This window comes from Cherax quadricarinatus, chromosome 22 (genome assembly GCF_038502225.1).
Source record: "Cherax quadricarinatus isolate ZL_2023a chromosome 22, ASM3850222v1, whole genome shotgun sequence".
Classification (NCBI taxonomy): domain Eukaryota; kingdom Metazoa; phylum Arthropoda; class Malacostraca; order Decapoda; family Parastacidae; genus Cherax; species Cherax quadricarinatus.
In genome coordinates, this window is record NC_091313.1 from 1,533,206 (window position 1) to 1,596,571 (window position 63,366).

Consider the following 63,366-nt stretch of genomic DNA (forward strand, 5'->3'; position numbering starts at 1 on the left):
TCATCTATTACATCATCAAAATCAATGCTGTCAATTGACCCATTTTCTATGGATAACATTGCTAAGTCAGAGATTCTGGAATGACTCATTGTGGACCGTAAATAGTTTTTAATCAGCTTCAACTTGGAGAAACTCCTTTCACAAGAAGCCACAGAAACACATATAGTAAGAAACAACCTCAGGCAGAGAGTCAGAGTTGGAAGAGATTCAATGAAATCCCATTCAGCTGTGAATGTTAGTGCTTCCAATGCAGGTGCCTCCTTATTCTTGGTATTTCAAGCATGAGCTCATTCTTGCATATTTCATTATTGAAGGCTGTGAGTCTCGAAGCCATCACCTCCAGTTCTTCAGTATCTTGCACAAGATTCTTCGTTTGAATGACCCCAAACATGGCTGCCACATCCTTGATTGATTTTGATCGCATCTCCAGTTCATTATGAAAACGATCAATGCACTACAACATCGCCCTCTTGTTTTCTTCCTGTAGAGTGAGTCCGGAATCTCTTGCCTGCTCCTCTGCTATCCTTTTCTTTAACCCGATTCTTCTCTCTGTTGGAAATCCATACTCCTCACATTTCAAAAGTGCCGGTTATATTGAATTCTCCACTACGCGATCTCGCCCTTCATACAAAAATAATCGCAGTACCTCTAGCTTCACCACCACTTTGTTAAGAGTTAAATCCTTAGTTTGTAAGTGCCTCCCGAAGTATGTTACACCAGAAATACAGATAACACGAAAATGTGAAATCGCACACAGCAAGGAGAAAACCTTGCGCTGCTCCTCTTGTATCTAAATTTTCCTGTGGATCGCAAAGAACTTCAATCGATGCCACAAATTTCTCGATCGATTCCGCTACTGGTTTCACTTCACTTTAATGAGAACTCCATCTTGTTATTGATAATCTTGTCAGACTGCAGTATGGCCCATTAATACATCCTATCGACGGGTGGAGGCAAAGAATGTGTACGCTGACTCAAGACTGCCAAAAAAATTCACACGTGATGAATTCTCGACAAAAGAATGCTGACCACACAAGTTCAATGAATGGTTCACACAACCACTGAAAATTCTCTTCTTGATCTTTTCCTTGAGAATCGCTTGTACACCTCCATGGACCCCAGCCATATCCTTGAGCACGGCACAGCATGAAGTCCAGTCCATCACTTGTGCCTCTCAAAGGGAAAAAAAACAAGAGAAACTTCCTTCACTTGAGCTCTTCCATCCTCCATTTGCACGTACCCGATAACTTCTGACATTTGGTCAGTGTGCGACACATCTGGTGTACTGTCAAACAACGCTGTAATATACAGCTCTCTTGATATCAGTAACAAGTTTCTCTTTGACTCGCTTTGCCAGAACACTTAAAAACTCATTTTGAGTTGATGATGAGATACGAAACTGATGACCTGTGTTCACCTGAGCTGCACTTCAGTCTCATTAGGTGCTCTTTTAGCACAGGATCATACGTAGCCATCAATTCAACCATCTCGAACAAGTTTCCTCTATTTGATGAGAATTCGTCCTCCCTGTGGCCGTGAAATGCTAGGTTCTGTTTAGCCAGAAACAGTGTAATGTCGAGCAACCTGTAAAATATTTCCCTCCACCTTTTCTTCTGGATTTCCATTGAAACAATTATTTCTGCATCTATGGTTTTGTTCACCCTTAGACCGGCTGCAATGGTTTTCCAATTCTCGAGGCAACGTAGGTGTTCGTCAGAAGTTTCATTGTTGTGTACTTTTGGATTCAGCTTCCATCATATTTGAAACTCAGTCACAAACTTTGATGTTATACTTGTAACACTAATGGTAAACAATCTACAACAGTAACAGTATAATTTCCCACTGACTGGCGAGTACACTATCCATGATCGCAAAACTTTCTCACCATTCGGCATCTTTTTGCAGAACCATTCTTTAGAAAGCTGACGATCATCACCTTTTGTATTTTTCCTCTTTGTAACACGAAAAGGGCCATCCTTGTTCTGATGAACATAACTACCTCTTTTGATGATTTCAATCCGGGGAGGGTCTGGAACTGGAATTTTCTAAGAAGAGACGTCACACATCGATGCTAACTCGAACAGACTCTCATTCCCTTCATTCCTCTCTCTTATATTACCATTGCTGGAGTCAGAATCGACATCAGTGTTATCAGTAGGATCATGACTAAAATCATTTGATGAACTCTGGCCATTATCAGGTTACTTGTGATATTTAACCACAGATCCAGCCATTTTTCTCAATAGCTGAACTTCATTTTTTGCCTTCCTTTGTTGAACAATTATACGTAAAAGAACGTCAATTGAACTTTATTGACTTAAGACTTTGGGAGATTGACACCAGTCAGTCCATCTATCATCATTCCATCATGCAGGAGGAGCCACATGTCTATGGTACATCCAACAAAATAAGCACTCTTGGATGTCACTACCGCCCGGCTCCGGCTGAGTTATAAGTATCTTTGGCAGGTTAAATCACCACCACCAGATGTAGACCAAACGAAATGTAAACTTTGCCAGATGGACTATTGTCACACCTTGCGTCATTATGTACTGGAGTGCGATAAAATTAATGAATTTAGAGACATCTCACTCAGAAATGTTCAAGAAATGGCAAAGTATTTTATCCACAGTGGTATATTACAGACCATTCTGGAGAAATACCCTGACTTTGCTAGCTGTAAATAAAGCATTACCACGTGTGTGTGTGTGTGTGTGTGTGTGTGTGTGTGTGTGTGTGTGTGTGTGTGTGTGTGTGTGTGTGTGTGTGTGTGTGTGTGTGTACTCACCTATTTGTGGTTGCAGGGGTCGAGTCCTTGTGTGTGTGTGTGTGTGTGTGTGTGTGTGTGTGTGTGTGTGTGTGTGTGTGTGTGTGTGTGTGTGTGTGTGTGTGTGTGTGTGTGTGTACGCTCGTGTGCATGTGTCCGTGCGTGCGCCCTCGTGTGTGTACTCGCCTAGTTGTACTCACCTAGTTGAGGTTGCAGGGGTCGATTCCAAGCTCCTGGCCCACCCAACCTCTTCACCATTATGTACCTCTGTAATCTTTTGACTAGCGCCCACAGGATGGGTATGGGGGTGCATAATAAACATTAAATTAACTAAATTAGTTGACATCCACGAAGCCTCTTTGATTTATGCACTCCACGAGGCATGATATTACATCAATGATCTGAAAAAAGAATGCCAGGTTCACAGTTTTGGTTCTACTGAATATTCGGTAATTTTTAATGGTGACAAACAAATAAATGGTGCCAATTCTGTTATAATACTGAGGATGAAATGAAGTTAAGGTCGGATGACCTGGAGTTTACCTGGAGAGAGTTCCGGAGGTCAACGCCCCCGCGGCCCGGTCTGTGACCAGGCCTCCTGGTGGATCAGAGCCTGATCAACCAGGCTGTTGCTGCTGGCTGCACGCAAACCAACGTACGAGCCACAGCCCAGCTGGTCAGGAACCGACTTTAGGTGCTTGTCCAGTGCCAGCTTGAAGACTGCCAGGGGTCTGTTGGTAATCCCCCTTATGTATGCTGGGAGGCAGTTGAACAGTCTCGGGCCCCTGACACTAGAAAATAATAACTTTCATGATTGCGTTAATTTTTTCAAAAGAACCTAATTGGGATATTTAACTCAGACTCTAACCAGACTGAGGGCAAAGCAGAAAAAATTTAGCCTAAAATCAACTGGTGAAATAATCATAATGGTCATTATGGCTGTAATACTTATGTGCATCACTGCACCATATTATATGGTAAGCCTCCTGGCCCTAGAGGCTTCAGCTCACAAGGATTGGTAACAACAATTCATGGTTAAAACAGATATCGACATAAATACAGTAGGCTAAGTATGCGCACTGCATTAGATACATGACATAGTACTTTACCAAAACAAATTTACTGAAAAAACTTGGCCTTGCCTTTGATTTTTTTTTAAATGCAAGTTTTCATATCTTGGCTGGGAATTTAAGTGTTCAAACTATCAAATTAAATCATTTGATCTGTCACCAACTCTATCCCTAAGCTAAATAAAATCCCTCAATGACAGCCATAATATAATGATATTGTGGAAAATACTGTATATATTTTCCAGAAATACAGTAGTTATATGTAAATAGATGGCCATACTGTATTTAATAAAATTTATGTTATCGAAAACGGGAAGCTGCGCCTGCGCAGGACACTCGCCATTTTTTTTTTTGAATTGAGAGTAACAGACGTTAATAATGTGAAGAATTTTCGTGCTCTAGAGGTTAAAATTGGGTTGACACCTCTCAAATAGGAGGCGAAATTGTTGGATGTGCATTCCTGCATAACTTGAGATATCAGGCGACTGGACAAGACAGCTCCAGGAACTTCTGATAAGTCTTATGTTGTAACCTGGCCAGTGTTATTTTCATAGATAGACAGTGAGGTTTTCTGAGTATGGTACACATTAATCTCCAGTCAAATTGGTGAGTGTTATGATTAAGATATATTCTCCTTCTGTTATATAAATGTGTATACATATATATGTCGTGCCGAATACGCAGAACTTGTGATCTTGGCTTAAATAGCAACGCTCATCTTGCCATATAGGACAAATAAAAATTTGTGTATGCAATAATTTCGCCAAAATCATTCTGAACCTAACGAAAAAAATATATTTCAGTGTGTTTGTTTAGTATTAAATTATTGTAAACAAATCTAAAATATATTTAGTTGGGTTAAGCTAAAATAAATTGCGCTTGTTATAATAAGGTTAGGTAAGTTTTCTAAGAATCTTTTGTAGCAAAATTAAAATTTTTTTACATTAGCATTAATGAAAAAAATATATCTTTAAACGTATGAGAGAAAATTTTAGAAAGGACTTAATTTTAAATGAGTTCTTGCTAAATGACCAGTTTTACATATTCAGCACGACATATATATATATATATATATATATATATATATATATATATATATATATATATATATATATATATATATATATATATATATAATCATTTATTATTTTTAATATAGTCCACAAATTTATATATTTCCCAGAATTCCTGGTAATGTATCTTTTATTTATAATTAATATGTCCAGAGCAACTTGTGGATATGACAGTGGTAGGTATCGAAGGGGGACATTTTTTGCGACCTAGGTGTCCCAAATTCCTACTTGTTTAACTGATAAATAATAATTATCTTTGTTCATTTACTGTTATGTACATAATGATACATTCAGATAAATGTAATTTTCCACAGATATAATGGAAACGTACATCATCAGCATTTCATGAATGTCAGATCTCACCCGTTCATATATCTTGATTCATGACATGATTGACATCATCAATAAGCAAAAGTAAAGTTCAAAATATAATTGCCTGACAGTGTTTGTGTTTATTATTATTATAATCAAAAAGAAGCGCTAAGCCACAAGGGCTATACAGCGCTGCAGGGTAGGGAAGGAAGCGAGGGTATTGGATGGCAGAAGGGAGGAGGGATGATCAGTAGGTTACAGAAAACAGCAGGGCAGGGGATAGTACAGGGGTAGGGGGTAGCAAGAGATTGAAGTAGAAAGGGCTGAAGGTATCAGAATTTGTGAAGTAAGTCAGTTGTTGTCAAAAAGTAAATGAGAGAGTCTGGATGAAAGGTGGGTCCATCAGCGAGAAGGGAAGGTAAAGAGAGAGCAGCAGAGTGAAGATGACGATGGAGGTAAATTCTGCGTGCTCGTTGATAAAGTGGGCAGTCCAACAGAATGTGGCTGACTGATAATGGAACTTGGCAATTCTCACAAAGAGGAGCAGGGCGCCTCTCCATGAGATATCCATGAGTAAGACGAGTATGGCCAATGCGAAGACTGGAGAGAGTAGTCTCCCAACCTCGACACTGGTGATAAGAAGACGGCCAGTAACCTATACTCGGTTTAATAGATTGAAGTTTGTTGCCGAGCATAGTAGACCAACGTTGTTGCCAACGGGTGTGAAGTTGGGAAGATATTGCAGCAAAATAGTCCGTAAATGGAATACCTCTACATGAAACTGGTAGGTCATGTACTGCTGACAGCGCAGCAGTGTCTGCCTGTTCATTGCCCTGTACGTCAACATGACCAGGGACCCAACAAAAAACAATATCTTTATGCTTCGTAAAGATGCGGCGTAGCCAAAGTTGGATACGGAGGACTAAGGGGTGAGGTGTATCAAATTTCTGTATAGCCTGTAAAGCACTAAGGGAGTCTGAGACAACCACAAATGATGACACAGGCATAGATGCAATACGGATAAGTGCTGTAAGGATGGCATACAATTCAGCAGTAAAAATACTAGCCAAAGATAGTAAATGCCCTTGAACGACGCTGTCCGGAAACACTGCTGCGAATCCTACGCCATCAGAAGACTTAGAGCCATCTGTGTACACAGCAATGGCATGAGAATGAGAGTGAAAGTGGTCAAGAAAATGAGAGCGGGAAGCGACCGTAGACAGTTGGGCTTTCGAGCAAGGGAGAGAGAAAGAACAGACTCGAACAGCTGGAACTTCCCAGGGGGGTAGGGAAAAGTGAGATGCTACATGTACATAGAAAGGTGGTAAATGAAGAGAAGACAAGAGCGAATGAAGGCGAAGAGTGAAGGGACGGAGTAAATAGGGGCGGCGAACAAATAAAGAATGTCTACTAATATCAGTGACCATTCTATAAATGGAAGGATTGCGGAGATCATGAGAGCGTACATAGTAGCGAAGGCAATGGGCATTATGGCGATCGGATAAGGATGGAACGTTCGCTTCTGCATAGAGGCTCTCGACAGGGGAAGAGCGAAAAGCACCAAGGCATAAACGTAATCCTTGGTGATGAATGGGGTTAAGGCTAGAGAGAGTAGCAGGAGATGCCGCTGAATAGATCTGGTCACCATAATCAAGTTTCGATGAGATAAGGGTGGAATGTAGGCGAAGGAGGGTTCGACGATCAGCTCCCCATGAAAGATGAGCAAGGGTTTTAAGGAGGTTCAGCCGGCTGTGGCAAGTTGCCTTCAGAGAGGTAATGTGAGGTTTCCAGGATAACTTACGATCAAAGAGGAGGCCCAGAAACTTGACTGTATCACGTTCAGGGATACGGGAGCCATAGAGGTACAAAGGATGATCGGAGATGACAGAGCGTCTAGTGAAAGTAATTTGGTGGGTTTTAGTGCGGGAAAATTTAAACCCACGTGTGGTGGCCCAATTGGAAACACAGTCAACTGCATGCTGGAGAGAAACTGTAATAAGGTGACAGTCAGCGCCTGCACAGGCAATAGCGAAGTCATCAACATAGAGTGATGACCAAATATTTGATGGAAGACTAGAGGCCAAATCATTAACAGCAAGGAGAAAAAGTGTTGTGCTCAGAACACATCCCTGGGGGACACCTTCAGCTTGGATAAAGTCCAGGGAGAGCACATTATTAACCCGAACACGGAAATGCCTGTCAGTTAAAAAGTTCTTAAGGAAGGATGGTAGATTGCCTCGAAGGCCTAAGGAGTGGGCTTGGGTCAAAATATTATACCTCCAAGTTGTGTCATATGCCTTCTCAAGGTCAAAAAATATGGCAATAACTGAGTGGTTATTCGCAAAGGCGTTACGAACATACGTATCCAAGCGTAGTAAGGGGTCTATGGTAGAACGTCCCTTACGAAAGCCATATTGACGAGTGGAGAGACTGTTGTGTGTCTCTAAATACCACACTAAACGTTTATTTACCAGGCGTTCCATCACTTTGCAAACTGCACTGGTAAGAGCAATGGGACGATAGTGGGAGGTTTCATGTCCCGTAGTGCCTGGTTTGTGGAAAGGGAGAACAATGGCGGATTTCCACAGCTGTGGAAGAACTCCTTGTGACCAAATAAGATTGTAAAGCCGTAATAGGACTGCAAGGGCTGACTGATGTAAATGTTGGAGCATACGAATATGAATGTCGTTGGGCCCAGCTGCCGATGATCGGCAAGCTGAGAGTGTTGCCTCCAGTTCTTGAAGTGTAAAAGGCACATTATACTGTTCTTCTCTGAGAGAAGAAAAGTCCAAGGGTGCTAACTCTCTGGCAGACTTTGAGGAAAGAAATGAGGGGCATAGATGGAGTCCCTGAGAAATACGGACCAGATGATTGCCAATTTCATTGGCAACATCTAGTGGGTTTGCTATATCAACACCGGCAACCCGCAGAACAGGAGCTGGGTCAGGAGAATATTTACCACTCAGTTTTCGTACTTTTTTTCAGACTGCACTCATAGAGGAAGCAGAGGTGATGGTGGAGACATAATCTCGCCAGCAAGTGCGTTTAGCATCACGGATGACACAGCGAGCGATCGCACGCTTCTGCTTAAATTCAAGAAGTCTCTCTGTGGTTCTATTGTACCGGTACCTGCCCCATGCAGCGCGTTTCAAACGTACTGCACGAGCACAAGCAGGAGACCACCAAGGCACGCATTTCTGAGAATGCCTGCCCGAAGTTTGGGGTATAGAATGAGAAGCTGCAGTTAAAACGGAGGACGAGAAGGTGTAAAAGCTCATCGATGGAGGACGAAGAAGGAACCTCTCTAAAAACAGTTAGGTGTGAGTAAAGGTTCCAATTTGCCTGATCAAATTGCCAGCGTGGGATGCGAAGAGGTGGTGAATATGAAGGGGAAGTAAGAATGCTTGGGAAATGATCGCTGTCATGTAAGTCCGGAAGAACAGGCCAAGTGAAGTCTAATGCGGCGGAGGAAGAGCAGACTGAGAGATCAATGCAAGAGAGAGTGTGAGTCCGAGGATCAAAATGGGCGAGAGTACCTGTATTTAAAACATGGAGGGGGTGGGTGGCAAGAAAAGCCTCTAACTGAATGCCACGGGAATCACAGTGAGACCCCCCCCCCAAGAGGAAATGGTGGGCATTAAAATCACCAAGTAACAGAATCGGTGGTGGTAATGACGAAACAAGAAAGGCAATATCCGGAATAGATAATGCCCGAGGAGAGAGATATAAAGAACAGAGCGTATACCACCTATTCAAGTGGATACGGGCTGCTGTGTAATGCAGTGAAGTACGAACAAATAGCTGATGGTACGGAATATCAGTGCGTAGAAGAAGGGCACTTTCATTAAAGGTCCCATCAGGAAAAGGATCTGAAGAATACAATAAATTATAGCCTGAGAAGGGAGAGATAACAGCAGAGTGTAATTTTGGTTCCTGTAAGCAAACATCAACAAGGGAAAACTGGGAGAGTAAAATCTGAAGCTCACCCCGATTACCCCTGAGGCCGCGTATATTCCACTGTAAATAGGCCATGATTGGCAATGATAAAGATACCTGAAATCCGCAGATAAGGGTTCCTACGGACTAGAGGGGTTAGAAAAGTCCACATGCGGAGGCAGTGGAAAACGTTCAAGCAGCAAAGGAACGGTGCGCTGTGAAGAAAGGAGTTGCGCAGATGGAGTAGAGGAGAGAAGGAGCGGAGGGTGGATCAGTGTCCATTGATGGTTTGGTCTCTGCAATATATTCAGAGATTGCTTCAAGTGTTTCAGAATTCAGAGACGTCGTATGGGAGACAATATTGGAAATGGTAGGGGGAGGATGAGTAAAGATTGGAACTGTAATGGATTGTACCAAGGTAGGGGGGGACGGAAGGGTGGAGGGAACTGGAGAAGTGTGGAAGGGGACAGAAGAGGCAGAAACCTGGGAGGTGGCAGAAGAGGAAGAAACTTGGGAGGGAACAGGGGAGGAAGGTACAGTACGAGGAGGAGGGTGAACCTCTACACTTGTAACAGAGCCAGTGAGAGGGGGAGAACCAGGTACAGAGACAGGGAAGGGAAAATGAGGAGGTGGAAGATGGGTAGGTGTTAACGGACCTTTTTTTGACTTTTGAGAAGTAGAGAGACGATTGGGAGGAGGTGTCATACGAGATCTCGTCGCTACTGAGGCTTGTGAGAGAGAACACGAAGAAGCAAGATCAGACTGAGACGTTGAAGTAGGGACGTCTGAGCCGAGGACAGCAAAAGAATTAGCTACAGGAGTGACTATGGGAGAGGTAACCACAGAGGTGGGTGCAGAAGATGGGATACCAGAAGTGGGGGGACGTTTTGAAACACGGGAATAAGAAACACGAGGTAGTCTCCCTTGGAGGCGGAGATGAGAAACTGCCATGGCATAAGGGAGACCTTCTGCCTCTTTGAGGTAACGGATTTCCCGCTCGTTTAAGTAGACTTGACAATGGCGAGAGTACGAAGGGTGAGCCTCATGACAATTAAGGCAAGAGGGAGGTCGATTGCAAGATGTATTAGAATGGTCATCGGCACCACAGACTGGGCATTCGGCGATAGATCTGCAATATTTCGCTGGATGGCCAAATCGCCAGCAATTTCTACACTGTTGCAGTGTAGGGATCACCTTTCGAACTTGTAACCGATGTCCTGCTACATAAACTGAGGATGGGAGTTCACGGCTGTCAAAAGTTAAACGAGCCACATTGCTAGGGTATCGTCTCCGCCCGTGGGCAGGAAGAACGTAAGTGTCTACCTCGAGATTGGGAGATCTTGGAGTTCCAGCTGTTCAAGAATGTCAGTGCCACATGTCTGGAAATTTTGTTGAACTATGGTATGGGGCAGAATGATGGTACCACTACAAGAATTGAGGGAATGATGCTTTTCAATAGTTACAGGAACAGTATCGATATGGGAAAGACGAGAAAGCTCATGAGCCTGGGTAGCATTCTGTACGGTGACGATGCGCGTACCGCTCTTAAGAGCATGAAAAGAAATATCTTTACCAACATGGCATAGGAGTGCCTTGCCAATACTGTGGTCAGAAAGATAGGCAGTAGAGGAAGTCGGTCGTAAAGTGAAGAATTTAGTCCATTGTGCAGTCTGAAACTGACCGTGGAAAGGTAGTGAAGGACGTGTCGATCTTTTCTGAGAAGAACGAGAAGGTGGAGAAGTATCATCAGCAGGTAATTGTCGTTGTCGTTTAGGCGTGGGACCAGAGTTGGTCCGACGTGGAACGGGCCGGCGATTCGAAAATTGCCACACCATAGAGGGAGAGGCCGGAAGCATAGTCAGAGGAGAGCGAAGGTCAGATAAATCGAAGGAGTCAGTCGAGGCCTCAGTACCTGAAGCGGGTGAGGAAACAGCACCGGCAAGAGGTACAGAGGCATGAGGAGTGTCCGAAGAGTGGTCCAAAGACAAGGCGGGGTCAGAACGGGGTGTGGTATCAAGAAGGGGCCCGGGGGTAGCAGGTTCATGGACTCGGGCTGCCATGGTTAGGTTACTTCTTTCTTTTTGTTTTTAAGAAAAAAAAAGAAAAGAAAAGAAAATAAAAATAAAAAAAAGAATAAAAAAGGGGGGACCGGGGAGGGATAGTTCCTAGGAGGAATGAAAGGGCCAGAAATCTCCCTCCGCACCCAAGAGGACCTCAGCACCGCAAGTAGCGCAGATGCAGCATGGAACCCGTGCCATACCCTAACCATCATGCCAGTAAACCGGCAATCCGGGATAGCAACCTCACATCTGCCGAGCTACCTCGGTGGACAAAAGAGAGGGCGGCTGGAAATCCGCCACAAAGCATACCTCCTTCAGCCACCACCCCCGGAATCCGAAAGGTGGCTTCCAGAGATACACCCGTCGCCCGAGAGACACCCAAAGCCACCCTCCGGGATACCGGAGAGGGATCAGGACATCCCCAGGTAATCCAGATTCCACGGCAAACTACGCCACCGCCATGAACCTCAACGGAATGGGATGGACCCCGGTACCCTTTTCCCTACCTAGGAACTAGCGTGCCTGTGGTAAAAAAAAAAAAAAAAAAAAAAAAAGGAAGGGCAAAAGGGAGGGGTGGGGAGGAGGAAGAGGAAAGGAAAAAGGGGAGGATGGGGAGGATGGGATAGGGAACGGGGGATTGGGGGGTAATTAGGTTCGGTCTGAGGAAGTAGACCGACAGGTCTAATTCCTCAGACCAAGAGCCTCTTCACCACGCCAAGGAGCCCCCCTTGAAGAGGTGTGTTTGTGTTTAACCCAGCCAAATATACACCACCACCAGGATCCAACTCACTCGTGGGTGGTGCAGCAGACACTGGATGCTACGATAGTGATGAGTGATCATAGTGATGCCAGGTGGATTAAGGCTTTTTCAAAAATATCGTAAATAAAATTATTGATTTATCGTAGTTTTTCGTATAACGTCATTGATTTCCCCTACATAGGCTTATTTGTACTCTAATCATATAATAGGCTATATAGAAACAAAAGGTTTTTCTCTTGTATTGCTGCAGCACTCTTTCAGGCATTAGTGTCACCTTTTATAGAGGCTCTATGGTGTCACCCCTTGATGGTGTCACTCGGGGTGGCCCGTCCCCCCCCCATCCTTATGACGCCAGTGAATAAATCAATAATGTTTTAGAATGGTAATAATACTTAAAAATGATGACGTTGTACCTCCGTATTACTTTACCTGGAGAGAGTTCCGGGAGTCAACGCCCCCGCGGCCCGGTCTGTGACCAGGCCTCCTGGTGGATCAGGGCCTGATCAACCAGGCTGTTGCTGCTGGCTGCACGCAATCCAACATACGAGCCACAGCCCGGCTGGTCAGGTACTGACTTTAGGTGCTTGTCCGGTGCCTGCTTGAAGACAGCCAGGGGTCTATTGGTAATCCCTCTTATGTATGCTGGGAGGCAGTTGAACAGTTTTGGGCCTCTGACACTTAGTGTTGTCTCTTAATTTGCTAGTGACACCCCTGCTTTTCATTGGGGGGATGTTGCATCGTCTGCTGATTCTTTTGCTTTCATAGGGAGTAATTTTCGTGTGCAAGTTTGGTACTAGTCCCTCTAGGATTTTCCAGGTGTATATAATCATGTATCTCTCCCGCCTGCATTCCATGGAGTACAGGTTCAGGAACTTCAAGTGCTCCCAGTAATTGAGGTGTTTTATCTCCGTTATGCATGCCGTGAAGGTTCTCTGTACATTTTCTAGGTCAGCAATTCCACCTGCTTTAAAAGGTGCTGTTAGCATGCAGCAATATTCCAGCCTAGATAAAACAAGCGACCTGAAGAGTGTCATGGGCTTGGCATCCTTAGTTTTGAAAGTTCTAATTATCCATTCTGTCATTTTTTTCTAGCAGATCCGATTGGTACGATGTTATGGTCCTTGAAGGTGAGATCCTCCGACTTGATCACTCCCAGGTCTTTGACGTTAGTTTTTTCACTCTATTGTGTGGTTGGAATTTGTTTTATACTCTGATGAAGTTTTAATTTCCTAATGTTTACCATATCGGAGATATTGAAATTCCTCATCATTCAATTTCATATTGTTTTCTGCAGCCCATTAAAAGATTTGGTTGATGTCCGCCTGGAGCCTTGCAGTGTCTGCCATGGAAGACACTGTCATGCAGATTCATGCATCATCTGCAAAGGAAGACACGGTACTGTGGCTGACATCCTTGTCTATGTCAGATATGAGAATGAGAAACAAGATCGGAGCAAGTACTGTGCCTTGCGGAACAGAGCTTTTCACCGTAGCCGCCTCAGACTTTACTCTGTTGACTACTACTCTGTGTTCTGTTTGTGAGGAAATTATAGATCCATCTACCAACTTTTCCTCTTATTCCTTTAGCACGCATTTTGTGCGCTATTATGCCATGATCACACTTGTCGAAGGCTTTTGCAAAGTCTGTATATATTACATCTGCATTCTTTTTGTCTTCTAGTGCAGCTAGGACCTTGTCGTAGTGATCCAGTAGTTGGGACAGACAGGAGCGGCCTGCTCTAAACCCATGTTGCCCTGGGTTGTGTAATTGATGGGTATCTAGATGGGTGGCATTATTATTATAATCAAAAAGAAGCGCTAAACCACAATTATTATTATTATAATCAAAGAAGCGCTAAGCCACAAGGGCTATGGCTATACAGCGCTGCAGGGTAGGGAAGGAAGCGAGGGTATTGGGCGGTAGAAGGGGGAAGGGATGATCAGTAGGTTACAGAGAACAGCGGGGCAGTGGATAGTGCAGGGGTAGAGGGCAGCAAGAGATTGAGGTAGAAAGGGCTGAAGGTATCATCAGAGTTTGTGAAGTAAGTCTGTTGTTGTCAAAAAGTCAATGAGAGAGTCCGGATGAAAGGTGGGTCCATCAGTAAGAAGGGAAGGTAAAGAGAGAGCAGCGGAGCGAAGACGACATTGGAGGTATATTCGTTAACAATGGTGTTGAGGGTGGCAAGATTAGGGTGAGAGATGACATAAGTCATGTCGTCAGCAAAGAGAACGGGGTTCAGGTGTTGGGATACGTTTGGAAGATCATTGATGTATATGAGGAAGAGCAAGGGACCAAGGACACTTCCCTGCAGAACTCCAGTATCAAGTGGCCGTGTTGTTGATGCTGTGTCTTTAATGGTGACATACTGATACCTATTAGTAAGGTAAGACTTGAAATATGCAAGCACATGGCCTCTTATACCATAATGGTCAAGTTTGTGGAGTAGGATGCCGTGGTCTACTGTGTCAAAAGCTTTTCTTAGGTCAATAAAAATTCCTAATGGAACCTGACAATTCTCACAGTGAGGAGCAGGGCGCCTCTCCATGAGATAACCATGAGTAAGACGAGTATGGCCAATGCGAAGACGGGAGAGAGTAGTCTCCCAACCTCAACACTGGTGACAAGAAGATGACCAGTAACCTATACTCGGTTTAATAGATTGAAGTTTGTTACCGAGCAGAGTAGACCAACGTTGTTGCCAACAGATGTGAAGGTGGGTAGCTATTGCAGCAAAATAGTCCGTAAATGGAACACCTCAATATGAAACTGGTAGGTCATGTACTGCTGACTGCGCAGCAGTGTCTGCCTGTTCATTGCCCTGTACGTCAACATGACCAGGGACCCAACAAAAAACAATATCTTTATGCTTGGAAGAGATGCGGTGTAGTCAAAGTTGGATACGGAGGACTAAGGGGTGAGGTGTATCAAATTTCTGTATAGCCTGTAAAGCACTAAGGGAGTCTGAGACAACCACAAATGATGACACAGGCATAGATGCAATACAAGTGCTGCAAGAATGGCATACAATTCAGCAGTAAAGATACTAGCAGAACATAGTAAATGCCCTCGTACGAAGCTGTCCAGAAACACTGCTGTGAATCCTACGCCGTCAGAAGACTTAGAGCCATCTGCGTACACTGCAATGGCATGAGAATGAGAGTGGAAGTGGTCAAGAAAAAGAGAGCGGGAAGCTACCGTAGAACAGTTGGGCTTTCGAGCAAGGGAGTGAGAAAGAACAGACTCGAACAGCTGGAACTTCCCAGGGAGGAAGGGAAAAGTGAGATGCTACATGAACATCGAAAGACGGTAAGTGAAGAGAAGACAAGAGCGAATGTAGGCGAAGGGAGAAGGGAAGGAGCAAACAGGGGCGGCGAACAAATAAAGAATGTCTACTAATATCAGTGACCATTCTATAAATGGAAGGATTGCGGAGATCATGAGAGCGTACATAGTAGCGAAGGCAATGGGCATCACGGCGATCGGATAAGGATGGAACGTTCGCTTCTGCATAGAGGCTCTCAACAGGGGAAGAGCGAAAAGCACAAAGGCATAAACGTAATCCTTGGTGATGAATGGGGTTAAGGCTAGAGAGAGTAGCAGGAGAGGCCGCTGAATAGATCTGGTCACCATAATCAAGTTTCGATAAAATGAGGGCAGAATGTAGGTGAAGGAGAGTTCGACGATCAGCTCCCCGTGAAAGATAAGCAAGGGTTTTAAGAAGGTTCAGCCGGCTGTGACAAGTTGCTTTCAGAGAGGTAATGTGAGGTTTCCAGGATAACCTACGGTCAAAGAGGAGGCCTAGAAACCTGATTGTATCACGTTCAGGGATACGGGAGCCATAGAGGTACAAAGGATGATCGGAGATGACAGATCATCAAGTGAAAGTAATTTGGTGAGGCTTGGTACTGGAAAATTTAAACCCATGTGTGGTGGCCCAATTAGAAACACGGTCGACCGCATGTTGGAGAGAAACTGTAATGAGGTGACAGTCAGCACCTGCACATGCAATAGCAAAGTCATCAACATAGAGTGATGACCAAATATTGGATGGAAGACTAGATGCCAAATCATTTATAGCAAGGAGAAAATGGTTGTGCTCAGAACACATCCCTGGGGTACACCTTCAGCTTGGATAGAGTCTGGGGAGAGCACATTATTAACCCGACACGGAAATGTCTGTCAGTTAAAAAGTTCTTAAGGAAGGATGGTAGATTGCCTCGAAGGCCTAAGGAGTGGGCTTGGGTCAAAATATTATACCTCCAAGTTGTGTCATATGCCTTCTCAAGGTCAAAAAATATGGCAATAACTGAGTGGTTATTCGCAAAGGCATTACGAACATACGTATCCAAGCGTAGTAAGAGGCCTATGGTAGAACGACCCCTTACGAAAGCCATATTGACGAGTGGAGAGACTGTTGTGTGTCTCTAAATACCACACTAAACGTCTATTTACCAGGCGTTCCATCACTTTGCAAACTGCACTGGTAAGAGCAATGGGACGATAGTGGGAGGCTTCTTGTCCCGTAGTACCCGGTTTGCGGAAAGGGAGAACAATGGCAGATTTCCACAGCTGTGGAAGAACTCCCTGTGACCAAATAAGATTGAAAAGGCGAATTAGGACTGCAAGGGCTGACGTAAATGTTGTAGCATACAAATGTGAATGTCGTCGGGCCCAGCTGCCAATGATCGGCAAGCTGAGAGTTTGGTAGATAAGACACATAGGCAACATTTAAGCAACTTTATTTTGAAACTTTTCGCCTGCACAGTAGGCTTCTTCAGTCGAGTACAGAAAGTAGGCAAGAGCAGTAGAGATGTGAAGACGATGTAATCAGTCCATCACCCTTGAAGTCGTAGATTTGAGGTTGTCAGTCCCTCAGCCTGGAGAAGTTCTGTTCCAAAGTCTGGAACTAACTGAAGATCAAGCGACAGTGTGAGACTTAAATACTGTCGGAAGGAGAGGTGCAGAGTAGTAGTAGTGAGAATGTAGCCACTGAGAGGTCATGTCTCTCTCAGATCAAACAGTTCTCACTTGAAAAAGTTGTCCAAGATGTTTTCTCTTCTGTACCAAGATGCCATTGTGCTGCAGTGTCTGACAGAGTGATTATCAAATGGTATACAATACCGACAGGTTGGTAGATAAGACACATAGGCAACATTTAGGCAACTTTATTTCGAAACGTTTCGCCTACACAGTAGGCTTCTTCAGTCGAATACTGCTCCCGCCTACTTTCTGTACTCGACTGAAGAAGCCTACTGTGTAGGTGAAACGTTTCGAAATAAAGTTGCCTAAATGTTGCCTATGTGTCTTATCTACCAACCTGTCGGTATTGTATACCATTTGATAATCACTCTGTCAGACACTGCAACACAATGGCATCTTGGTACAGAAGAGAAAACACCTTGGACAACTTTTTCAAGTGAGAACTGTTTGATCTGAGAGGGACATTTATTTATTTATTTATTTATTTATTTAGAAATTTTAGCATACAAACAGAGGTACAAAAAATACAGGTAAGAGCAGCATGCCAAAGCCACTTATATGCATAGCATTATGGGCTGGCTTAAAATTAACTTAAGATTAACTAAGCAATGATGAAATCAGTGATAAGACATTATTGTAAACAGATAACTATAAAATACAAATGAGTATTACAAAGACAGGTCCTATGGTTGCATGCATTGCTGTTCATTCAGTAGAATGGAGTATTCTGTTAGGTAGTGTATTTAAAAAAAAATACCAAAGTTAGGTTTAACATTTGTGTGATATAATTGTGAGTAACATTTAGGATATACAATTTATATGGTTCAGTTATTCAGTATTTATTTGGTTTTGAGTGAGTAAGTGAACTTTGAGAAGAGACTTGAATTTATAAACAGGTAGTGTTTCTTTTATATTTACAGGTAATGAATTCCAGATTTTAGGGCCTTTTATGTGCATTGAGTTTTTGCATAGGGTGAGATGGACACGAGGAACATCAAAGAGTGATCTGTGCCTTGTGTTATGGTCATGTGTTCTGTTGAGGTTGGCAAGGAGATGTTTGAGGGGAGGGTTAATATCAGAGTTAAGTGTTCTATGTATGTAATAAGTGCAATAATAAGTATGGATGTTTTGTATGGTGAGTAGGTTGAGTGTTTTGAATATTGGTGGAGTGTGCTGCCTGTAGTGAGAATTTGTTATCATTCTAACTGCAGCCTTTTGTTGGGTAATTAGTGGTCTGAGATGGTTAGTTGTTGTTGAGCCCCATGCACAAATTCCATAGGTGAGATAGGGGTAAATAAGAGTGATAAAGGGCCAGGAGGGCTGACTGTGGAACATAGTACCGTATCTTCGATAGTATGCCTACAGTCTTGGAAATTTTCTTAGAAATTTGTTGTATATGTGTATGAAATTTGAGTCTATTATCGAGGTGGATTCCTAAGAATTTTCCCTCTGTTAGCTTTGTGATAGGTGATCCATTTATTGTTATGTTAAGAGATACATCTGTAGCTCTGCTACCAAACTGAATGAAGTAGGTTTTGTCAATGTTTAGTGTAAGTTTGTTAGTCCTCATCCAGATAGATATTTTCTGTAATTCGGTGTTTACAGTATTGGCTAGCGTGACTGGGCTCGGGTGAGAGAAGACGTATGTGGTGTCATCTGCAAAAAGTGTGGGTTTGAGTAATTGCGAAGCATTTGGTAGGTCATTTATGTATAGGAGAAAGAGAAGAGGGCCAAGGACACTTCCCTGTGGGACACCAACTGTAATTGGTTGTGCGGAAGAGCTTGCCCCAGTTGCGTACACATATTGGCTTCTGTTGCTGAGGTAAGACTTGAGGTAGTTGAGGGAGTGCCCTCTAATACCATAGTGTGACAATTTTACGTGGAGCAAGTCATGGTCAACTGTATCAAAAGCTTTACGTAAGTCAATGAAGATCCCCAGTGGGACTTCTTTTTTCTCTATTGCAGTGTATATATGTTCTAGCATGTGCATAATAGCATCATTAGTATTTTTATTAGGCCTGAATCCAAATTGGCAGGGGTTGAGAATGTTATGGGAGATGAGGTAGGAGTAGATTCGTTTATGAATTAATTTTTCAAAGATTTTTGAGAGAGGGTGTAAATTGGATATTGGCCTATAGTTATTCAACTCTGTTTGGTCTCCTCCTTTATGGATCGGGGGGACCCTTGCTATTTTGAGAACTGTAGGGAAGGTGGAGGATTCAATGGATTTGTTAAAGAGTGTTGCAATGATTGGTGATAGTACTTGTGATGCTTTTTTGTATATAAAGGGTGGTAAGGTATTTAAATCTCCTGCCTTGTTTTTCAGTGCGTTGATAATAAGGGAGACTTCGTATGGGTTAGTCGGAGCTAGGAACAGTGTGTTCGGGTAGTTGCCAGTGAGGTAGTCATTTGGTGGGGTATCTGAGCTTGGGATATTATTGGCAAGGTTTTGACCTATAGTGGAGAAGAAATCATCGAGTCTGTTTGCGGTTTCTGTTGGTGGGAGTTGGGGTTCATCTGATTTTGCTAATTTTATTTCGCTATGTCGTGATATCTTTTTTGTTCCCAGAATTTCTGATAGGGTATTCCAGGTCTTTTTTATATCACCTCGTAAGTTGGATAATCTGTTCTCATAATACAATTTTTTTGCCCTTCTTATCAGGCTGGTTAGGATTGACGAGTAACATTTTGTTTGGTCTCTGGTTATGTGACCCATTCTGTACTGTTTTTCATATCGGTGTTTTGTATTTATGGATTTGAGAATGCTGGGTGTTAGCCAGGGACTGTTCAGTCTCTTAGCTGTCATCTGTTTAGTTTTTTTAGGGCAGTGCTTGTTATAAAGGTATTGGGTCTTTTTTAGAAAATTATTAAAACATTCGTCAATATCTGTATAGATTTCTAGCTCAGTGTGCCAGTCAATGTTTGTTACTGCTGTTGTGAAGTTATTAATGGCTGCCTCATTGTGAAGTCTGAAGGTGACTTTAGTAGTGTCTTGGGGTATTTTACCAAGAGTTGTTATGAGGAAAGTAGGGTAGTGGTCTGTGGTATTATCTGTAATTATGCCTGATTTTAAAGGGGATATGGTGTTGGTCCAGATGTGGTCAAGTAGGGAAACACTAGTCTCTGTAACTCTTGTAGGTTTTGTTACTGTTGGTAGCAACATGCAGTTACTCATTGTGTTTGTGAATTCAGTAACGTGTGGGTCCTGGTCTTGCAGGAGATTTATATTGAAGTCACCTGAGAGTAGTAAGTGATCTTTGTTCATGCGTGCATCAGTTATCATACTTCCTAGGTTTTGACTAAATTGGCTAATGTTTGATTGTGGAATTCTGTAGATGTTTATCACTGTGAGAGGTTTTTGTAGGTATTTGGATTTGAATTTAGCTATTATATATTCCCCATGTTCATCCCTTGTGCAAGTATTAGTGATACATTCTAGTTGGTCTGAGTAGTATATAGCTGTGCCACCCCCTTGTTGGTCTGGCCTACAGTTGTGTATGGCTGTGTAACCAGGAATGGCATAGACATCTGTAGTATCAGGCTTTAGCCAGGTTTCAGTTAGTGTAATGATGGACATATTGGCATGCAAGGAATTTAGTAATGCTAGGGGGTCATCATAATGCTTGCTTAAAGATCTGATATTGTAGTTAAAGATAGTTATGTTGTTGTTGGCTCTGAGAAGTGCCTTTGATTGTTCTGCTGTGTAGTAATTACAGTAACTGTTTGAATCATTTAAGTCATTAAATAAGAGGTTGGTATCAGGATCAATGCTTGTAATCATAAGATTTGTAGTGAATCTATAGTTAGAATTAAGTAAAAAATAAAGTAAATATTCTAAAGCTAAAAAAAATAGCACCTGAATTATTCAACGAATGTAAAAAATAATGAGCTAAGGTAGTTTTTTAAAGCTAAAATAAAGGAGACAATATAAAAGGGACTAAAATAATTTGTGGTGAACAAATAAAGTGATGATCAAATAATGGAGCTTGGGAATATTGATAGTAGGTAGTACTTTAAAGGTAATTCTTTAAAGTTAGAATTATAATATAAAATTACAATATAAAAGGGACTAATGTAAGTTGTGGTGAACAATAAAGTGGTAATCAAATAAATGAGCTTTGAAGTATAATGGCAAAATAGTGAACTTATTAACTTTAGCACCTGAGAATAGCACCTTGATTAGTTTAACAATTGCGAATATATGATCTAAGATTGTTATATAGAGCTAAAATAAAGGACAAAAAAATATATAAGGGACTACAATTGAGTAATGGTAAACAAGTTAAATGGACAGATAGTCACTATGAAATAATATTGGTTTAGGAGTAAGATCTGATTTGCAATATTAAATTAGTTGAGCAGTTTATTGCACAATAAAAAGTAAATAAAAATGAGGTAGTTGGTACTAGCTAGCAAAAGATAGTTTTGGTACTTGCAAAAAAATAATTGGAATATACACTAATTGCACACACAATAAAAAGTGACTAAAAAAACAAGTAGTGGTAAACAAAATTAAATGGACAGGTAAGAACAATGAATAATGGTAATGTCTTGGTTATAATATGATAGTAAGATGGTAGACAGGTACAAAGGATAATATAAAGGTTGGAGTTGAATATGCAAACTTGAAAATTTGGCAACAAAATGTTATGGGAAGTATAAAATAATGTTTAATGTACAAAAGTAAAATTGACTGGTAGTAAATATGGTGTTTAATAAAATTTTAGTAAGTAATAATGATTACAAAAAAAGTGAAAAAGTAATGTTTATTTCATTCAATATTGCACTGGTAGTTATACTAGAGGTTATATGGCAGTACAAGGTAATTAAGAGTACTCTAAGATAGTAAATGTGGTATAAAACAGGTAAAGGTAATTAGACAAGTAATGGTTATTAAATGTCAAAAATGTTAAGAGTAAATTGAAATTATAGTAAAAATGATAATTATTAATTTTAGTAGGTAATATCAATTGATAGTATTTAAAAAAAATATGAGGTAGTAATATGGACAGAGAAAGTATCAATTCAGCTAATGTTTAAGCAAACAATAGTAAATAAGAAAATTACATAAGGTGACTTATGCTTACTAGTAAAATCACAAAATGAGGTAGTTGATTATTTAAATACTGAGAGATTGTACAATGAAATTTAAACAATAATGGAGCAAAACATACACTACACTACGTAGGCTTTTAAGTTGGACATTGTTTAGTTATTCTCTGTAAGATTAGTATCCCTGAGAAATCGTGATAGATCATTCTCGTTCGTAATTGTGTACAGTTGTCCTGCATTTGTTTTCCTAACAAGAATTTTCCCATCCCGTGTGAAGCATTGGTGTATTGTGTCGTTATTCTCCCGCTTAAGTTTTCTTACTCTATACAGGAGGTTCTGACGTTTTTTGGTAAGACACTCAGTGGCTACATTCTCACTACTACTACTCTGCACCTCTCCCTCCGACAGTATTTAAGTCTCACACTGTCGCTTGATCTTCAGTTAGTTCCAGACTTTGGAACAGAACTTCTCCAGGCTGAGGGACTGACAACCTCAAATCTACGACTTCAAGGGTGATGGACTGATTACATCATCTTCACATCTCTACTGCTCCCACCTACTTTCTGTACTCGACTGAAGAAGCCTACTGTGTAGGCGAAATGTTTCGAAATAAAGTTGCCTAAATGTTGCCTATGTGTCTTATCTACCAACCTGTCAGTATTGTATACCATTTGATAATCAAGCTGAGAGTGTTGCCTCCAGTTCCTGAAGTGTATAAGGCACATTATACTGTTCTTCTATGAGAGAAGAAAAGTCCAAGGGTGCTAACTCTCTGGCAGACTTTGAGGAAAGAAACGAAGGGCATAGATGGAGCCCCTGAGAAATACGGACCAGATGATTGCCAATTTCATTGGCAACATCTAGTGGGTTTGCTATATCAACACGGGCAACCCGCAGAACAGGAGCCGGGTCAGGAGAATATTTACCACTCAGTTTTCGTACTTTTTTCCAGACTGCACTCATAGAGGAAGCAGAGGTGATGGTGGAGACAATCTCGCCAGCAAGTGCGTTTAGCATCACGGATGACACGGCGAGCGATCGCACGCTTCTGCTTAAATTCAAGAAGTCTCTCTGTGGTTCTATTGTACCAGTACCTGCCCCACGCAGCGCGTTTCAAACGTACTGCACGAGCACAAGCAGGAGACCACCAAGGAACGCATTTCTGAGAATGCCTGCCCGAAGTTTAGGGTACAGAATGAGAAGCTGCGGTTAAAACGGAGGACGAGAAGAGGTGTAAAAGCTCATCAATGGAGGATGAAGAAGGAACCTCACTAAAAACAGTTAGTTGTGAGTAAAGGTTCCAATTTGCCTGATCAAATTGTCAGCGTGGGTTACGAAGAGGTGGTGAATATGAAGGGGAAGTAAGAATGATTGGGAAATGATCGCTGTCGTGTAAATCCGGGAGAACAGACCAGGTGAAGTCTAATGCGGCAGAGGAAAAGCAGACTGAGAGATCGATGGAAGAGTGTGTGTGGGTCCGAGGATCAAAATGGGTGTGAGTACCTGTATTTAAAACATGGAGGGGGTGGGTAGCAAGAAAAGCCTCTAACTGAATGCCACGGGAATCACAGTGAGACCCCCCCAGAGGAAATGATGGGCATTAAAATCGCCAAGTAACAGAAGTGGTCGCGGTAATGACGAAACAAGAAAGGCAATATCTGGAATAGATAATACCCGAATAGGAGAGATACAAAGAACAGAGTGTATACCACCTATTCAAGTGGATACAGGCTGCTGTGTAATGCAGCAAAGTACGAACAAATAGCTGATGGTACGGAATATCAGTGCGTAGAAGGGCACTTTCATTAAAGGTCCCATCAGGAAAAGAATCTGAAGAATACAATATATTATAGCCTGAGATAGGATAGATAACGGCAGAGTGTAATTGTGGTTCCTGTAAGCAAACACCAACAGGGGAAAACTGAGAGAACAACATCTGAAGCTCTCCCCGATTACCCCTGAGGCAGTGAATATTCCAGTGTAAATAGGCCATGATTGGCAACGATAAAGATACCTGAAATCCGCAGGTAAGGGTACCTACAGACTAGAGGGGTTAGAAAAGTCCACATGCGGTGGCAAAGGAAAACGTTCAAGTAGCAAAGGAACGGTGCATTGTGAAGAAAGGAGTTGCCAGTCAGCCCTTTATCAAAGGGCTGGCTGGCACTAGAAACTTTCTTTGGGCCCATGGTAGCTCAGTTAGCAGTTACAACCACTAAAAAGAATTGAATAATACAAAGTGCATTGCATGAACGAGTGCAATCATCCTCAATGCCTGGTAAACAATGGCACACTGAGCCACTCAGGCCCCGACACGAATGACTTATACCAAGTTCAGTGACCGAGCCAATATTTTGACGCAAAAACATTACTTATTCCGAAAACTACTTATTTCGATGACGTCTTAATCCAGGGGTCCACTGCACTAGGAAATAATCTTTTTCAGCCTGCACTATTGTTGATTGGGACACTTGATCCCATGGTGTGATGACAGGCCTCCCCGTAAAACAATGACCTTACACTAGGCATAAGGGAAAATATCCCACTCCGCATCAAAGCGGTGTATTACCTGTGGCTTATGAGATCTTACACAAAATTTAAATGAAGCACAAATTAGTTATGCAAACTATGAGTGATCTGTATTATCATATCCATGAAAAATTCCAAACCCACAAAGGCCATACACAGCAGAGGCGAGAGATATGGTAGAGAGGGAGCAGTATTGGTGTTGAGGGAAAGACGTTGGTAAAAAAAAATGAGGTCTGGTGTGAAGGCAAGACTATCAGAGAGGACTTCACACCCATTTTTGCTAAAATATTACTGATTATAGTTTATACTGTGTAAATAACATCAGTACACAGCAGAAGTATGGCATCTGCAATGTCGGCTTAGTTCGATATCTTTATTGTGCACTTTATACTAATTTTGTGGGTGGAAGTCAAAAGACTGCAGATACACATATGTTAACTAAGAAAGTTACAGTATGTACAAAACGAAAACAATTACTAGTAACAATAGTTAGGAGCAGCAGCAGAGGCAGGACAAATGTTATGCTATTATGACTAATGAACAGTCATATTATAGTATACCTGTAGAGTATAACTGGAGAGAGTTTCAAGGGTCAATGCCCCTGTGGCCCAGCTTGTGACCAGGCCTCATGGTGGACCAGGGCCTGGTCAACCAGGCTGTTACTCTTGGCTGCATGTAAACTGACGTATGAACCACAGCCTGGCTGGTCAGGTATTGACTTCAGGTGCCTGTCCAATGCATTCTTGAAGACAGCCAGGGGTCTATTGGTAATCCCCCTTTTGTATACTGGGAGGCAGTTGAACAAACTCAATACTGTACAGTGGATCCCTGCCTTACGATGGCATCGCGTCACGTTAAATCCGCCATACGATACATTTTAACGCAAAAATTTTGCCTCGCCTCACACTAAAAAACTCGCCTTACGTGATTCGCCCAGGACGCGTCCCACGTGTGGCCTCAGCGCCAGTGTTTACAAGCCAGCTAGTGCGGTCACATCTACGCATACATTCGGCACATTTCACATTATCCCAGTGTTTTTAGTGCTTGTAACTGCAAAGTAAGTCACCATGGACCCCAAGAAAGCTTCTAGTGCCATCCCTGTGGTAAAAAGGGTGAGAATTAGTATGGAATTGAAAAAAGAGATTAAGGAAATATGTGCAAAGTGGGTTGAACTGCAAACCTTTATGGATGAAAATCACCCTCTGTTACACTCCAAGTATTGTAACCACTATTTCCTTCTTTTTTGAGCATAACTTTGGTCAGAGAGGCTAGGATAATAATAGTGATCCTCCGGAATGCCTAATTTTAATTAAGTATATTCATAATACAACAAAAGCCAGAAATAATATACGAATTATTGTATATAAGTTAAGAATGCATGTTCTATATTATCCAAAATATATATAAGGCTTTCATAACAGATGATTAGGAGATCCTAGATATAATATATGTATATAGAGAGTACTTTAATGTATGAAGTCTTGTTTCCCAATTGGAAGCAGTCAGAATAAAACAGAATATGTCCAGGCCGGCTAATAAACCTTGGCCAGTTACCAGAGACGAGCAGGAGTGTTCTAGTTGGCTGCTACTTCTTCACTGCTCGTCCCTCAACCTTGAGCATACAGGTAAAGTGGGTCACGTGACGTGACTCACCAACACTCAGTAGAGTAGTTGAACATAAAGGGGGGGGGGAAGTGGGGGTATAACCATCGAACATCACTGCTAACCATACACCGGCACACCGGGCGGCAGGCAGGTTACTATACCTCCAATTAAACTTATCATGGCCATGTTACATAAATCATAATTGTTAATAAGAATTAGCCTTAATAATACAAGGACGTTCATTTCCAATTTAGCTATTAAAGGAAATAACCGCAATGTAATATTAAAGGAAGGTTAACCATAGGGGCATGACACCCTCATACAGCTATTGCAAGCCGTGCTGGTGACTATTACAATGACAATGTTGTGAACCACTTCAGACAAATCATAAAGGAACGAGAGGTACAGAGCTCTATGGACAGATATGTGTGCGACATAGGTCCAATGACTTTCAAGCTGGTCCTAGTAGCATTAAAAGAAGAAGGGAAGTAACCCCGGAAAAGGACTTGATACCTCAAGTCCTAATGGAAGGGGATTCCCCTTCTAAATAATAACAACTCCCACACACTCCCCTCTTCCCATCCCATCAATCATCACCAGATCTTCAATAAAGGTAAGTGTCATGTATTCCATTCTTAGTAGAGTATTAACTGTGCATGTCTTCTTCAGTTTGTGTGTATTAAAATGAATATTTCATGTGGTAAAAAAAAAATTTTTTTTTCATACTTTGGGGCATCTTGCATGGAGTAATTTGATTTCCATTATTTCTTATGGGGAAAATTAATTTGCCTTACGATAATTTCAGCATACGATGAGCTCTCAGGAACGGATTAATATCGTAAGGCGGGGGTCCACTGTATAATCAAAAAACCCATTGCAGTTTAAGCTGTATCCACAATTTGCTACAAACCACACAAAATTTTGATGGATAAAGGAAGCTTCCTGCTATTGGGCTGAAAAAATGGGTTCCTGGGCTCTCAGCTCAGTACTCTGCCACTCAAACCTCACCACCACGATAGGGTAACCCAGCAATGGGACTTCAAGAATAGAACACCTCAAAATTTATCACAGGTATGTTGGTCTGGGGAAAATCTTGACAAGGAAATGAAGCAGGTGCAGTGCCAAGGGGTTGAGGGGCTTAAGAAGGATTCAGCCCCTCAAAAATTCCCTAAGCCACCCAATACCAATAGCAATGAAAATGCTGCTGTTTCAAAGCAGGTTTCCTAGCCCCCCCTTTTCCAATCAGACAGCTCTTCCCCACAATGCCCCGAGTGTAGAAATTCTGGTACCATCCATGAAACAAGGGGTTTCCTGTCCCTGGGAGGGTAAATTCATAACATAAAATACACAGGTATTGATATTGAATACTATGATTTCATAAAGTTTACAAGTATTACTTTAATACATCATATATGGTACAAATTTTATAATACTGACAAGTGCATTATCTTTTAATATTTGTTCAAATTTTTATGCTTATTACAGTAACTTAGCTGCATAATGGATGTTATTAAGTGGCACAAAATAGATTACTAAACAAAAATTTAGCAGATAAAATTTTTTGATGAGGATGCTGAAAACAGGGTGAAATAAGATGCAGGAAAAAAATTTGTTTATACAATTATACCAAAGAAATTCCAATGCATTAAAACAAATTTAAATATCATGGACTTAACCACAAAACAAGCACAAGCAATATAATGCCTAATGAAATGAATGAATAAATAAGTTAAGAATCCTTTAATGTATTAGATAAAAATAAGCAGCAAGGCCTGATGAGATATCACTGGGTTTTGAAGGAATGTACAGAAAAGTTAAACTATTCACTGTGGAAAAACTGGGACTTCATTAAAAGAAAGGCAAACTAAAAGACTTATGAAAAATTTCAAATATTTTGCCACTATTTAAAAAAAAAGTTGACAGCAAGAGCCCTTTAAATGACACTATACAAAGGCCTCTCACAAAAAAGTGTTATTGTGAAACACTGAAAATTAAATGACAAGTGAACATCTGGAAAGCCAAAAAGTAAACTTTCCATATAGCAGACTTCCGAAATAATGAACAAGTCAATTTGGAAACACTGGACAAAGTACATTCATTACAAAATTGACCATTATCGTTACAATGATAGCAAAACAATCTTTTCTTTATCCAGCACAACTGCCATTATCAACCATCTGTTCTCTCCAATCAGCCTGTTATATGAAGGGTTAACTATTATGAAACATTCAATTTCAGATCAGTAAAATCCTGCACATTTCAGCTAGTAAACTACTAAATTATGCAGTAAAGAAACTGATGTGCAGAATTTATTCACAGAACTTGGACTTAAAAAACACTTTTGAGAGAATTTCTAGAATGACCAATGTGTAAACTACCGAAGAGAAATACAGTGGACCCCCGCATAACGATCACCTCCGAATGCGACCAATTATGTAAGTGTATTTATGTAAGTGCGTTTGTACGTGTATGTTTGGGGGTCTGAAATGGACTAATCTACTTCACAATATTCCTTATGGGAACAAATTCGGTCAGTACTGGCACCTGAACATACTTCTGGAGTGAAAAAATATCGTTAACCGGGGGTCCACTGTATAAGGCAAACTCTTACAACTGATACGAGATCTGTTTGAAAAAAATATGAAATAATATATGTCCTCAAGGTAAAATGTCACCATTAGGGCCCCACTTGCCTGATAATGTTCATAATTTACAAAAAGTAAATACAGTGGACCCCCGCTTAACGATCACCTCCAAATGCGACCAATTATGTAAGTGTATTTATGTAAGTGCGTTTGTACGTGTATGTTTGGGAGTCTGAAATGGACTAATCTACTTCACAATATTCCTTATGGGAAAAAATTCGGTCAGTACTGGCACCTGAACATACTACTGGAATGAAAAAAGTTCGTTAACCGGGGGTCCACTGTAATTTGTTAAGAGAAACAAATGTAGTACAATAAGTAGCAATATAGTTAGCTTCAAAATAATTACCTTAGATCGTATTATCTTGGTCGTAATTTGAAATGTCCGTATTAGTGGAATGCGGTACAGCAAAACGCCATAAAGTGGGGCCCTACTATATATTCATACGTATTTGTAAGTGGTTAACAGTAATTTTTTTTCCTATTTTTTGACAACTGCAACAGCTCATTTCTCTACGTGCCTTCTGTAGATACTTTGTACATCTTCCTTTACTCATATGAATACAAATATCAATCCTGATATCAACCTCTTATTCAACTGCACAAACAATCCTAACAGTAATTACCCTTACTAAATTGCTAATCAGGCTAAAACTCTACTCAGTGCCAGCAATAACATAATAGTATTCAACTATAATGTTAGATCACTGAGTAAACACTATTACCTACTTGCACTGCTGAAGTCTCTAAATGTTACTATAACTTTCATTATTCTTACTGAAACCTGGTTCAAACAAGATTTGACAGATATATTTACCATACTGCACTCTAAAGGAGGGGTTTTGGGATATTAGCAGTTTGGCGGGATATGTTGTGTATCTTTATACATATATGCTTCTAAACTGTTGTGTTCTGAGCACCTCTGCAAAAACAGTGATTATGTGTGAGTGAGGTGAAAGTGTTGAATGATGATGAAAGTATTTTCTTTTCGGGGATTTTCTTTCTTTTTGGGTCACCCTGCCTCGGTGGGAGACGGCCGACTTGTTGAAAAAAAAAAAAAAATTACCATACCTAGGTACACAGCCATACACAACTGCAGGCTTGACCAACTAGGAGGCACTACTCCAATGAACTGGAATGTATGAAATTTACTTGCACAAGGAATGACAATGGTGAATACATAATAGCTAAATTCACATCAAAAAACCTAAAAAAAAGCTTATAACAGTTGGAGCAGTCTACAGATTACCACACACAAATACTTACACTTTTAATAGTATCCAGTTTGGGTTTAGACCAAAAAAAAAGTATGAATGATGTGATTATACAAATGCTTGAACTAATATATACAGCTCTCGATAAAAATGAATATCCACTGGGGCTCTTCACTGACCTACGGAAAGCATTTGACACAGTGGACCACAATCTCCTGCACCTAAAACTAAATCATTACAGCATCAAAGGACAGTCCTTCGATTATCTAAACCTTATCTTAACAATAGACACCTGTATGTATATGCAAATGGAGTCAACTCCACTATCTAGCCTGTAGCTCTCGGAGTGCCCCAAAGTAGTGTCCTAGGCCCACTCCTCTTTCTCATCTACATCAATGATCTCCCCAATGTATCTCAACTCCTTAAACCAGTTCGAGTCACAGATGACACTACTTATGTCTACTCCCACTCAAACCCAGTTATACTTAGAGACACTGTAAACAACGAGATACTACAAATATATACGTACTCAGATGATGACCAACAAACTCACTCTCAACATAGACAAAACATACTTCATGCTATTTGGAAACAGAGCCTTAAATATCCAACTTACCATATCGATAAATAGTTCCCCTATTACAAGACACACTGAGGGCAAATTTCCAGGTCTTCTCCTTGACTGTAATCTTAAATTTCATTCCCACATCCAGCATGAGTGTGAGCAGGGCAATATTTAGTGAAGGGATTTCGGGAAACCAGTTAGCTGGACTCAAAGTCTTGGAAATGGGAAGTACAATGCCTGCACTTTAAAGAAGGGGTTTGGGGGTATTGACAGTTTGGAGGGACTTCTAAACTGTCTTTTCTGAGCGCTTCTGCAAAGACAGTGATTATGTATGAGTGAAGTGAAAGTGTTGAATGATAATGAAAGTATTTTCTTTTTGGGGATCTTTTCTTTCTTTTTGGGCCACCCTGCCTCGGTGGGAGACGCCGACTTGTTGAAAAAAAAAAATCCAGCATATATCCAAGAAAATTTCCAAATCAGTAGGCATCCTTTCCAAGATACGATACTATGCACCTCAAACAACACTGCTTACCCTATACCACTCTAATATATTCCTACCTCACCTATGGTATTTGTGCCTGGGAATCAACCACAGCCAACCACCTTAAACCTTTAATAATCCAAAAAAAAAAGTTGCTGTGTAGATGATTACCGGCTCCTGTACCTGACAGCACACCCCACCATTTTACAAAAGTCTGAATCTACTAAATATACGAGACATACACTCACGTTATTGTGCCTACTATATATATACAGAACATTAAACCCCAATATAAACCCTCCACTTAAACTTCTCCTTGATAGCTGCAACAGAATGCACAGTCACAAAACAAGGCACAAGTCACTCTCTGACATCTCATGTGTCAGTCTCACACTGTGCAAAAATGCAATGCACATAAAAGGCCTGAATATCTGAATTCACTGCCTGAACCGGTAATGGATCCCCTGACAACATACAAATTTAGGGCTATGCTTAAAAATCATCTCCTCTCTCAATACTAACCAAACCAACCAAAACAACTTCTAACCAGTTTGAAGCATCTCCCAAATATTATATTATATGACCTTGAGTCTATTAAAACATCTGCCAATCCATGAAATACTACTGCTTGAACCATTGATTGTAATATTGTTTTTATTATATGCAACCTCAAGATTATTTTTATAAACCTCCACCTTGACTACCTCACATTAGTATTAAGATAAAATAAAGATATATTAAAAAGTTAACCACTCTTACCTTGTCTAGACTTAAGTAGTTATTATGTACTAGGATAAGTCTGCCCAAAATGCCCCAGCATGATAGTGGCTTTCTTTGTACTGAATAAATCAAAGTTGTAAATAAACATTGTAACCTTGCAAAGAAATAAAATTTTTGTCGTTGTCTTTGTCTTCTGACAGTACATAAACATGGGTAGATACATAAATCATATACAAATTAAGAAATCATGATGACTATAAGTCCTTACAAAAAGACATAGATTAATTAAGAAAGCTAAAATATTTTGTGGAATTTACTGTAGATAAATGACAGTAAATGGAAGCAAATATGTAAAGAATATACTGTACACTGATAAAGTATTGAAATTGGACAAAGAAAGTAATCCTGGAGTGATGACAGACAAAATATATCACTGTAAAAGCATAAATGCAGTAGTAAAGAACATGAATGTTTTACACACTACTAAACTTCAAAACAACTTTCAGACACAGTATATGTATGGTCAAGCAGAAGGAAAAAAATCACAAAATATATCACACCAAAATTAGATTATACAGTTTTATGCATTACATATAGTGTCCCCTCCCCAAACAAACAAACAAAAAAAACACACACACACACACAAAGAAAAACAAGTACTGCAGATAAAATAGAAAAATTTAAAGATATGCTACTAAAAAAGCTCCCAGATCTATGAGATATGAATTACAAAACTTAAAAATGCATTTGTTAGTATTTAAGAGATAAAGAAGACATAATAATGACTTGCAAGCTCATAAAAGGCTGCAGAAAAAATTGAGAATGAATACAGTATATTTAAGCACCACCAACAGAGAAAACTAAGAGCCACAGTTGAAAAGAAAAATGCTGTGCAAAATAGGTTACTAAACAAATATTTCTCCATAAACAAAGGAAGACTATTGGAATAAGATCCGTAATAACAGGTACCACAACTAGAAAACCTGAAAAATTAAACGCCAAACTAAACACCGAAGATGGGACACTATAAGCAATGTTCTAATCTTCTAATTAGGACTAGACAGTGTATGGTAATCCCAAATACAGTACCGTAGTGAGTGGGCAATGAAATAAAATACCGACATGAGGAGGAATACACAAATGCAGTTACATATCTACTTATTTATTGCATGAAGGCAGCACTAAGCCTGTAGGGGTCATACAGTGCCCCATGAAATGGGAGATACTCAGGTTTGATCCATGGAAAGGGAAGGGTAGCTCCACTTCTTTGGATTAAGAGCCTTTCAATAGCATCAAAGCACCTCCCTTGAAGGGCATGCAGTTACAGAAATTTTATTAATGATGTTTCTGTAAAGCCTTTCCCAGGCAACTTGACAAGGCCCTTGGATAAGTGAAACATCATTAATATAGCCTCCATGTAGCTGCATCAGTGTCTGTTTCTAATCATGTACAGTAGTAGTCACAAGTATGTGTACATATATGCTATATTTTTATGTCTTTTCAATATACTTACCGACTTCATTATATCATGTATATACAAACAATTTCAACATACGTACAACACTATACAATGAACATTTATGCTAATTTCCAAGTGATCTGGCAACAAAAGCATTACCAATTAAAGATTATAAAGCACTACATTCAATGTGAAGAAAAAAAAATATATGTATTTCACTAGTAGGAACTATACTGCATAAAAGGTACAGTATACACTGCACTTTATCTGCTTATAAATCTCTATTAATAAATGTGGTAACATATTTTAACTCTATGCCAGGTCCCATTTTCTAAGCATATATAAATGCATTATAAAAAAATGTATACAATATTCATCAAATATTGTGCATATACAGGTACAACAGCAATTTTCCAGCATCCTTGGTTTCCCCAGCCTTTGATGGTACATATTTCAAATTTGCTGGACCAACTGAGGTCATATAACACCTCCAACTCACCATGGTCTGCTGGAAACTTAAACATTAGCAAAAATGAAACAGGTTAATTTATCGTTGTACTTACAAAGAATGTTGCAATACCACCATTCCCAAAATGGTAAATTTTAGAATTTTCCTATAGCTGCAGAGCTAATCGCAAGCCGTAGCTAGAATTGTTAGTAAAATATACTATGAATCACACAGAATCAAAGGATTACCAACAACTGTAGAGTAAACAATATAAGTGAGCACGCACTACATACAATGCCATCTGTGGCTGTCACGTAAACTATTTTAGCCAGACGATCTGCTGCCAGTAAATTGTTGTACCTGTATAAATAACTTCAACCTCATTTGTAATACAGTAATTAGATTTACTGTACTGTAACAAGAGCAAAACTCTGTGCCTTTTCTGAATGTCCTGTGGTTGTCACCAAATACAAGCTCTGGTCCATCTATTGTCACCATGATTAGTACTGTATATGGCAGACAATGGCATAAGCCAACAAGTGGTAATTCAAAGAAAGTTTAAGCAGGGAGAACCTTTATTTTATGATTTTTCACCCACAGTGGGGATGATGGTTGTACCTAGAGTCATCCCCATCCATCAACTTCAAAATGACCACCCCTTCTTGACCCTACTCATACTTGTTAAAGCCCCACTGTGGATGAAGCATCATAAAATATAGGCTCTCCATGCTTAACCCTTTGACTGTCGCAACCCCCAATCCTAGTCTCTCAGTGTCGCAAAATGTTTGAAAAAAACAAAATTATTTTTTCTTATGAAATGATAAAGAATCTTTTCCTGATGCTAATGACACCAAAAGTACAAAATTTGATGGAAAACTTCAGTATTACGCTTTCACAAAGTTAGTGATTTTGGCAATATTTACGCATCAGCGATTTCACCCACTTTCAGCCCTATCTTTGGCCAATTCCATTGTTCCAGTCAACCAAACTCACAGCTATTTCTTTCAAACTCCATTTGTTCTATCGATCAAGTACAAGAAACTGCCCTTTTGCCGATTTCAACTACCCAATAAAGTGGCCAGAAATTGGCAATTTGGCCAATTTCACACAAATTAAAAAATATGCCAGTTTCAAAATAGGGTCCAGAATGAACAATGCAGACATTCCTGGCACTAAAATAACATTTTCTCTGTTCATCAGTCATGTCTTCAGGCCCCTCTTACATTAGTCTTGCTTTCTATTTTGAATTAGAACGGCTAGTTGGACATTTATTGGACAATGATGTCATTTGTTTACTCTTGAACATCAGCAAAAATCGAACATTTCCACTATGTACTTTGTTCTGTATTTCAAGGTCTTTTTCATAGTGAAACCAATCAAAATCATCTCTATTTCTATAATATTTCTTCCATTCTATAAATGAGACCAAGAAAACAAGAATAAAAAAATAAATACTATATGAAAATACACCTCAAAATCAGTGTTTTAATCCAAAAACACAGTCGGAGTCTTTTTTTCTTATTATGTACTGTGTGCTGCAGGATTTTTTTTATACTGCGCACACTGACCACACAGACCCATTCTCTCACATGTGGGAGTACCAGTTTTCTCCCACTTGATTCGAAGCCACTATAATTTTTGAGTATACTTATATACATCAAACACATTGGCTCGTAAGACGTATATATACGACTGAAACAGTCAAAGGGTTAAATTGTCACTGATTTACCAAATGCAGTATATGCTTTATTTGACATTAAATTAGCATCTGCAAAGTAAAGATCAGATAATAGGCAAAGTTGTTCTTTCCATTTAACTTAAGGATTTTTATCATTTGGTGCACAGTAGAGGCAAATGTGTACTGTATTTGAAACAGCTTCTACAAATATTTAAGTAAAACATCAATTTCAGCTTGCTAAATTTTAGCCACAAAAAATGTTTACTGTATCTGTGTACTATATTACACAAGAATCAGTATTCATATTTAAAACTAAAGAAATAACTAACAACAAAAATTACTTTTACCTTTCTATTAGATGATCTACCATGATGAGTCTGACAAAGGCTCGCTTACAGTCAACTCCCCATCTGATACAGTTGATACTGTTGACTCATCTTTGAACCTTTGGTAATTCTCACAGCACTCCAAAGAATGCTCATGATGTGCTACATTTTCAGCAACATCCTCACACAGAGACTCAACAACAACTCTGATGTCCTCAGACTCACAGCTCGAGCTTAAGTCACATTTAAGTTTCCTACGTGCACTAGCCTCTCCATTTACTCTTTTGGTCCCATCAGAGCCCTTCTCTTTTTCATCTTCATCACTTTGTGAGAAAGATTCTTCAGAGAGGTCTTCAACTTCCTCTGACGATTCCTCACTTAACATGTCAGATGAGAAGAAAAGAAGGGAATCTCCATAATCTGATGAGAATATGGAAGTACTATAGGACTCCCCATCATCATCATCGTCATCATCATCGTCGTCATCAAACATTGATCCTTCTGATGCTGAACATGCTTGATCACAATCAACACTCTGAAGACCCATAATTAACTTGCAAATTTGATATTTAGCAGCTTCAATTTCAAAAAATATTGTAAAGGATTGTGGAAGCCCAAGTAATTCTATTAAATCTGTCATGTAAGATTCCATTAATGCCCCTTTGCAATCTTTGATACACAAGTCATGAAGAACTAAATTTGGCCACGTCTTCTTTGGTATTTCTGACACCATAAAAACATAATCAAAAAGAGATCGAATACACAACTGGCGAAGGCCTGCAGACACCTGTCCAAACATTAGCAGTATTAAATCTGTTGGCTGAATTCTCCCATCTCTTAAACGTTCAAAATTACTCAAGGATAAGAGAGAAGTTACTTCAGAAGCAACAGCTTGATTATTAAAACATCCTTTGTCTATTAGAGGAGAAACAGATGATGAAACAATCTTATCAATAAGATGTTTGTGTGGGCGACTTATTTCAGCTTCAAAATCTTGTGAAGAAACATGAGTATAACGGAGTCTTGTTGGAGCATCAGCCAATAATGGTGCTAATAAAGGAGTTGATAAATGGAGTATGTGTTGAATACGTGAACTGGAACAGCCTAAGCACTGAAATGGATAAGTTATTGGAACCTGAGAAAGAGAAACATTCGTCTGTATTTGAGCTCCATACTCACACAACCTCGACGCTAAATCTATCGCTCCAACAAATGCTGCTCTGAAGAGTGCCGTTTCACCACAGCAATTGTGCATATTTACATCAATAAAATCTACAGTATCACACATGGCCTCATACAAACTAAGTGATTTTTCACAGTCATTTCTCAAGATAGCATCCATCAATGGGGAATTACCATGAATGTCACAAAGATTTAAATTAACTCTGCAAGTGTCTAGAAAACGTTTTGCCAATTCAATATCTTCATGTTCAATAACCCAGTGGAAGAGAGTTTTGTGGGCAAAAGTTGTGACAACGTTAGGATCACTACCATACTCTAAAAAAACATCAATCAAGTCACTGGTTTGCTTAATTAGCTTATGGCAACTTTCAATGGTAGGCATGCACTTGGCACCTTCAAAATCAACAGTGTTAGTAATAAATTCTAACTTAATTTCTTCTAATTCGAAGTACATATTTAACTCTTCACACAGTATTTCAGAATTTCCATCAACATAAGATTTAAGCACCTCATGGTACACTACAAGCTCTTCAAAAGGACTAGGTGATGCTCTGTCCAGGTCTTCATAAGGTATCCGTAGATTAGGATTTGCACCTTTCTGGACAAGCAATTTTGCAATTTTCAAGTTACGGCTTTGATCTGTGTGGTGGTGATTATTAGTTAATACCATGTGGAGAGGAATGTTCTCATACTGGCCATCATTCAGAAAAGATGGGTCACTGATAGCTTGAATAATGTCCTCTGCATCCTTGAAATTTCCATATTCTATGGCAATTGTTAGTGGAGTTTCATTAATGCCAAACTGGCCCTGGAAAAGGTTTCGTCTCGTTGCCATGTCGAAGACACACTGAAAGTAATAAAAAATGTATAAGACAAATGACTACAAAGTAGACACATAATTAAGAAATTACTCAATTTACTTTATGTATCATACAGCACCTATGAAATGGGAGGTATGTAGGGTTTGGCCACACGCCTAAGCTCTAGACATTAGAGCCTGACCATTATCTATTAAGGATGATGGACTGATTGTGTCAAAACTACTTCTACTGTACTGGTATGCAGGCAAAACATTTCTGCAACAAAGATACCCATATACTGCACAAGCCTTTCTCATCAACCCAAGTATTACACATGTTTTTCTCATCAAAGTAATCAGGTATGCTCCAAGGAATAGGGTAGCTCCAATTCCTTAAATCAAGATCCTTTATCCAGCATCAAAGCAAGTGCATTCCTACTTTGAAGGGTTTGTTACAATAGTGCCAGCCAGTACACTGACTAATACTATTGCATCATTGACTATGTGATTAATCATACCCATCACAAAGAGCACTATTGTACTATGCATTTTTCCACATGCATGCAACACATGAGTATGCCCTATACCATGCACATAAAAAGCTGGAAACAATTATCCTGGTATTATCCCTGAGGGCTTATGGAACTGTTCATATTTATTGTTTGCCTTAGTAAATATTGAGCTAATAATTTGTGTATGTACAGTATCTGCATGAGGGATCAACCCAGGACAAGTGAAAACATTGGGCTTATTTCTTTACACCTACTGCATCTATTTGCTTAGCAGTAAGCAGGTACCTGGGTGTTAGCCAACTATTGTCAAAGCCTGGGAAAGTAGATCAAAAGATTCCTTTCAAAATAAGCCACAAATTTCTCTTCTTTTTTTTGGGGGGGGGGGGAGGGGAGGAAGAGAGAGGGGAAGTTATTTAGTATATTACTAATTCTCTGGGTTTATAATGAGAATAAAAATTTCCACCCAAGATTGCTCCATGTTAGGTTAGATTTATATGTATGTATATATAACTTATTTCTGTACCTGTACCTGAATAAGCTTAGTTACTTACTAAATAACTTATTATATACTAGGTCTAGATTTAAGAAGTATGTAAACTTTAATGCACTGCATAATTATGACTTTCTTCTGAACCTTTAATTGCATCAAATTATACTTGTATTTTTTTAACACACTGGCCATTTCCCACAGAGGCAGGGTGACCAAAAAAAGAAAAAAAAAACACTTTATAAAAAGTTTTCTTTTTGTATTTAGTAATTTATACAAAAGGGGTTACTAGCCCCTTGCTCTCAGCATTTTGGTCACCTCTTATGATTCTTTTCCACTTCCCCATGGAGTTTTATCTTTATTTACAGAATCAAAATGAAAAACAGGATAAGATTTTGTTCAGATTTTTAACCGAGAGGGTTAGCCACTCAGAATAACCTGATTAAGTCAGTGCGTCATTGGGGACTGTCTTATTCCCATTAGGGTCCTTTAAATTTGTCCCAGGATGCAACCCACAACAGTTGGCTAACACCCAGGTACTTATTTACTGCTAGGTGAACAGGGACAGCAGGTGTAAGGAAACATGCCTAATGTTTCCACCCCTGCCAAAAATTGAACCACAGACGCTCAGTATGTGAGCTAAGTGCTCTACCAACTGAAACACAGGCTACATAACCTGTGGTTCAGTTGGTAGCATGAATGTTTAACTACTCTCTTCATGGTACAGTTCAAAGAAAATTACTTTATTGTATTATATTACTAAAAGTTTTCTAACAGAAATTTCAATTAAATGGCCACACTTCCCCCAATCACACAATTATTTCCCTTTTATTAGTTAATTTTTTTTTTTTTTTTTTTTTTATCACACCGGCCGATTCCCACCAAGGCAGGGTGGCCCGAAAAAGAAAAACTTTCACCATCATTCACTCCATCACTGTCTTGCCAGAAGGGTGCTTTACACTACAGTTTTTAAACTGCAACATTAACACCCCTCCTTCAGAGTGCAGGCACTGTACTTCCCATCTCCAGGACTCAAGTCCGGCCTGCCGGTTTCCCTGAATCCCTTCATAAATGTTACTTTGCTCACACTCCAACAGCACGTCAAGTATTAAAAACCATTTGTCTCCATTCACTCCTATCAAACACGCTCAAGCATGCCTGCTGGAAGTCCAAGCCCCTCGCACACAAAACCTCCTTTACCCCCTCCCTCCAACCCTTCCTTGGCCGACCCCTACCCCGCCTTCCTTCCACTACAGACTGATACACTCTTGAAGTCATTCTGTTTCGCTCCATTCTCTCTACATGTCCGAACCACCTCAACAACCCTTCCTCAGCCCTCTGGACAACAGTTTTGGTAATCCCGCACCTCCTCCTAACTTCCAAACTACGAATTCTCTGCATTATATTCACACCACACATTGCCCTCAGACATGACATCTCCACTGCCTCCAGCCTTCTCCTCGCTGCAACATTCATCACCCACGCTTCACACCCATATAAGAGCGTTGGTAAAACTATACTCTCATACATTCCCCTCTTTGCCTCCAAGGACAAAGTTCTTTGTCTCCACAGACTCCTAAGTGCACCACTCACTCTTTTTCCCTCATCAATTCTATGATTCACCTCATCTTTCATAGACCCATCCGCTGACACGTCCACTCCCAAATATCTGAATACGTTCACCTCCTCCATACTCTCTCCCTCCAATCTGATATTCAATCTTTCATCACCTAATCTTTTTGTTATCCTCATAACCTTACTCTTTCCTGTATTCACCTTTAATTTTCTTCTTTTGCACACCCTACCAAATTCATCCACCAATCTCTGCAACTTCTCTTCAGAATCTCCCAAGAGCACAGTGTCATCAGCAAAGAGCAGCTGTGACAACTCCCACTTTGTGTGTGATTCTTTATCTTTTAACTCCACGCCTCTTGCCAAGACCCTCGCATTTACTTCTCTTACAACCCCATCTATAAATATATTAAACAACCACGGTGACATCACACATCCTTGTCTAAGGCCTACTTTTACTGGGAAAAAATTTCCCTCTTTCCTACATACTCTAACTTGAGCCTCACTATCCTCGTAAAAACTCTTCACTGCTTTCAGTAACCTACCTCCTACACCATACACTTGCAACATCTGCCACATTGCCCCCCTATCCACCCTGTCATACGCCTTTTCCAAATCCATAAATGCCACAAAGACCTCTTTAGCCTTATCTAAATACTGTTCACTTATATGTTTCACTGTAAACACCTGGTCCACACACCCCCTACCTTTCCTAAAGCCTCCTTGTTCATCTGCTATCCTATTCTCCGTCTTACTCTTAATTCTTTCAATTATAACTCTACCATACACTTTACCAGGTACACTCAACAGACTTATCCCCCTATAATTTTTGCACTCTCTTTTATCCCCTTTGCCTTTATACAAAGGAACTATGCATGCTCTCTGCCAATCCCTAGGTACCTTACCCTCTTCCATACATTTATTAAACAATTGCACCAACCACTCCAAAACTATATCCCCACCTGCTTTTAACATTTCTATCTTTATCCCATCAATCCCGGCTGCCTTACCCCCTTTCATTTTACCTACTGCCTCACGAACTTCCCCCACACTCACAACTGGCTCTTCCTCACTCCTACAAGATGTTATTCCTCCTTGCCCTATACACGAAATCACAGCTTCCCTATCTTCATCAACATTTAACAATTCCTCAAAATATTCCTTCCATCTTCCCAATACCTCTAACTCTCCATTTAATAACTCTCCTCTCCTATTTTTAACTGACAAATCCATTTGTTCTCTAGGCTTTCTTAACTTGTTAATCTCACTCCAAAACTTTTTCTTATTTTCAACAAAATTTGTTGATAACATCTCACCCACTCTCTCATTTGCTCTCTTTTTACATTGCTTCACCACTCTCTTAACCTCTCTCTTTTTCTCCATATACTCTTCCCTCCTTGCATCACTTCTACTTTGTAAAAACTTCTCATATGCTAACTTTTTCTCCCTTACTACTCTCTTTACATCATCATTCCACCAATCGCTCCTCTTCCCTCCTGCACCCACTTTCCTGTAACCACAAACTTCTGCTGAAGACTCTAACACTACATTTTTAAACCTACCCCATACCTCTTCGACCCCATTGCCTATGCTCTCATTAGCCCATCTATCCTCCAATAGCTGTTTATATCTTACCCTAACTGCCTCCTCTTTTAGTTTATAAACCTTCACCTCTCTCTTCCCTGATGCTTCTATTCTCCTTGTATCCCATCTACCTTTTACTCTCAGTGTAGCTACAACTAGAAAGTGATCTGATATATCTGTGGCCCCTCTATAAACATGTACATCCTGAAGTCTACTCAACAGTCTTTTATCTACCAATACATAATCCAACAAACTACTGTCATTTCGCCCTACATCATATCGTGTATACTTATTTATCCTCTTTTTCTTAAAATATGTATTACCTATAACTAAACCCCTTTCTATACAAAGTTCAATCAAAGGGCTCCCATTATCATTTACACCTGGCACCCCAAACTTACCTACCACACCCTCTCTAAAAGTTTCTCCTACTTTAGCATTCAGGTCCCCTACCACAATTACTCTCTCACTTGGTTCAAAGCCTCCTATACATTCACTTAACATCTCCCAAAATCTCTCTCTCTCCTCTGCATTCCTCTCTTCTCCAGGTGCATACACGCTTATTATGACCCACTTCTCGCATCCAACCTTTACTTTAATCCACATAATTCTTGAATTTACACATTCATATTCTCTTTTCTCCTTCCATAACTGATCATTTAACATTACTGCTACCCCTTCCTTTGCTCTAACTCTCTCAGATACTCCAGATTTAATCCCATTTATTTCCCCCCACTGAAACTCTCCTACCCCCTTCAGCTTTGTTTCGCTTAGGGCCAGGACATCCAACTTCTTTTCATTCATAACATCAGCAATCATCTGTTTCTTGTCATCCGCACTACATCCACGCACATTTAAGCAACCCAGTTTTATAAAGTTTTTCTTCTTCTCTTTTTTAGTAATTGTATACAGGAGAAGGGGTTACTAGCCCATTGCTCCCGGCATTTTAGTCGCCTCATACGACACGCATGGCTTACGGAGGAAAGATTCTTTTCCACTTCCCCATGGACAATAGAAGAAATAAAAAAGAACAAGAGCTATTTAGAAAAAGGAGAAAAACCTAGATGTATGTATATATATATATGCATGTGCGTGTCTGTGAAGTGTGACCAAAGTGTTAGTAGGAGTAGCAAGATATCCCTGTTATCTTAGCGTGTTTATGAGACAGAAAAAGAAACCAGCAATCCTACCATCATGCAAAACAATTACAGGTTTTTGTTTCACAGTCATCTGGCAGGACGGTAGTACTTCCCTGGGTGGTTGCTGTCTACCAACCTACTACCTAGTTAATTTATTAACATGAAACTCAGTTAGTTTCTCCACTATGATCGAACTCGCTTCCACTACGAATACTAACCTCTAAATATTGGGTGAGGTTATTAAATACAATTGCAATTATGCAAAACTACTAATGAAAGGTGACTGTGGTTACATATATAAAGCTGTGACTCAAGTTTTCAAAGTTCATGCAAATAATTTGCAGTGATAAATACTATTTTAGTCATTATTATATTCACGTGAAGCTGCTAAACCAAAATGGGTCATACCCCCTGTGGAATTGGAGGTAATCAGGTTGAATTTAAATAACAGATGATAATATAATTAAATTAGGTGTCCCGTGGCTCGGTTTTCAACACTCTCACCTCACATACCGAGTGTCCCTGGTTCAATCCCTGGCATGGGTGGAAACGTTGGGCATGTTTCCTCACACCTGCTGTCCTTGTTCACCTAGCAGTAAGAAGGTACCTGGGTATTAGTAGACAACTGTTCTCCACTAACACACACTCCTTGATGACGCACTCACTCTCCTGGGTTATCCTGGGTGACTAATCCTCCCCCGGGTTGAAAATTCAACAAATCTTATCTTAAGCGCTAAACCCGAAAGGGTCATGCATGACCCTCAATACGAAAAAGGTAGCCCCAATTCTCTGTATCCTCCTAAAGGGTACATGAGGCATATTATATGCTTACAATGGAGATGTGTGATACTAAAACATAAGATGTAATTATTCTATAAATCTCGTGGTTATGGGTTAATATCTACTGGATAATACAGGTATATCACGCCACGTGGTCCCTCTCTCACTTCTTTGCAATAGGCGCCAACTTAATTAGTTTCTTCTTAAATTACATATCGTCAAAAGTGTAGGTAAGGTTGAGTGTTGTGTTGACGCTGTGGCTGACACTCTACCTTCAAGTTTTCTTTGATGTTAAATGTTAGCGAACACTAACTTGCTTATTCCCAGTCAGATCTTTCTGTGTGATATACGATAAACTTTATTTCTATAAAGAATGGTTTACAATTGGTTTGGAAAAGATGATATTATTGATATATTATATAGAAAGCTCCTGGTTGTGCAGAGCATTTCCGGCAGCCTTTAAATAACTAATAATTACTTAAATAAACTTAAATTCAAATTTATTTATTTATTTGCAAGTAGTACATTGAGATTATGTATTTACAATAATGGGTTGCAGCGCAAAGAGAGCCTCTATTTATGCCTAGGCATTATGGGCCGACTTAATTTAATGGCTTGCTGACTACTTAACACACAAATATAAACCTTTATTTATTTATTTAGAAATTTTAGCATACAAACAGAGGTACAAAAAATACAGGTAAGAGCAGCATGCCAAAGCCACTTACATGCATAGCATTACGGGCTGGCTTAAAATTAACTTAAGATTAACTAAGCAATGATGAAATCAGTGATAAGGCATTATTGTAAACAGATAACTATAAAATACAAATGAGTATTACAAAGACAGGTCCTATGGTTGCATGCATTGCTGTTCATTCAGTAGAATGGAGTATTCTGTTAGGTAGTGTATTTAAAAAAAATAACAAAGTTAGGTTTAACATTTGTGTGATATAATTGTGAGTAACATTTAGGATATACAATTTATATGGTTCAGTTATTCAGTATTTATTTGGTTTTGAGTGAGTAAGTGAACTTTGAGAAGAGACTTGAATTTATAAACAGGTAGTCTTTCTTTTATATTTACAGGTAATGAATTCCAGATTTTAGGGCCTTTTATGTGCATTGAGTTTTTGCATAGCGTGAGATGGACACGAGGAACATCAAAGAGTGATTTGTGCCTTGTGTTATGGTTATGTGTTCTGTTGAGGTTGGCAAGGAGATGTTTGAGGGGAGGGTTAATATCAGAGTTAAGTGTTCTATGTATGTAATAAGTGCAATAATAAGTATGGATGTTTTGTATGGTGAGTAGGTTGAGTGTTTTGAATATTGTAGTGAGAATTTGTTATCATTCTAACTGCAGCCTTTTGTTGGGTAATTAGTGGTCTGAGATGGTTAGTTGTTGTTGAGCCCCATGCACAAATTCCATAGGTGAGATAGGGGTAAATAAGAGAGTGATAAAGGGCCAGGAGGGCTGACTGTGGAACATAGTACCGTATCTTCGATAGTATGCCTACAGTCTTGGAAATTTTCTTAGAAATTTGTTGTATATGTGTATGAAATTTGAGTCTATTATCGAGGTGGATTCCTAAGAATTTTCCCTCTGTTAGCTTTGTGATAGGTGATCCGTTTATCGTTATATTAAGAGGTACATCTGTAGCTCTGCTACCAAACTGAATGAAGTAGGTTTTGTCAATGTTTAGTGTAAGTTTGTTAGTCCTCATCCAGGTAGATATTTTCTGTAATTCGGTGTTTACAGTATTGGCTAGCGTGACTGGGCTCGGGTGAGAGAAGACGTATGTGGTGTCATCTGCAAAAAGTGTGGGTTTGAGTAATTGCGAAGCATTTGGTAGGTCATTTATGTATAGGAGAAAGAGAAGAGGGCCAAGGACACTTCCCTGTGGGACACCAACTGTAATTGGTTGTGCGGAAGAGCTTGCCCCATTTGCGTACACATATTGGCTTCTGTTGCTGAGGTAAGACTTGAGGGAGTGCCCTCTAATACCATACCTGGAGTTTACCTGGAGAGAGTTCCGGGGGTCAACGTCCCCGCGGCCCGGTCTGTGACGAGGCCTCCTGGTGGATCAGAGCGTGATCAACCAGGCTGTTGCTGCTGGCTGCACGCAAACCAACGTACGAGCCACAGCCGGGCTGATCAGGAACTGACTTGAGGTGCTTGTCCAGTGCCAGCTTGAAGACTGCCAGGGGTCTGTTGGTAATCCCCCTTATGTGTGCTGGGAGGCAGTTGAACAGTCTCGGGCCCCTGACACTTATTGTATGGTCTCTTAACGTGCTAGTGACACCCCTGCTTTTCATTGGGGGGATGGTGCATCGTCTGCCAAGTCTTTTGCTTTCGTAGTGAGTGATTTTCGTGTGCAAGTTCGGTACTAGTCCCTCTAGGATTTTCCAGGTGTATATAATCATGTATCTCTCCCGCCTGCGTTCCAGGGAATACAGGTTTAGGAACCTCAAGCGCTCCCAGTAATTGAGGTGTTTTATCTCCGTTATGCGCGCCGTGAAGGTTCTCTGTACATTTTCTAGGTCAGCAATTTCACCTGCCTTGAAAGGTGCTGTTAGTGTGCAGCAATATTCCAGCCTAGATAGAACAAGTGACCTGAAGAGTGTCATCATGAGCTTGGCCTCCCTAGTTTTGAAGGTTCTCATTATCCATCCTGTCATTTTTCTAGCAGATGCGATTGATACAATGTTATGGTCCTTGAAGGTGAGATCCTCCGACATGATCACTCCCAGGTCTTTGACGTTGGTGTTTCGCTCTATTTTGTGGCCAGAATTTGTTTTGTACTCTGATGAAGACTTAATTTCCTCGTGTTTACCATATCTGAGTAATTGAAATTTCTCATCGTTGAACTTCATATTGTTTTCTGCAGCCCACTGAAAGATTTGGTTGATGTCCTCCTGGAGCCTTGCAGTGTCTGCAATGGAAGACACTGTCATGCAGATTCGGGTGTCATCTGCAAAGGAAGACACGGTGCTGTGGCTGACATCCTTGTCTATGTCGGATATGAAGATGAGGAACAAGATGGAGCGAGTGCTGTGCCTTGTGGAACAGAGCTTTTCACCGTAGCTGCCTCGGACTTTACTCTGTTGACGACTACTCTCTGTGTTCTGTTAGTGAGGAAATTATAGATCCATCAACCGACTTTTCCTGTTATTCCTTTAGCACGCATTTTGTGCGCTATTACGCCATGGTCACACTTGTCAAAGGCTTTTGCAAAGTCTTTATATATTACATCTGCATTCCTTTTGTCTTCTAGTGCATTTAGGACCTTGTCGTAGTGATCCAATAGTTGAGACAGACAGGAGCGACCTGTTCTAAACCCATGTTGCCCTGGGTTGTGTAACTGATGGGTTTCTAGATGGGTGGTGATCTTGCTTCTTAGGACCCTTTCAAAGATTTTTATGATATGGGATGTTAGTGCTATTGCTCTGTAGTTCTTTGCTGTTGCTGTTACTAGGTCAGTAATTTCACCTTACTTACTTAAAAGGTGTTGTTAGTGTGCAGCAATATTCCAGCTCCAGCCTAGATAGAACAAGCAACCTGAAGAGCTTGGCATTCCTAGTTCTGAAAGTTCTCATTATCTATTCTGTCATTTTTCTGACAGATGCGATTGATACAATAGGTCTCATGCATTAGTTTTTCGCTCTGTGGTTGGAATTTGTTTTATACTCCGATATATATATAGTTTATATATTCACAATTGTTAAAATAATCAAGGTGCTATTCTCAGGTGCTAAAGTAGAATAAGTTCACAATTTTGCCATTATATTCCAAAGCTCATTTATTTGATTACCACTTTATTATTCACCACAACTTATATTAGCCCCTTTTATATTATAATTTTATACTATAATTCTAACTTTAAAGATGGATCTATAATTTCCTCACAAACAGAACACAGAGAGTAGTCGTCAACAGAGTAAAGTCCGAGGCAGCTACGGTGAAAAGCTCTGTTCCACAAGGCACAGTACTAGCTCCCATCTTGTTCCTCATCCTCATATCCGACATAGACAAGGATGTCAGCCACAGCACCGTGTCTTCCTTTGCAGATGACACCCGAATCTGCATGACAGTGTCTTCCATTACAGACACTGCAAGGCTCCAGGCGGACATCAACCAAATCTTTCAGTGGGCTGCAGAAAACAATATGAAGTTCAACGATGAGAAATTTCAATTACTCAGATATGGTAAACATGAGGAAATTAAATCTTCATCAGAGTACAAAACAAATTCTGGGCACAAAATAGAGCGAAACACCAACGTCAAAGACCTGGGAGTGATTATGTCGGAGGATCTCACCTTCAAGGACCATAACATTGTATCAATCGCATCTGCTAGAAAAATGACAGGATGGATAATGAGAACCTTCAAAACTAGGGAGGCCAAGCCCATGATGACACTCTTCAGGTCACTTGTTCTATCTAGGCTGGAATATTGCTGCACTCTAACAGCACCTTTCAAGGCAGGTGAAATTGCCGACCTAGAAAATGTACAGAGAACTTTCACGGCGCGCATAACGGAGATAAAACACCTCAATTACTGGGAGCGCTTGAGGTTTCTAAACCTGTATTCCCTGGAACGCAGGAGGGAGAGATACATGATTATATACACCTGGAAAATCCTAGAGGGACTAGTACCGAACTTGCACACGAAAATCACTCACTACGAAAGCAAAAGACTTGGCAGACGATGCACCATCCCCCCAATGAAAAGCAGGGGTGTCACTAGCACGTTAAGAGACCATACAATAAGTGTCAGGGGCCCGAGACTGTTCAACTGCCTCCCAGCACACATAAGGGGGATTACCAACAGACCCCTGGCAGTCTTCAAGCTGGCACTGGACAAGCACCTAAAGTCAGTTCCTGATCAGCCGGGCTGTGGCTCGTACGTTGGTTTGCGTGCAGCCAGCAGCAACAGCCTGGTTGATCAGGGGCTGATCCACCAGGAGGCCTGGTCACAGACCGGGCCGCGGGGGCGTTGATCCCCGAAACTCTCTCCAGGTAAACTCCAGGTAAACTACCTACTATCATATTCCCAAGCTCCATTATTTGATCATCACTTTATTTGTATTAGTCCCTTTTATATTGTCTCCTTTATTTTAGCTTAAAAAAAAAAAATCTACCTTAGCTCATTATTTTACATTTGTTAAATAATTCAGGTGCTATTTTTTTTAGCTTAAGACTATTTACTTTGTTTTATACTTAATTCTAACTATAGATTCACTACAAATCTTATGATTACAAGCATTGATCCTGATACCAACCTCTTATTTAATGACTTAAATGAATCAAACAGTTACTGTAATTACTACACTGCAGAACAATCAAAGGCACTTCTCAGTGCCAACACCAACATAACTATCTTTAACTACAATATCAGATCTTTAAGCAAGCATTACGATGACCTCATAGCATTACTAAATTCCTTATATGCCAATATGTCCATCATTACACTAACTGAAACCTGGCTAAAGCCTGATAGTACAGATGTCTATGCCATTCCTGGTTACACAGCCATACACAACTGTAGGCCAGACCAACAAGGGGGTGGCACAGCCATATACTACTCAGACCAACTAGAATGTATCACTAATACTTGCACAAGGGATGAACATGGGGAATATATAATAGCCAAATTCAAATCCAAATACCTACAAAAACCTCTCACATTGATAAACATCTACAGAGTTCCACAGTCAAACATTAGCCAATTTAGTCAAAACCTAGGAAGTATGATAACTGATGCACGCATGAACAAAGATCACTTACTACTCTCAGGTGACTTCAATATAAATCTCCTGCAAGACCAGGACCCACACGTTACTGAATTCACAAACACAATGAGTAACTGTATGTTGCTACCAACAGTAACAAAACCTACAAGAGTTACAGAGACTATTGTTTCCCTACTTGACCACATCTGGACCAACACCATATCCCCTTTAAAATCAGGCATAATTACAGATAATACCACAGACCACTACCCTACTTTCCTCATAACAACTCTTGGTAAACTACCCCAAGACACTACTAAAGTCACCTTCAGACTTCACAATGAGGCAGCCATTAATAACTTCACAACAGCAGTAGCAAACATTGACTGGCACACTGAGCTAGAAATCTATACAGATATTGACGAATGTATTAATAATTTTATAAAAAAGACCCAGGTAAACCTCTATAACAAGCACTGCCCTAAAAAAACTAAACAGATGACAGCTAAGAGACTGAACAGTCCCTGGCTAACACCCAGCATTCTCAAATCCATAAATACAAAACACCGATATGAAAAACAGTACAGAATGGGTCACATAACCAGAGACCAAACAAAACGTTACTCGTCAATCCTAACCAGCCTGATAAGAAGGGCAAAAAAATTGTATTATGAGAACAGATTATCCAACTTACGAGGTGATATAAAAAAGACCTGGAAAACCCTATCAGAAATTCTGGGAACAAAAAAGATATCACGAAATAGCGAAATAAAATTAGCAAAATCAGATGAACCCCAACTCCCACCAACAGAAACAGCAAACAGACTCAATGATTTCTTCTCCACTATAGGACAAAACCTTGCCAATAAAATCCCAAGCTCAGATACCCCACCAAATGAGTACTTCACCGGCAACTACCCGAACACACTGTTCCTATCTCCGACTAACCCATACGAAGTCTCCCTTATTATCAACGCACTAAAAAACAAGGCAGGAGATTCAAATACCTTACCACCCTTTATATACAAAAAAGTGTCACAAGTGCTATCACCAATCATTGCAACACTCTTTAACAAATCCATTGAATCCTCCACCTTCCCTACAGTACTCAAAATAGCAAGGGTCACCCCGATCCACAAAGGAGGAGACCAAACAGAGTTGAATAACTATAGGCCAATATCCAACTTACACCCTCTCTCAAAAATCTTCGAAAAATTAATTCATAAACGAATCTACTCCTACCTTATCTCCCAAAACATACTCAACCCCTGCCAATTTGGATTCAGGCCTAATAAAAATACTAATGATGCTATTATACACATGCTAGAACATATATACACTGCAATAGAGAAAAAAGAAGTCCCACTGGGGATCTTCATTGACTTACGTAAAGCTTTTGATACAGTTGACCATGACTTGCTCCACGTAAAATTGTCACACTATGGTATAAGAGGGCACTCCCTCAACTACCTCAAGTCATACCTCAGCAACAGAAGCCAATATGTGTACGCAAATGGGGCAAACTCTTCTGCACAACCAATTACAGTTGGTGTCCCACAGGGAAGTGTCCTTGGCCCTCTTCTCTTTCTCCTATACATAAATGACCTACCAAATGCTTCGCAATTACTCAAACCCACACTTTTTGCAGATGACACTACATACGTCTTCTCTCACCCGAGCCCAATCACGCTAGCCAATACTGTAAATACCGAATTACAGAAAATATCTACCTGGATGAGGACTAACAAACTTACACTAAACATTGACAAAACCTACTTCATTCAGTTTGGTAACAGAGCTACAGATGTCCCTCTTAACATAATGATAAACGGATCACCTATCACAAAGCTAACAGAGGGAAAATTCTTAGGAATTCACCTTGATAATAGACTCAAATTTCATACACATATACAACAAATTTCTAAGAAAATTTCCAAGACTGTAGGCATACTATCGAAGATACGGTACTATGCTCCACAGTCAGCCCTCCTGGCCCTATATCACTCTCTTATCTACCCCTATCTCACCTATGGAATTTGTGCATGGGGCTCAACAACAATTAACCATCTCAGACCACTAATTACCCAACAAAAGGCTGCAGTTAGAATGATAACAAATTCTCACTACAGGCAGCACACTCCACCAATATTCAATACACTAAACCTACTCACCATACAAAACATCCATACTTATTACTGCACCTATTACATACATAGAACACTTAACTCTGATATTAACCCTCCCCTCAAACATCTCCTTGCCAACCTCAACAGAACACATGACCATAACACAAGGCACAGATCACTCTTTGATGTTCCTCGTGTCCATCTCACACTGCAAAAACTCAATGCACATAAAAGGCCCTAAAATCTGGAATTCATTACCTGTAAATATAAAAGAAACACTACCTGTTTATAAATTCAAGTCTCTTCTCAAAGATCACTTACTCACCCAAAACCAAATAAATACTGAATAACTGAACCTTATAAATTGTATATCTTAAATGTTTCTCACAATTATATCACATAAATGTTAAACCTAAAACCCAATCTAACTTTATTATTTTTTAAATACACTACCTAACAGAATACTCCATATGACTAAATGTACAACAATGCATGCAACCATATGACCTGTCTTTGTAATACTCACTTTTGCTTTATAGTTATCTGTTTACATTAATGTTTTATCATTGATTTCATCATTGCTTAGTTAATCTTAAGTTAATTTTAAGCCAGCCCGTAATGCTATGCATAGTATAAGTGGCTTTGGCATGCTGCTCTTATCTGTATTTTTTTGTACCTCTGTATGTGTGCTCAAATTGTAAATAAATAAATAAATAAATAAATAAATATAGGTTCAATTTCCTCACGTTTTCCATATCGGAGTAATTGGAATTTCTCATCATTGAACTTAATATTGTTTTCTGCAACCCATTTAAAGATCTGGTCGATGTCCTACTGGAATCTTGCAGTGTCTTCAATGAAGGACACTGTCATGCAAATTCGGGTGTCATCTGCAAAGGAAGACACGATGCTGTGTTTTGTTTGTCTTCTAGAGCATCCAGGACCTTATAGTGGTCCAGTAGTTGGGACAGGCAGGAATGACCTGCTCTAAACCCATGTTTTCCTGAGTTGTGTAACTGATGGGTGTCTAGATAAGTGGTGGTCTTGCTTCTTAGAACCCCGTCAAAGATTTTTATGATATAGGATGTTAGCGCTATCGGTATGTAGTTCTTTGTTATTGCTTTACTGCCTCCTTTGTGGAGTGAGGTGTTAAGGGCACCTAGAAACTCTATCATCTTTTGAATCTGGTCATTGGTTCATTTATTTTTGGACGAATCCGGTCAGTGGATCACTAATTTTTGAACGAATCCGGACGGTGATTTTAGACTAGCTCGTGAAAGGACTACTGAAATAATATTTAACAGAGTAATATGTGTTCAGTTTAATACAACAAGAATAACTTGCGCGTTGGAGAAATCGGTGACTTCTGGCAACTCTTACTATGACGAACGGCCGTTGACCTCTAGCACCCGTTTTTTACAGCCTGAGATTTTGGGCACTTACAGATCACTGCATTTAACTTAACCTCTACCACATCAAATACTATTTTATCACTATTGTCGGCTAAGGTAGGGCGACTGGTGAAGATTACTGGAAGAATATAATAATAATAATAATAATAATAATAATAATAATAATATCTTTATTTGCTACAAGTACATGTACAAGGTATACGCCCACAGGATGGGTATGTGACGTATAATAAACATATTAAACTAACTAACAAGGTATACAGGCCTAGCTGACATCAATGACATACTACTATTTAGAAAGCCCTTTGTTATGCAGAGCATTTCGGGCAAATTAGGTCAGTTTTGTCCCAGGATGCTCTCCGTTGTGTATATTGCGGTCACTGCCAACTACAGACAGTCCTCGATGACGCACTGACTTTCTTGGGTTATCCTGGGTGGTTAACCCTGCGGGGTTAAAAATCTGAATATGTAAGTAAGTAACTTTATTCAGGTATACACAAATACAGTTATATAGATTATCATACATAGCGGCATATGTGCAGAGAACCTGGGATAACCCAGAAAAGTCAGACAGAGTGACTTATTTCCATTGGGGTCCTTTTACTTTATTATTATTATTATTATAAAACAAAGGTTATAATATTTCCTTATTATTTTATAATGGAGATAACATTTTATTATCATACTAAAAAGACTATCCTACACAAGGGTCATTAAGACTATCTACAATACGAGGGTCATTACTAGGAATAAGGTAAAATTACGCTTGTGTTAGCTAAAAAATAAGAAATCATTTCCCTCCCTTTCTGTAGCTACATTCATCAGACACCTTTTGGCACTCTTCTTGAACTGGTTCATGTTATGACTGGCTTTGACATGTGCGGGCAGTCTGTTCCATTCCTTTATTGCTGTACAATAAAAGGTGTTTGACGCCTGGCCACTGACTGTGGGTACTACAAAGTTGTGCTCTCTCCCCCTAGTACTATGATTGCTTTGGTTCCCAACCTTGACAAAATTGACAGCAAGATATTCTGGACACTGTTTGTGAGCAATTTTATAAACTTTATTTAGCTTCAGTTGTTTTATTCTGCCTTCAACATTCAGCATATCCAACTGCTGTGATTCATTCTCTCCTACATGCTCTCTTGGACCCAGGCCCAGGATGAATCTTACAATTTTGTTCTGGGTGATTTGCAGTCTATCTTTCAGTTTTTTTTGTTAAGGCAGAGTACCATGAAGAGCAAGCGTAATCCATATGACACTGTATAAGGGCTAGACATAGGGTCCTGCGAGCCTCAATAGGTAGACACTGTGCTTCTCTATAGAGGAACTTCAGTCTGGCATTCGCGCTTTTTACTACACTGTTCCCTATCAATTATCCTGACATGCATGGGTTAAAGGGGATTCCCAGATATTTTACTGATGAAACCAAAGTGATGGGCTCCCCATTACACTGGACATTAAAATCATTTACCCTTCTCAGTTTACGTTTCGTGCCAAAGAGAATGGCTTCAGCTTTCCCGAGGTGTAATGATAGTTTGTTGTCTACTAACCATTTGCTGCAGGATTCTAGTTCCAGTGTTAATACATTAGCTATATCTTGTGGTCTTTACCTGACACTAACAGAGCACTGTCATCTGCATACAGTAGGAGTTTGCACTTGACACTGATAGGCATGTCATTGATATAGCATAAGAATAATAAGGGACCCAGAATACTACCCTGGGGAACTCCATATGCTATCGGCAGGGGTTCTGATTCCGTTTTGTTGATTTTGACAATTTGTCTCCCGTTGCTAAGGTAGGACTTAACCCAGTCTACAGAACCTATACCGATAAGTTGAAGTTTCTTACATAATATATTATGGTTGACAGTATCGAAGGCCTTTTCCAGGTCTTATCTTACGTCTTTTCCACAAGTAACTGTATACTTCTCGTATTTCAATAAAAGAAGAATTTTCTCATTTTCGTCACTCCACACCTAGTACTATTTTATTACTGTTATTAGCTTCGGTAACACTGGTGAAATGGTTTCTGGATGATAAATGGATAGGTGACTCCGTGGACTGGCTGGTAAAGCTCTCACTTCACACCCTGGACCCATTATGTACCTTTGTTATCTTTTGACTACCGCCCACAGGATGGGTATGGGGTGCATAATGAACATATTAAACTAACACGGACGCCCGGGTTGGATTCCCGGCAGGATAGAAACATTTCGACGCGTTTCCTTACACCTGTTGTCCTGTTCACCTAGCAGCAAGTAGGTACCCAAGTACCTACTTGCTGCTACCCACACCACTGGTGTGGGTAGCATGTTGGGGGACAAGAATGGGGACCCCAATGGAAATAAGACAGACAGTCCTTCGATGGCCTTTCTTGGGTTATCCAAGGTGGCTAACCCTCCGGGGTTAAATCAGAACAAAATATTATGTTATCTTAAACAGTAGCACAGCCATGATTTCAATCTGGGGAAAGGCTTCATTAATCTAGGAATTTAATCTGGAGGGGGGTACTTAAAACTCATAAGATGTTGCAAAAATCAAAGAAATCGTCTTTTGAAACTTGTGATTTTCAGTATGTATGTGAAATTTCTTACACACTTTCATGGTTATTGGTCAGTATAATGGTGAATTGGTGATACAATAACCATTAATTAAAAAGAAGTATTTGCAAATAGAGGGAGAAGAAAACTTACTCAGACCCTGGATACTTCACGACCCATAAGGGTCATAAAGCGCCCTAGGAATGTAAGGTGAATAGTGAGTTACTCCTCATTACATCATGACCGTTGATGGAGTCTGATCAGCACTCACCCAATGGAAATAAGTCACTCTGACTTTTTTTTTTGGGTTATCCTAGGTACTTTACACATATGCTATGTATGATAATCTATGTAACTGTATTTGTGTATACCTGAATAAACTTACTTATGGACAGGGCCAGATTAAGAAGTCTCCGGGCCCTAGGCTATTCAGATTGGCGGGGCCCCTTTGAGTTACGGGTAAGCGAATTATTATTATTATAATCAAGGGGGAAGCGCTAAACCCGGAGGATTATACAGCGCCTGGGGGGGATGTGGAAGGCATTCAGGCTTAATTCGGGGAACTGGAGCACAGATCCAATTCCCTAAATCAAGAGCCCCTCACCAACATCAAGGAACCTTCCTTGAGGGGACGGGTAAGCGAAGCGACCCCTTCCAGCTTGAGGGTGGGGGGGGGTTGGTGTGAGCCTGTTTAAGGTCTAATTAAATACATTCTGGCTATTTAGATTAAATTTAATAGGGAAAGTACATCAAGACAACCAAAACCATTTACCAACAGCCATTATAACTATCTTGTTAAATCATGCATTTTAAAGAGAATAAACTCAAGACAGCATAGTATTACTAGATTAGGCTATTAAAGTAGTGACATCATGTAACTATTATATTCAGCATAACCACTACAGCACTATTATTCCCTTGGACCGCGGGGCCCCCAAATGTGCGGGGCCCTAGGCAAATGCCTAGTTTGCCTATGCGGTAATCCGGCCCTGCTTATGGATGATGTAGATTTAAGTGTGCCACCTCTCTTTCATTACATCGCTAATTATCAATAAAACATATAAAAGAAAGTTTGTTTCATATTGAAATTGATAAGTTAATAAGTGTTTTATGAAAAATATTAAGGTGTAATTGCATTATAGTTGAAAATCTAGGAAGTATGATAACTGATGCACGCATGAACAAAGATCACTTACTACTCTCAGGTGACTTCAATATAAATCTCCTGCAAGACCAGGACCCACACGTTACTGAATTCACAAACACAATGAGTAACTGTATGTTACTACCAACAGTAACAAAACCTACAAGAGTTACAGAGACTAGTGTTTCCCTACTTGACCACATCTGGACCAACACCATATCCCCTTTAAAATCAGGCATAATTACAGATAATACCACAGACCACTACCCTACTTTCCTCATAACAACTCTTGGTAAACTACCCCAAGACACTACTAAAGTCACCTTCAGACTTCACAATGAGGCAGCCATTAATAACTTCGCAACAGCATTAGCAAACATTGATTGGCACACTGAGCTAGAAATCTATACAGATATTGACGAATGTATTAATAATTTTCTAAAAAAGACCCAATACCTCTATAACAAGCACTGCCCTAAAAAAACTAAACAGATGACAGCAAAGAGACTGAACAGTCCCTGGCTAACACCCAGCATACTCAAATCCATAAATACAAAACACCAATATGAAAAACAGTACAGAATGGGTCACATAACCAGAGACCAAACAAAACGTTACTCGTCAATCCTAACCAGCCTGATAAGAAGGGCAAAAAAATTGTATTATGAGAACAGATTATCCAACTTACGAGGTGATATAAAAAAGACCTGGAAAACACTATCTGAAATTCTGGGAACAAAAAAGATATCACGAAATAGCGAAATAAAATTAGCAAAATCAGATGAACCCCAACTCCCACCAACAGAAACAGCAAACAGACTCAATGATTTCTTCTCCACTATAGGACAAAACCTTGCCCATAAAATCCCAAGCTCAGATACCCCACCAAATAACTACCTCACCGGCAACTACCCGAACACACTGTTCCTAGCTCCGACTAACCCATACGAAGTCTCCCTTATTATCAATGCACTAAAAAACAAGGCAGGAGATTTAAGTACCTTACCACCCTTTATATATAAAAAAGTGTCACAAGTGCTATCTCCAATCATTGCAACACTCTTTAACAAATCCATTGAATCCTCCACCTTCCCTACAGTACTCAAAATAGCAAGGGTCACCCCGATCCACAAAGGAGGAGACCAAACAGAGTTGAATAACTATAGGCCAATATCCAACTTACACCCTCTCTCAAAAATCTTTGAAAAATTAATTCATAAACGAATCTACTCCTACCTTATCTCCCAGAACATACTCAACCCCTGCCAATTTGGATTCAGGCCTAATAAAAATACTAATGATGCTATTATACACATGCTAGAACATATATACACTGCAATAGAGAAAAAAGAAGTCCCACTGGGGATCTTCATTGACTTACGTAAAGCTTTTGATACAGTTGACCATGACTTGCTCCACGTAAAATTGTCACACTATGGTATAAGAGGGCACTCCCTCAATTACCTCAAGTCATACCTCAGCAACAGAAGCCAATATGTGTACGCAAATGGGGCAAACTCTTCTGCGCAACCAATTTTTTTTTTATATTTTATTGAAAACTTACATGGTACCAAAATATAGACATAAAAACTGTTTTTGTCAAAAGACAAGAAAAACAAAACTTACACAATTTATAATCTCACCACAAAATATACCTAATCCATTGAACTAAACCCTTACACTATAGTATCTCTCTCTCAATCCCTTTCAATGTGCAGGATGATAAACCCTTGCAGCCACATAATAGTGGTAACCCCCCTTTTCATGTACTTAGCCTGAAACAATGTGCATATATACACATGACATGACAAAAGTGTATAACCTAAATCAAAAAGAATCATGTTATTTTTTGACAGTTAGTACATACAAACTAACAGATCTTAGCATTTACTAGCTTACATTTTATAAAATTTATATATAAATAAAAACTAACAAACAACTAACAAAATATGAAAAATTGTTCAAATAAATGGACCAACAATAACTTTTACACAATACAAAACGTCAAAAAACATCTTATGCTAAATATAAAAGTTTTATACAATGTTGGATTCAGTACTAAGTCTAATATATACACTTCATGCAAACCTATAGATGTATTATGCCTTTAAATCTAAAGCCATTTAAACAATGTTCCAGAGCAATATCAGACTTACTCTGTCATGCACTAAGTTACACAATATAACTTATGGCTCCTAATAAAACATGTACCGGGCAGTACTACCTCAATCATGAACAAAACCAACCTGGCAAAAGACACTTCAGAAAGCCACCCCCTGCCATCCCCTGACCCCATGCTATCTGTATTAAAAAAAAAAAACACAAACTCACGTTCCCTTCCATGCTCAAGTTCGTACCTGACGTCGAAAGTCATAAAACCCGTCTCAACCAAAAGTCACCAGTTCACCCCCCCTACGCCCCCCCCTTTCCTAACGACTTTACACCCATATGCTCCACTACCACACACTTTTATTCCACCTTCCATCCTCCACTAATCTCAAAAAAGAACAAAAATGCCAGTTTAGGGAGAACCAGCCCAATCCAGCTCTAAACTACACCCAACCCTAACATTACACCCACCGATAGATTACGATAACCCAAGGGAAAACTATTTACCCACAACCTCCCATATAGTAGCCTATTTCTGCATACTGTACGATACACACTCGCCGCAAGCGCCCGCACCCTATATTCACCCCCCACCTCCCGCATGCACCAAGACACATACAAAAAATCTGCCACTATATACATCACTGCCCTCCGAACGTCCTTGGAAACCCCTCCCACATCGAAATGCAAAGCCCTCAAAGTCGAAATGTTTCTTCCCCCTCCCGCCACTATACCCAGAACTCTCGCTAACCATGCCCTTACAAAACCCAAGGTTTCACAAAAATATATGGCATGAAAAGCCGTCTCCTCTTCCTCACAATGCAAACAAGTGCCAGCACCTACATAACCCATTCTATATAACACTGACCTTGTAGCTAGAATTCCCATAAAGAATCTATAAACCACTTCACGAACCCTTGGCTTTAATCTGATCTTCCGAAAGTCTTCCCAAATGCCCTTCCAATCATACATTGGGTATGTAGCTACTCCCTGTATCACTGTACCCTGCCTACCTATCCTCCCAAGCCTACTTACCCTTACTTTTTTTGCTTCCCTTACTGCCAACAAATTTCGCACCATATCTTCACACTCCAGTAGTTCCTTTCCCTTCCACCATTTTCGCACATCCTTCATGACCTCTCCCACCCTTCTACCCCTCTCCCCTCCCCCCCTCAAGTATCGCTGCTTCACATACACTGCCTTCACTCGTGTGTCCAAAGGTATAAGACCCAGCCCACCCTGCCGCACGCCCATCGTCACCACCTCCTTCCGTAGCCATGGCTTCCCATAACCCCACACATACCTCAAAACCACCCTCTCCAGTTCCTGAATATCACACGACCTCAGGGGATATATTTCTGCCACGCCCCACACTTTACTGTACACAAGTGTATTTACTACCACCACCCTCTGCTGCAATGTTATATCCCCAGCCCTCCACCCGCGCATCCTACCCATCGCTCTACTCACTACTTCTTTGGAATTTATTCTCTGTGCCTCCCCAGCGTCCGCCATATACACAACCCCACATATCTTAATTCTATCCACTACGTTCCACCCATACTGTTCCCCCAAACCCCCCCCCACCCACGTGCCTACTTCTAAAATCTTTGACTTTGCTCCATTAACCCTCATCCCTGTCGCCCCACCAAAAATCTCTATTATACGTCCCACATTCCCCAATCCTATTTCCCCTCCAACCAAAACTGTGGTGTCATCCACATACCCCACAATACCACATCTCCCAGGACCCACCTCTCCCTGTTCCCACACTCCTTCCTCTATAAGCCTATAAAAAGGGTCCTGCATGCATGCAAAGAGGATTTGAGACAAGGGGCAACCCTGTCGCAAACCCATCCCCATCTGCACTGGCAACCCTAACTTCCCATTAACCTGAACCCTGACCGTTGCAGGCGTATACAAAGTAGTCGCCCAGCGCACAATCTCATCACCAAAACCCTGTTTTTTCAAAATACACCACAACATATGTCTATCTACACTGTCATAAGCCTGCTTCCAATCAATCCCCAAGATCCCCCCCCGTTGTCTACCCTCCACAAAATCCTTAATTCTTCCATGCCCCTCACGCATACTTCGACCTGGAATCCCACACTGTCCTCTATGTAGGACTCGGTCAAGCACCTTTTTCATACGGTTACCTAAAACCTTCGCAAAAACTTTATAATCTGCACACATGAGGGAGATCGCCCTAAAAGCACCCAAGGTCTTCCCCCCCCCTCCCTTATAGACCAAAACTACTACCCCCGTGCCCTGCGATTCCCCCAACACTCCCCTTTCCTTCATACAGTTAAACAACCGGACCAGACATTCCTTCATACAATCCCAATGTGTAATATAGAAATCATTAGGAATTCCATCAATGCCCGGCGCTTTTCCCCTACTCAAGCCCATTATCGCCTCCTCCACCTCCTCCTCACTGATCCTACCCTCTATTACCGCCCTCTCCTCCTCCCCTAAAAAACCTCGAATTCCTTCTCCCAGAATCTCTCCCTCCCTCTCGCCACCCTCCCTCTGCTTAAAATTCTCCCTAAACCAATAATCAGCATAATTGCTCATTCCATCGGTGGTACTAAGTACCTGCCCCACCCTATATCCCCCCACCCCTTTACACACCTCTAATCCCATAATCGTGGTCATCTGTTGCCTATTCCTAAATCTCCTCAAAACACATCCTGACGGTTTGTCACCCCATAGAACCTCCTCTAAACCTTCCCTCACACGTATCGCATCAAAACGAGAGTTTTGTATATCCCTCAATCTTCCCCTTAAAACCTCTATTTCTCCATGTCTAGCCCCCCCTCCCCCTTCATAACAATCATTTAGCTGCCCCTCTAAATATTTCTGTAAACCATACCTCCACCTCGCCTCATCCCTTCCTCTATGCTGGTAATAGTCCCTAATCTGCAATTTAGCGTGCTTCTCCCACCATTGCAAAACATCCTCCTCTTCGTTGCGAGCCTCCCATAGTTGCTTCCACCATTCCCTAAAAAACAACCCCTCCTCCTCTCCCTGGAGTAGCCTCACATTCATTTTCCAATAACCCACATACCTACGAACCATCCCTTCCCATGCCATCTCTGCCAAAACGGCACGATGGTCCGAAAAACCTAAATCTATCGTCATTACACGTTCTACTGTTATATCTCGAGTTATATATATACGATCCAACCTGGCAGCATAACCCCTCCGCAGAAACGTGTGCTCTACTTTCCACCCATCGCCCCTGACTATGTCATAAACCCCTGCATCCCTCAACAAATCCCTCAATACCCCAAGCACACACCCTGCCCCTCTCGGTTCCACATCCTTATTCCTGATTACACAATTCCAATCCCCACCTATTATAGAAACCATTGGTAAACCCCGCATGTAGAAAAGCAAAACCTCCCTTACAAAATTCACCTTAACCCGTATGTTACTATCTGCCGGCATATATATCCCCAGAAAACATACTCTAATCTCGCCCCATATCCCTTCCACCCTCACCACCCTCCCCTCCCCTCCCTCTTCCCACTTGAGCATGTGGAATGGGCTGGACTCCCTCACTGCCACTGCCACCCCACCCTTTAATTTCCCTGAACTACCAACATACATCCTAAAACCGTTCAGCCTCAACTCTCTGCTGTACTTGAAATTGTGTTCTTGAATAAAACACACATCAATATTAAAACGCCGCAAAACATCCTCCAACCATACTCGTTTACCGTCAGCTCTAAGGCCATTCACGTTTATCGTTAGACACTTAAAGATTCAGAAAGGGTGGCTTTCCTCTATGTCTCTGTGTCCTGTCTGTTCCACTTTTTGCTGCTTCTGTCTTTTCTCGTACACTCTTTCCCGCCTGTACCCCCTCCCCCCCCTGTACACTACTCCGCCCTTTCTTAATCACTCCTGCCCACGTCTTCGTCCCTGTACGCTGAGCTGGTGTTATAACCTCCTCATCCGACGAGCCTCCAGCCCTCTTTCTAGATGTGCCCTCAATTTCCATATCAGTATTTCCATTGCCCTTGTGCACCTCAGCTTCCACCTGTATCAACTGCAACATGCCAGGCTCTGACCCCAGAGGCTCTGGAATCTGCTCAATCAAGTCCTTCTCAACCGTCAGAATGCTCCTGTCTGTAGCTGGGTTCTCCTCCGCAGGCACATCCAGGAAAGACTTAATCACCTCCTGTAGGGGCGTAGATAACTCCTGTGGAGCACCGGTCTCTCCCACCCCCACAGGCTGCTGCTCAACTCCCGGGCCCGCTTGCGGGGGAATATCCGAAGCCACTGGTAGTGTCACACAATTCTCCAACACGCCCTCCACTTCGTCCGCCCAATTACCTTTGCCTGCCGCACTCAAATTCTTCGGTAGAGGTTCCGCCTGAGACTCCGTGGCTACTTGCCGCTCCCAAGGCCGCGGCGCTGCTGCTCTACCACATCCGGCCGCCATGTGGTCAAAAGCGCCGCACAGGCGACACGTCTTTCGTTGTCCCGCGTAGGTCACGTACAGCTGTGTCCTAAAATCCTCCAGGACAACATACGATGGAATAGGTCTTCTTAAAGACAT

General features: G+C 40.6%; 1 protein-coding gene across 6 annotated transcripts; it reads right to left on the reverse strand.

The window, feature by feature from the left end:
- Positions 1-25,827: 25,827 nt before the first annotated feature.
- LOC128689804 (uncharacterized) lies at positions 25,828-44,011 on the reverse strand. Of its 6 annotated transcripts, none has more exons than XM_053778283.2 (2): positions 43,900-44,011; positions 25,828-37,706 (listed from the first exon to the last, which is right to left on the reverse strand). In XM_053778283.2, exon 2 carries the CDS (start codon positions 37,692-37,694, stop codon positions 35,715-35,717), a length of 1,980 nt encoding a protein of 659 aa, XP_053634258.1. In that variant the 5' UTR covers positions 37,695-37,706; positions 43,900-44,011; the 3' UTR covers positions 25,828-35,714. The 6 variants fall into 6 exon arrangements, with proteins under 6 accessions (XP_053634258.1, XP_053634264.1, XP_053634262.1 ...); XM_053778289.2 differs by having other exon boundaries at positions 43,945-43,999; XM_053778287.2 differs by having other exon boundaries at positions 43,858-43,997.
- Between the last annotated feature and the right edge of the window lie 19,355 nt (positions 44,012-63,366).

Coding starts and splice junctions, on each gene's coding strand:
- LOC128689804 (XM_053778283.2), bottom strand. CDS start 37,694: ATGGCAACGAGACGAAACCTTTTCCAGGGCCAGTTTGGCATTAATGAA.